A 68,709-nucleotide genomic window follows, 5' to 3' on the forward strand; every position below is an offset into this window, starting at 1 on the left:
AAAAGGAAATAGGACATAGAGGAACCTGAGCCAGGGCATAGTATTAAAGTTTTTAAAAGTCAGAAGCATAGATGAGAGGGAATAAAGCTTGGCTTATTTGCCAGGGGTACCTTCAGCAGCATCAAGAAAAGACCCTACTATGAACCACTGAAAGATTAAGTTTGCCACATACTGGAATGCATTTATTGAACACCTACTATATACAGGCTCTGTGATAAATACTTTATAAATATTATCTCAAGGGAGATTTATCTCATTTGATTAAGACAAAAACATTGAGAAATAGGTGCTATTTATAGATAAGGCAGACAGGTTAACTGACTTGCTTGGATGAAGTGGCTAATAAATATCTGAGGCAGAATTAAAACTCAAGACTTCATGATTCCAGGTCTAGCACTTTATCCACTGTGTCACCTTGCTAAGCAATCACTATAACATAGTCAAAGATTTTAGAAATAGCATGATAACACACAGGAGTCACTGATTGCCATTCCAATCAAAACAGTGATTATTATCATTCTAATTAAAATTATGAGTATCATAATTGTCGATATGCAAGCCAGATTCACCCAGTTAAAAAGGATTTTAATTAGAAACAGATGAGTAAATATGAATGCATAAAGTATGAGTGTGCATATCTGAGTGAAGGCAAAAGTTACTAAAAGTAGAAACAATAAAATATTATTGGTAGCCAATTATTCATACAGAAAGAGCAGCTTGAAGATCCAGAAAAAAACTGATAGTTTACAAGAAGAAATCAAACTGGGAACATGAGGCAAAAGGAGTTAACTTCAGCACCTGCAAATGATGAGCAGAAAATATAGCAAAGGGAAAAAGCAGGGAAAGAATTAAAAGAAAATTCAGTATCAAACCAAAATTGTACGTGTACTCCAAATTAGTTTAAGGGAGTTGGTCACCCTTTAGTCTAACTGCTTATGTGATAATTATTGTATTAATTATAATTGTTAAAAGAATAATTATTTCTGCAATTATAATAGATGTTCACAAAGCACATTAAGGTTTAGCAAGCACTTTAAGAAATTATTTCACTTGAACTTCACAATAATCCTGTGTGATACTGGTATTATCATATTTATTTTACCAATAATGAAACTGAAGAACAGCTAAGTAAATATTGGAAGCAGAATTTTATGATGGCCAAAGACAAAGTTTCTGGATAATTTAATAATTTAATTAATGAACCAACATGTTTATTAATAAAAGCATAGATACTTGGCCCTCTCTTTTAGATCAAAAACAATCATGGTAGCAGATTTAGGGCTTATATGTTCTTATATGTTCTCTGATTAACAATTAATTAGAAAAAGATTATAAAGAGGGGTTCAGAGAGACTATCTCTATAGCTTGAACACCCTCAGCCTTGGGCAATCTACTCAAAGAATTTATGCTCCACCCAAGCCTGAGCAGAAAACAATGGCTATTGTACTTGAAGAGGATTTTGAATAAGAAAGTTAGTACAATCTCATTATCAGCAATGTCCTTTAAAAGACTGAACTTGTAAAAATCAGAACTTTAGAAAAAAGGAAGAAACTCTAGATCACCCCAAATCATTGATTATTAATAATAATTTCTCTCAATGTGAACCTAGATTTTCCTGCGTTGAAGTCCATCCCACCATCTACTATTGTCTTCTCACAAGGAATGAGGTTATATCAGTGTAAATGTAACAAAGTAAAAGCTATTGATGAATTTACCAGCCCAATTGTCCGTTATCTTCATCCTTCTCCCTAATATCTTCTGGAATCTCACAAAACAACCAGAGGAAAAGTCATCATTTGTCCATCACTTCAACAAAAGAGCAATTTTAGTTGTCCCAAAAGTCACCAGACTCCACTGAAAAATTCACATTGCTATTCCGAGATAGGCAATCTACCTCATGGGGATAAGGTTAACTTCCCAGAAGGGTTGGATTCCTCCACAGGGCAATGAAAGCTTTTGTCTGACCGACCTAAAAGGAAACCAGAACTTTCTGTACCTTTGTAGGAGACAAGCATCACATAGCCTGCCATCCCTAGAAAGTAGGTCTGCATCATGGGGCATTCTGTGGTATGTAGCCCCTTCTAACTGCTAGTAAAGGCAGAAAATTTGGGCAGCACCAGTTGGCTGGAGCAGGGAAAGAACTATTACAAATGGGAATGGCAGAATATATGAAAGTAAATGTATATGTGCATGTGCATGAACTCACGCATATGAATAACCTGAGTCCATTCTCTGAACCCTCCTGTGAGAGAATTAACTGGGGGGTTGATTTCTTGGCTGAGGTTCCCATTTTCTACTGACAAGACTTCTTTCATTAGATATGCAGACTCAGGCCCAACTCCCAAGTTCCCTTTTCAACTGCCCTCTCCCTCCGTTGTTTGTATTCCTCAGTTCAGAACATTGGTGAGCTTTGGTTCTCCCTTTATCAATCATGCTGATTTTTGTCTTTCTTTCTATTGCTTTAGGATAAACAGTTTCCAAGAAGGTGTCTTCTATGCTTGATCAACAAACTACATGTGGTAATAGCATAAGTCAGGCTTATTCTGGTCCATGATAGCTAACTTGATATACATTGAGGAGCTGGGCTTACAAGTAGATAGAATAGAGACAAGAGATGTTTATAAATTGTAATCCGAGGAGTCCAAAAAAGTCTAAAAAGTTTGTTGTACTTCTAAATCATAATTATGTATGAGAGATTAAATTGCTTATAGGAGCCATTTCAGGAAGCATGTGCCTAGAGCTTCTTTGCAAACATACAGGGACTCAAGAGACAAAGTGGGTGACTCAGAACTTAGATCTTCAGAAGAGGTTCAACGGATAGAGAGGCCAGGCCTGGAGTCATGCTCATCAGTTCAAATCTGTTCTCAGACATTTACAAGTTGCTTGATCCTAGGCTTGATCCTGCTTTCCCTTTTGCCTCAGTTCCTCATCTGTAAAATGAGCTGGAGAAGGAAATGGCAAACCACTCTAGTATTTTTGACAAGAAAACCCCAAACAGGAGCATGAAGGTGAAGTTCACTCCAAGGACTTGTGCTTCAGCCTCTAGTCCACTTGTCTTCTCTAGCTCTCACTCCGAGCCTCTCAGTCCCCCACTGAAAATCAAATGAATCTCTCTCCTTGGTTCTGAGAGCTTAAGCTCCTGCCTCCAGTTCTCTTGTCTTCTCTGCCTCTGTATGAATCTAGCTAAGGTTCCTAGCTTATATGCTCTACATTGAGTATAAACCAATCATTATATCACTAGAAAACCATTATTTGCTGTAAGATTAAATCACTCACATTGAACCATGCTAAACTAGATAACCATTGTCTCATCAATTCCACTTAGTACCTTGTAAGAATCCTTTGTTTCAAGTTCAAAGTTCTGGCCCATCACAAATAGGGAGGATGATTGATATGGTTCTTTCCTCCTTGTAGTGACTCACTTTATGGGAAAAGGAAGGCAGGATTGAGATGTCCATTAAAGATGGTCTTCCTTGCCCTAAAAAGGCAAGAATATGGCTCATGGACTAAGGATACTAGAAAAATAATTCCAGAAGGCTTGGGCCATGAGGGAAACAAGAAACAGGGGATTGGCCTTTTCCTACACCCTTTATAATATTCATCCTACTTATTCAATACATATACTCATCTGTCTTTGGGGCCAGGTGAGATATGGAGTTGAGAATGGGATTAGTGAGGCAGCAAGAAGCCGAGAAAGATAGGAATAGGATTTGGATTTATAGAAGCCAAAGCCAAGGCAGCAGCCAAGAGGTAAAAAGAAGTTGTGGCAGCCACTAATCCAGCATGTAGCATTTCATAGTACTCAGGGTAAGTATGCAAGCTAAGGGATAATAACAACGTTGAGTGTCATTTGTGAGAGGTAATATATTAAGCCATTAACAGACATTAATATTTTAAGAAGTGTTTTTCCATTGGCACAGAACTGACTCTCCAGCTCTGCCCTCTTCCACCCCTGTGGCTACCAGACTAATCTTCTTAGGTACCATGTTCCTCCTCTCACATACTTCACAGCTCAAAAACTTATGACTATTCTTTATTGCCTGCCAAATTAAATGCAAATTTCTCATTTTTCAGGACATCCATAGTCTGGTCTCACCCAACCTATTCAACCTAATTTCTCCTTACTAAGCCTTGCTCTTAATTGAACATGACATATTTAATGCCTTCCTTCCTTTTCTTTGCTCCATCTGTTCTTCCTCCTTTAATCTACTTTACCTCCACTTTTTCAAACTCTATTCCTCCTTCTAGCCCTAAGAAGCATTACCTAAATATGCCAGTCTGTCTTGCTTACCTGTGCTCCTGCAGTATTGCAGTCTGTACCTCACAATATTCCCTAATTATTTTCATTTTCACAAGTAATAGTAATGACAAGAATAGTCGTTTTCACAAGTAAATGTTACATGGTCCTTGAATTAGAGAACTGTCTCATTTTTCTGTCATCTCCTCTTGCTCAAGAAATAGTGAGGTTCAAATAATACTTCTTGGAAAATATAGAAAGAGAAATTTCATTGAAAATAACTTCAAAAAATATAAAATATTTGAAAGTCTGTATGCCAAGACATACACTGGAACTATATGAGCAAAATTATAAAACATTCTTTACACAAAGACAGATATAACTGGATAAATACAGTTGTTCTGGGTAGAATCAATCAATATAATACAATTGAAAATACAACTTAATTTACTTATTCAGCATTATATTAATCAAACTACCAAATATTATCTTATTAAGTTAGAAAAATTAATAACAAATTCATCTGGAAGGATGAAATGTCAAGAATATCAAAGAATTAATGAAAACAATTGGTAAGGAAAGAGTACCAGATAGCAAATTAACTACAAAATATTTGTAGACATATTTTTGGTACTGGGTATGAAATAGAAGAAGGCAGCAAGATTGTGAAGTGGATAGAATATCAGACCTAACGTCAAAAAACTCATCTTCATGAGTTCAAATCTAGCTGGATATCTTCAACAAGTCACTTAACATCTATAAAATGAGCTAGAGAAGAAAATGGCAAACTACTCCAGTATCTTTGCCAAGAAAACCCCAAAATGGGGGAGTAGGGGAGTATTTAATCACAAAGAGTCAGACATGATTAAAACAATTGAACAACAAATGAAACAGAAAAGTTAATCAGTGAAAAAGACTACTATACAATATACAGAAGCAAATGAACCAAAGATTCTAGTTATTGGGGTAAGAACTCAATATTAGACAAAAATCAGTGGGAAAACTAAAAAGTTGTGTGTGTGTGTGTGTGTGTGTGTGTATAGCTTATTTTGATGTGCGTATATGTATATGCATCACACATCAAAATAAGCTCTAAATGCTCATTTGATATAAAAGATAACATAAGCAAATTAGAAGAGCAGGGAAGAAATGACTTGTCAGATCTATGAATAAGAGAAGAATTCATGATCAAACAAAACATAGAGAGGTTTATAATGGACAAAGTTGATTATGTAACATTAAAGTTTTTGCAGAAACAAAAGCAAGCAACTAGAATTAGAAGCAGGAAATTGTGTGTGTTGGGAGGAGCGTGGAAATTGTAGCATGTTTTTCTGGTAAAGATTTAATTTCAAAAATATATAGGAATCTGATTCAAATTTATAAAAACAAAAGCCATTACCCAAATAATAAATGGTCAAAGGATTTGAATAGGCAATTTTTTAGATAAAGATATTCAAGCTATACATAGCTATATGAAAAAATATCTGAATCACAAATAATTAGAAAAATGCAAATAAAAACATTTTTGAGGTACCATCTCATACTTGTAGCAGCACAGTTGGAGAAAAAAAGGAAATGATATATTCTGGAAGAGCCGAGGGCAAGTACTTTAACGCACCATATGGAGCTTTAACAACCATTTTGGAAAACATTTTGGATCTATGCCCAAAAATCTATTAAATTGTGAATACCCTTTGACCTAGTGAAAAGTGGTAGATTTATAAGGCCAAATAGATCAAAGAAAAAAGACTAGTACATGTAAGTACAAAAAATTACATAAAAACTCTTTCTTGTGGCAAAGGATTGAAAAATGAAGTAGTGCTGTGTATTGGAGAAAATATGATATATAAAAGTGATGGGATAATATTGTGCTATAAGAAATCATAAAGGAAATGTCAGAAAAACCCAACATTTATATGAACTGATAAGAAGTAAAAAGATCAAAACCAGGAGAACAATTTATACAATTACAACATACTGGTAAAGATAAGTAACACTGAAAGATTTAAAAACACTGATCAACACAATGACCAATCACAAACCCCAAAAGCTCATAATGAACCATGCTATCCCTCTCCAGAAAGAAAGGTAATAGACTTAGAGGACAGACTGAAATATATTTTATTCTATTTCCATTTTTTTTACATAGCTAATGTGAAAATTTGTTTTGCTTTACTACACATATCTCTAATGGCTCTTGTTTTTCTTACCTTCTCAAGGGGTAAGGGAGAGGAACATGAGAAGGAAAGAATTTGGAACTAAAATAAAATAAAGTTTTGATTTGAAAATAAACAAAAGAAATACTTCCCAGAAGATGGATTTCCCAGTATAACAAACACTGAAGGAAGCAACATGGTTCAGTGGGGAAAATACTGTTTTTGCAGTACATCTAGGGGATCACAGATTGACAGACAAAAAGGGACCTCAGAGACCATCAAGGCTTCATGAGGAAACGGAAGCACTGAGAATCAAAGGGTCTAGGATGGAATCTCAATTTTGCTTTGTTCTACCCGTATTTCTTTTTTTCCCCCTCAATAGTATTTTCTTTTTCCAATTACATGTAAAAATAATTTTCAACATTCATTTTTGTAAGATTATAGTTCCAAAGTTTTTCTCACTCTCCCACTTATCTTCCCTCCTCTTCAAGCCAGCAAGCAATCTGATATAGGGTATATATGTTGTTCAATCATTTAAAAACTGTTTTCATATTAGCCATGTTATAAAAGATAAGTCAGAACAAAAAAAAAAAAACCATAAGAAAGACAAAACAAAGGAACAAATAAACAGAAGGGTAAAAATAGTATGCTTTGATCAGTATTCAATCTCATACTTCTCTATCTAGATGCATATCATATTTTCCATCCCAAGTCTACTGAAATGGTCTTAGATCACTAGACTGCTGAGAAGAGTTATATCTATCACAGCTGATCATTATATAATCTTGCTTTACTGTGCACAATGTTCTCCTGGTTCTGCTCACTTCACTCAGCTTCATGTTTATACTAGTCTTTCCAGGATTTTCTGAAATCAGCCTGCTCATCATTTCTTATAGAATAGTAATATTCCATTATATTCATATATCATAACTTGTTCAGCCATTTCTCAATTGATGGATATCCTTGCCACAAGAAAAAGAATTGCTACATTTTTGTACATATGGGTTCTTTTCCCTCATTTGTCCTCTTTGGGATATGAACCCAATAGTGACACTGCTGGATCAAAGGTTCCAAATTACTCTTCAAAATGGTTACATCAGTTCACAACTCCACCAATAATGTATTAGTGTCCTAGTTTCCCATATCCTCTTCAACATTTATCATTTTCTTTTCCTGTCATCTTAGCCAATCTAATAGGTGTAGAGGGCCTAAACTCTGAAGAAGTATACATGAAACAAGGTGTTAACTCAGTGGAATTGATGAGATGATGATTCTCTAGTATACATATACTTAGTATCTAGCATGGTGATGTAATGGTTCTCTAGTTCACATATAATCACTATACTGTAATGATGTAATTACAATAAGGTATATAAGGGCTAAGAATGATTGCAAGAGAGAGACATTCCATTTTTGGCCATCCTCCTGGTGGCTCTCCTGCCTCCTGCACTAAGATCAAGGCTGGTCCTGAGATCCTCCAGAAAGCTAGCCTGAACATTACATGCTTGTATAAAAGGTAAGAGTTATCTAAGAATCAAAGATTTCAAGATTCTGGAAAGAGCAGGAAGGAGCTGGAAAGAATCAGTAGTCCAAGGCCAATTAGGACAAGTAGAATAAGGTAAAAATGAGCTATGACCAAGAAAAGCAATACTAAGATAAGTCCTTCATCCTATAGCGATCTTGGAACAGAAGACTTGACTAACACTACTTTCTCTTGAAATTGAAGTTTTAAGAAAAGGGTCTGTGTTTTATTAGACTTCTCTTTTGGGTCACTGTCTATCCAAAGAGACAGAAATATAATCTACTTTCTACTATCTCTTTTGTCATGTGACTGAGGCATCCATCACAGAGGCTAAGGATTAACTACTGGATAGACATCAATGTAAATTAAGGTAAAGAACCTAACTTCTCCCTAAATATTGGTAATTCACTGTTTGATATCGTGCAACAGTCTCGTCGTGTGTCAGGGAATTCAATGATTCCTGCAGATTTTGAAGTCCTGTAGTAGTTTCATCAACAATTTTTGATGTTCACTGCCATGCTTTTTCAGTGGCCCACGTGGTCAGAGATGGAATCACCAGATGTTTCTTGGATCTTCTCTTTTTTTTGAGGGTCTTCTCTTTTTCTGTCTCTCTCTAATGGACAAGGTGAACATGGCTCGTTGCCACCCATCTGATTCCTTCTCCATCTGTGGAGATACAAGCAAACCCTCTCCCCCAAGCAGTTAGCCTATCTGGTCCCTTCCATTCACCACTTTCTGGGTCTCTCCACATCACCTAGTGATTATCTAAAGATAGTGGAGCTGCTCGCACTGAACACTGCTCTTCTGGTGGGTTATAAAACCTGTCTGCTGGAGCCAGTGCATCTTTGTAAAAAATCAAGAAGTTAATAGTATAAAGAGCTAGATTTAGAAGTTCTCTAGGGTTACCGGTGACTCCCCTTTTCTTTTGTTTTTAAAGGAGCGTCTTAATGTCTCTGTTTCTTCTCTCTGATTGCATGACCTTGAGGATTAAAGGATATGCCAGTGGTGTGTAAAATCTTACACTGTGCACAAAAGTGTGCAAAATGTTTAGAAGTATATGCAGGACCATTATCTGTTTTTATGGCTTGTGGCATACCCATAATTGCAAATGCTTGTATAAGGAATTCAGTGACTACTCGGGCTGTCTCTTTTGCTGCTGGTATTGCAAAAGTGAATCCTGATAAGGTGTCTACCACAACGTGGATAAAAGACAGACAACCAAAAGATTTATAATGGGTCACATCCATTTGCCAAATTTCATTGAGTCTCAAACCACAGGGGTTCTTCCTAGGAGGGAGCATAGAAGTCTGGAAAGGAAGGCAAGCTATACAGGCTTTTATTATGCTCCTTGCTTCCTCTCGTTATTCCAAATTGTAAACGTAAAGCTCCAGCAGCCTGATGATATTTAGAATGAGATTCCTGGGCTTCTTAAAATAAAGGAGTATTGGCTAACATGGTTAGAGGTAGGTATGAGGTAGTTGTTTTAAATTGCATTTCTTTAATCTATAATTATTTAGAGAATTTTTTCATATGACTATAGCTTTAATTTCTTCATCTGAAAATTGTTCATATCCTTTGACCATTTATCAATTGGAAAGTGATTGTTTAGCATGGTTCTTCACTCATGGTAAACCCCTTAAATGTTAAATTGAATTAACTTAATAGAAGTAGATATTTGAGGAAATGGAGCTAATCAAGATAAAGAAACAGAGAAAAATAATTGATGTCAGAAATACTAGATGTTCTAGTTCATGAGAGAAGGGAATGAGGGTGTTGAAGTTGAATGAAGTGCTGAAAAGTTAAGTGGAAAGATGCTACCTCCACCATAAACTTTCCCTTCTATACATTTTGTCTAAAATATCTCTTGTCAATGCCGCAACTAAAGCTGCTTTTAAGGTGTTAGGCCCAATAGCATTCTTTATCATGTAAACCAGCAGATCTTATCCTCTTCTCACTTAACCTGTCTACCCAGTGTACCATGAAATAGCAGCTTACTTTTAAGGGAGAGTGAGGAATGTCTTCCTTTTTTTTTTCCCTTAAGTATTCACAACAACTAGCAACAGGTTCAAAATGAACTAAGATAAGTCATTTGTTTCATAATAATAGCTAATATTTATATCAGATTTACTGTGTGCCAGAGACTATGTAAAATGCTTTATAATTTTCTCGTTTGGTCCTTACAACAATCCTGGTTTTTTGTTGCTCCAGGAAATTGGAGCAAACATTTAAAATACTTGCCCAAAATCACATAGATAGTGTCTAAGGCTGGATTTATTCTCAGGTTTTTCAGAGTCCGGGATCAGTACTATTCACTATTCCATCTAGCTGTCCCCAACCTTTAAATATTCCATTTTGGTGGCATTTGGAGAGGGAGGAAAGAAAAAGGAAAGCAGGGAGAAGAGATGAGAGAAGATGAGAAAAAAGTAAAGAAAGAAGAGATAAAGAGGAAAGGGCAGGGAAGGGAAAGAGAGCTGCTAAGAAGAGAAGAAAGAGAAGAAAGGTTATAGGAGCAAACTTGCATGATCTAGAGCAGCAGTGATGCCAGAAACCAAGATACTAGGTTCTGCAGTTAAAGAACTAGCTTGTCTAGGTGCTGTGCTAAACCTGAGGGTAAATTTGATAAGACAAATGTATAGAAAAAGAAATTCATATATAATGCCGAGACAGTAACTCAGGAACACCACAATTAGGGCCATATTCTCCAGATGTATATATATTCCTAGATTTTCTGAGAAAAACAAGGCTATTTAACCAACTACAAGATTTCACAGTTAACTTTTTCAAACTGGTTTCTTTTTTCAACACAGGTGTTTTTATAACAATTATAACTCAAAAGCATGTGTACAAGTTCAATTAATCAGAATTTAATCAGAATTCCCCTTTAAAAACTACATCATAAAGACATTTGACTTGAGGTTGTTTTTTAACATTAAATTTACTCTTGGTATATATTAGTCTCAATAAGAAATATAAATGTTCAAAGAATTTCAAATTAAATTGAACCAAAATATAAAACACAATTATTACAATTATGTATTTTAATACCAAATTACTCTGAGAAAATATTTCAAAACAAATTCATAGTTAAAATCTATTTTCAAATAAAGTTCAATATTAAACAAATCTGCAAAATCAAAGAAACACAAATCTACAGAATCAACACTTTCTCAAAAAAAGAAAACCCAACAACAAAGAAAATGAATTATAACCATCTGGAGACAGTAAAGTATTCTATTTAGTGTCATTTAATTTATTTAATAGTGAAAGTGAATTGGGATAACCCCCGAGGATCCTTTTAATACCAAGTTACATCAAGTTAAAATAAAGTAGACACCTAGAAAGGCCAGAAAGAAACCATAATAATTGTTCACCAAATGTGGAAGTGAAGTAGGAAATGCTGCACCCCAAAATTTGTGAGTAGAATATATTGAATTTCTGGTAATTTTAGCACCAGCTAGCAGTTTTTTCCCTACTCCTACCCTTTCTCTGAAATAGGATTAGTTCCTTCAGTCATTGGCAAGGGTCTGTTTATGCCATACTCTAGGTGCAGGTTTGCCTGTGAAATACAATGAAGCCTACAAAATCACTTTATAACATCATAGAGAACTCCACACAGTTTAAAAAATTTCTGTTTGTTTCCAAATGAGTTAATAAAAATGTATTTTTATGGCAGAAGTCAAATATAGTATCAAGTAACAATTTATTCTTTATAATACTATTAGCAGATTATTCTGTCACATATTTTATTAGTCATGCTTGGCCTCTAGACTTTTTGATTTATTCTATTTAATCTGGATTTCATCTCTCTAGAGAATTCCCTCCACCAAATGGCAACTGTTCTGCAACTCATAGTATGTATAAGAATAGCTGGGGCACTGAGAGTTTTAGTGACTTGCCCTCCTGCTTGGATGGAAGATCTATATCGACTAATCCAGACTCTCTTAGATGCATTCATTTAATACTTTGCTCCATGTTCCTCAATGATTAATACATTATCCTAAAAAAAAAATTCCAAATATCTAAATTGGCAATTAAGACAAAGATTTATTTTAAAAAGAGACAGCATCCACAGGTTACAATTTAAAAACTCTCAATTAATTGGCTAAACAGATTCATTGGTATTAGGACTAGTAAAATCCTACTAACATTAAAGACAAAATTCAGTTTTTAACTAGAAATTCCTTAAGAGAAGTGAGCAATTTGGCTTCCCTGGCAAGGCGTATTGTTCAGGATACTTTCTCACCAATGGACATGAAGGTAATTTCACAGTCTGAGACAAGACAAACAACATTTAATGCATATGTGCTAACATGCTAATCTGGGGTGACCAAATTACATTTTGCACTAACGATTAAAAGAAGTGTTCTTTCATCATGAATAAATTCAGGACTTCAGTCTTCAAAATGTCATGCCCATAAACTAAATAAGGTTTCAAGCAAATCACTCTGGGTGAATTTAAAAAAGACCCTTCCACAGTCCTATCTATGTGTTTCAGTTATTTTCAGGGAAAACTTTTAGCGGAACGAGGCTCTCACTTTCCGGCCCTTCAGAGGTTGTGGTGGACGGTGGTTGCTCAACAAGAAGGCAGCTGCCTCACCCTCTGCAGTGTACAGAAGACTTCGGAATTTGGCTAGCTGTTAAAGAAAAGAGGCAGATATTTCAACACTCAATTGTCACGCCAACTGGGTAAATACTTCCACACAGAAAGCTGACATACCTAGCACTTAACCCTTGCCAAGATCTACTACAACTCTATGACCAGTCAGTTTGAAACTATATAGTAATTATACTAACATCTCTTTTTCCTCTCTTCTAAATAAATATTATTTATTATTTTTGAATGTCCATATGATGAGATCCTGAATATTGTTTTGGACCAAGAAAAACTAAAGAATTGATCCCTGAGGCAAGCAGGCAGAAGGTTCTGGTAGAGATCAGTTTATCTCCATGGTCCCACCCTTTGGGGAGGTGGTCCAGTCTGAAATCCAAGTTATGCCAAACTCCTGAAACCCACCCTCTGTAGAAATCCCAGTCATGTCCCTGAGGTTAAATTTTCCCTGTAAACTCTACTTGTGGACCATCCCATGGCTGCTGTTCTCTTTGGGTCAGTCCCCATGGCAATCTGCCCCTGGTGTCTTTCTCCTTCCCCTCCCCCACTAAGCTTCCCAATCCCGCACATTACAATAGACCATATCACATATGTTGCTCAGCATTGTTACACACACACAACACTTCTCTTGCCCTACACAAATACAACATAAGCTCCTTGAGGGTAGGCATTATTTCAGTTCTGACTTGGTATCACCAGCACCTCGCAGGCTGCCTGGCACAAGGTAGGTACTTAATGTTGAATACATGAACATTCATTCTCTCTCACTGAGGTGATTTTTCTATATATTGTTTCAACATGGTAGCAAGAGTATTCAAGTGGAAATCAGGTCATAGAATTGTAGATAAAAATTTAGAGAGGAATTTAGAGATCATTAAATCTAACCCCTTCATTCTCTAAATGAGGGAACTGGGGGAGAGAGAAGTTAATTTCATTGTGTCCAAAGGATTAAGTGACAGGACCAAGATTTAAACCCAGGTCCTCTGATACTAAATCCAGCATACAGACATAGGCTTAAAGTCCTGATTTCACTGTTTGACAGATGCAGACCTTAGATAAATCAATCTCTCAGAGCTCCAATGTTTCCATCTATTAAGTGGGAATAATCACTGGACAGGTAGCTCAGTGGGATGTAACTTTAAGTCAGGAAGACCCACCTCAAACACTTCCTGAGAGCCTGGGGACAACCTCTCTAACCCTTACTTTCACCATCTGTAAAATGGTAAAAATAACAAATTAAGATACTGTTGTTAGAGTTGTGAAGACTGAATGAGGATGCACGTAATACACATGGAAAACTTTAAAGTTGGTCCTGGGTTGTCCTGGCCAAAGTATCTAATAGACCATAAGCTCCTAGAGACAATGTTAGGCCTCTTTTTGCATCTCCAAGGCTTAGCATGATCTCTGACACATAACAGATGTTTCATAAATGTTTAAACTAAAGCTTAAAGTCAATAATAGAGGTTGAGCTGCTTTTACTACATATTGTATTCAACTGATATTGGTTGTCGACTTAGTTATTTTTTGGTTTTGTATTTGGACCTAAATGTTTCACCTATAAAGTGAAATAAGAAGCCTCCATCGCAATCCTGATTCAGAAGCTAGCTAGCTAGCTATATGTCCCTGAGCAAGGCCTCTAATCTTTCTCAGCCTCTCTCATTTGTAAAACTGTCTAATAAAAATATCTACCTCATACAACTGTTGTGAGGGTCAAATGAGAAAATAGAAGTTATGAACTTTTCAAATATTAAAGCACTTTCTAAATATTAGCTATCATTACTTTATCAGTTTCAGAGAAAGACCACAATTTCCTAAACTTAAGAGACAGTGTTGTTTATAGTGACCAAGCTTTGTTTAATTCAGTTTGGTATGTCTTTGTTCACCTTTGCTTATGCTGAAAGGGGAATAGTTAAAAAGTGGATGATTAGTTTCTCAAAGACATTTTCTCCAAGAATGTCAGCAGCTGGCATTAATAATACAAAACTGAACTGTTTAGTAAATCAAAAAAAAATTTTATTTAAATTATGTATTTCTATTTCATTTTATCCTATTACATGAGCATCATAAAATCTAAGTTGGAAAGTTGCCCGTAAGAAAGAGTACATTCTGATTAGTGAAGAAGATTCTGTACCTCTCTCGCCAAGTAGAAATTTTTCTTTATTAACAATTTGTCTCTGATAGACTTTGTCTAAAATAGAATGCAGATTTTTTCAGCAATACTGAACCCTGGTTTTTATATTCTTTCAAACATTAATGTAAGATTTTCTTCTTAACTAGAATGTATCCTGAACTATGAAAATTGTTGCCATGTTTTGTAAAACATTGGGTAGAATACTAAGGATGAAAAAAGCACAATGCCATTTAACTTTTAGTTTAGTCTTCAAAAACAAAGGATGACCGATAACAATATTCAGATTATAAAATATTTTGCAGGGATAAAATTTTGTTCTTTTGCATGCTTAATAGTATGCTAAGACTTGGGCTAAGCCTGGCTAGTCAAGTAGAAATTTTTGTATCTGAATAACCAAGAATGTAAATTCCTTGTAAGTAAAGATTGTTTCATTCATTTCATTGTGTACTCAGTGCCAAGCATTGCATCTAACACCAGTTATCAACAGGGTAATTTACTGAATGGGAACCAAAGCAGAAACTGTGTAGTAATAGCCAAAAATGGGGAAGGGAAGAGGGGGGAGATCTTTTGAATAAATGGGCAATATTTTCTCAAAGTCAGTAGGCCCATAGTAAATAATTTGGTACATTCTTCTGTATATGATACACTGTGATATATTAGACCAACTTTCATTAATCACCTATTATATTCAAGACAAAAATTAAGCAATCTCAAGGAGCTTACATTTTACTGACATAAAGAAAAAAGAGTTGGATACTGATGTTTACAACAGTATAAGCTCAAATTAAACTAAGTCTTCACAGTGAAAGTTAAGATTTTCTAGTTACTTGATAATTTAGAGACAACCAATGTGACCAAGAAAATCTCACCTAATTTTTCTTCTCAACTCAAACTCTTAACATATTTCTGAAGCAGTAACACCAGTGAAACTTATTAGAGTATTTCCTGACTTTTTCAGGACATTAATTTCTTTAAAAGTTGGCTTTTCAGTATCCTTCTAAATGATTATCCAAGAACATTTCATGATTTTTCTATATTGCTAGATTTTATGCAAGGTAAATTTTTACAAAACTTTATATTACTTGAAAGAAATTAATAGTGGGTTTTTTTTCCTTTATTACATGCATCGCCACATAGTAAAAAATGTTACATGCAAAGACTATGTCATTGTTCAAGGATATAGACTGACATGACTCCAATATCACTAACAGAAAAACAATGTTTAAAAAGTCACAATGAAGTTGAAGAGAGCTGAGCAATTTGATCCAGTGAATTTCATATGCAAAGTCAATTCAGACAATTTAGGTGATCAAAAGTCACAACTTCTATCATTGGCAATCAAGCTGTGTTAATGACAAGAATGAAAAATACATTCCCCAAAATGTTAGAAAACAGTAAATCTTCTCACTGGCATGTTAATTAGATCAAGACTTTAGCACTTAAGTGTTCTGAGTTCAGGGAAGAAAAATAGGTTTGAGTGAATCAAGAGAAGGTAGATTGAAACACCTGACCTGTACTTCAGGCCACAGCTTCAGTTGGCAAGGTAGAACAATGGCAAAGCTACAGGGAAAAATATTTTGCAACAACTTCCTAAATAAAGAGAAAAAAAAATTTCCCTGCTCGTAACATTACATGGTAGAATGAGACAGGGTCTCAAACACAAATATGCTTAATTTTAAAAAAATAATCTATGAAAACTGAGAAGGAATACAAATGTGGAAGAGGGATCCTAAAATAATTTTTATGTAAAAAAACCTCTTTTACTTGCCAATTTTTTTCTTCCAAGTATGAGGTAAGTTTAAGGTGACATGAAAGCATAGTTTTAAAATATTAATGAAAATGTTAGCAACTAATACTGCTGACACTACATATCACAAGCACCAATGTATACATAAAAGTGTGTTGTTTATTTATATTATAAGGTATCTATATAAAAAACAGTATTTAGTAGCTTTCCCTCATAAAAAGAATTAAATTAGTGACTAGAAAACTCTTCTCAACAGTGCTAAGAACATTTAATCACATTTTATATTTTAATAAATATAAGTGGCCTGCCTCCTTCCTTTCTTAGGTGAGACTGTAGATGAGGAACACTGCATGTATCATCAAGACTTAGTTGATCTGTGGTTTTAAATTGACTGAATTGCTTTTGTCTCTCCTTTTTTTTTTTTTTTTAACTCTTTTGTTACAGAAGGTGATTTGCTCAGTACAAAGGAACAAAAGGACATATTAAGAAAGGAAGGAGACATAAAACACACAATACTAATAAAATTTTGAAAAAATTAAAAGCTTAATGCCATTTCCTAACAGTTGTAAACTCTATACAGAAATAGATTTAAAATATCAAAAGAACCTCATTCCCAATTAAGAATGAACATTTTTGAAAAGTTTTAACACTCTTTAGTGACTATTATAATATTCATATTAAAACATTTCAAAGTGAAACAATTAATCACACTAGTACTCTGCTTTGCAGCTATTCTTTGGTTTAGCTATAAAGAACAGCCATTCTGCAGGGTCTGTGTTCTATCCATTAATTAATTGCCCTTCAAAAGTCAATTTTGGACAAACTATGACTACCTCGTGATTCTTAAGAGCTGTGATTTCTTAAAAACCTATCCAGTTACAATTAGGAGGAACAGTTTTATATGTAAAATGATGAAGCCAATGCTAATTTTGCCACTTTGCCACTTATTACCTATATGATGTAAGGGCAAATCACTTCATTTCTTAGTGCTTTGGTTTCCTCATTTGAAAAATGAGGAGTCCCCATAAATCCTCAGCATTTTTATACATCACCAACAAAACCCAACAGCAAGAGATACAAAGAGAAATTCCATTCAGAATAACTGTTGATACCATAAAATATTTGGGAATCTATCTACCAAAGGAAAGTCAGGAATTATATGAGCAAAATTATAAAAAAGTCTCCACACAAATAAAGTCAGACTTAAATAATTGGAAAAATATTAAGTGCTCTTGGATCGGCCGAGCGAACATAATAAAGATGACAATACTCCCTAAACTAATCTATTTATTTAGTGCTATACCAATCAGACTTCCAAGAAAATATTTTATTGATCTAGAAAAAATAACAACAAAATTCATATGGAACAATAAAAAGTCGAGAATCTCAAGGGAATTAATGAAAAAAAAATCAAATGAAGGTGGCCTAGCTGTACCTGATCTAAAATTATATTATAAAGCAGCAGTCACCAAAACCATTTGGTATTGGCTAAGAAATAGATTAGTGGATCAGTGGAAAAGGCTAGGCCCACAAGACAGAATAGTCAATTATAGCAATCTAGTGTTTGACAAACCCAAAGCCCCTAACTTCTGGGAAAATAATTCATTATTTGATAAAAACTGCTGGGATAATTGGAAATTAGTATGGCAGAAATTAGGCATGGACCCACACTTAACACCATATACCAAGATAAGATCAAAATGGGTCTATGACCTAGGCATAAAGAACAAGACTATAAATAAATTAGAGGAACATAGAATAGTTTATCTCTCAGACTTGTGGAGGAGAAAGAAATTTGTGACCAAAGATGAACTAGAGACCATTACTGATCACAGAATAGAAAATTTCGATTACATCAAATTAAAAAGCCTTTGTACAAATAAAACTAATGCAAACAAGATTAGAAGGGAAGCAACAAACTGGGAAAACATTTTCACAGTTAAAGGTTCTGATAAAGGCCTCATTTCCAAAATATATAGAGAACTGACTCAAATTTATAAGAAATCAAGCCATTCTCCAATTGATAAATGGTCAAAGGATATGAACAGACAATTTTCAGAGGATGAGATTGAAACTATTACCACTCATATGAAAGAGTGTTCCAAATCATTATTGATCAGAGAAATGCAAATTAAGACAACTCTGAGATACCACTACACACCTGTCAGATTGGCTAAGATGACAGGAAAAAATAATGATGAATGTTGGAGGGGATGCGGGAAAACTGGACACTAATGCATTGTTGGTGGAGTTGTGAACGAATCCAACCATTCTGGAGAGCAATCTGGAATTATGCCCAAAAAATTATCAAATTGTGCATACCCTTTGATCCAGCAGTGTTTCTATTGGGCTTATACCCCAAAGAAATACTAAAGAAGGGAAAGGGACCTGTATGTGCCAAAATGTTTGTAGCAGCCCTGTTTGTAGTGGCTAGAAACTGGAAAATGAATGGATGCCCATCAATTGGAGAATGGCTGGGTAAATTGTGGTATATGAATGTTATGGAATATTATTGTTCTGTAAGAAATGACCAGCAGGATGAATACAGAGAGGACTGGCGAGACTTACAAGAACTGATGCTAAGTGAAATGAGCAGAACCAGGAGATCATTATACACTTCGACAACGATATTGTATGAGGACATATTTTGATGGAAGTGGATTTCTTTGACAAAGAGACCTGAGTTTCAATTGATAAATGACGGACAAAAGCAGCTACACCCAAAGAAAGAACACTGGGAAACGAATGTAAACTATCTGCATTTTTGTTTTTCTTCCCGGATTATTTATACCTTCTGAATCCAATTCTCCCTACGCAACAAGAGAACTGTTCGGTTCTGCAAACATATATTGTATCTAGGATATACTGCAACATATCCAACATATAAAGGACTGCTTGCCATCTAGGGGAGGGGGTGGAGGGAGGGAGGGGGAAAAAAATCGGAACAGAAACAAGTGTCAATATAATGTAATTATTAAATAAAAAATAAAAAAAAAAAAAAAAAGAAAAATGAGGAGGCTGGGCTGGAGGATCTCCAAGATTCTCCCAGTTCTCAGTCTGTGATTCTATGATTGGTTGAACATTTTCCAAGAGGCTTTAAAGAATCAATCATGCCCTTATTGAAGTATGTGAGAATCAGGTCCCTCTGTATTTAATAAATTAATCATATCCTGGTAAAATTAACAAATAAGAGAACATGTGAGATAGGAGAAAAATCACCTTGACATCTGAAGGACTTTTATAAGGCTGCAATACACCTGACATGCTGAAAAACATTTATTGGTTAGCTGCCATCTCACTCAAGCATAGCCTACTTCAGATTTCTACTGAAAGGTTAAATAAACATTTCTAGGTCTTTTGCCTCAACCAAAATCATATATTTAGAATGGCTAGGGGCTTGGAAGCCATCTAAGCCAGCTCTTCCATTTTACAGAGGAAACTGAAGTCAAAAGAGGTATTGGCTTATCCAAGGTCACACAATCAATAAGAGTCAGAGACAGGCCTTGAACCCAGGTCTTCTTATTCCAGAGTTAGGTGTGCTTACCATTGTACTAGGCTGCCTCCCATCCCAAGGAAGAACAGGGACAAGAGAATTCTGAGGAACATCCAATGCAAATCGGGGCATGTTTGAAGCTCAACAGGAAAATGATGCCCAACGTCTGTTACTTGGTTAGAAGCAGTCAGACTTCATAAAGCAGTCCAGTTCAGATGAGATAAGGATGCTAGGGAAAATTTCCAGGGATGGCACATTTCACTCGATAAAATAAAACAGGCTAATGCCAAGGGGTTTTCTGAGGTAGCCTAACTTTATCATTGTTATTAATCAACTAGCACTTATTAAGTGCCTCCTATATGCCAGGCACTATATTTGCTAAGCACTGGAGAAACAAAGAAAAGCCAAAGACAATTTTTACTCTTAAGGAGCTCACAGTCTAAAGGAAAAGACAATATACAAATAACTATATAAACAAGATACAGTGGGTTTAATCGGAAATAATATAGAATGAAAACATAAAGATTAAGGAAGAATCATTCCCATATGCTTTAAAGTCTACAGAGCATTTTCCCTATAATATCCTTATGAGATAGGAGGTACAAGAATTATTATCCTCATTCTATCACAGAAATAAAACTAAGGGGGAGGGGGGGTCTTAGAGATCATCTAGTTCATCCTGCTCATTTTATAGATTTTTATTTTTTTTAAGAGGCAGCTATATGGTACAAGGATAGAAAATAGACCCTACAGTCAGAAAAGCCTAAGTTCACATCCAGCTTTAGACTGAGTGACCCTAGACAAAGTTTGTCACTGCTTGATGCTTCAGTTTACCAAAGTATAAAATAAAAATAATAATGACATCTACTTCTTAGGGTTCGTGCAAGGATCAAATAAGATAATATTTATAAAGCATTTAATACAATACCTGGCATCAGTAGTCACTTAATAAATGTCTGGTTTTTTTTTTCCTTTTTACACATAAAAAACATGGGGCCAAAGAGTGAAGTTATTTGTGAAAATGTCATACAGGTAAAGATTAAGGGAGCCAGAAGTAGAACCCAAATCTCTTGGATTCTAGTCTGGTGGTCATTCCAGTTCTCGAAAAAAATTTCTAAAAGTTAAACCATCTTGTAGTGATTTAAGAGTCTCAGGAGGGCTTTATTATTATACACATTTTAGAGATAAAAATAAAGCATACAGGTTAAATAATTTGACCATTGTCATTGAATGCAGGTCCTACATCTCTAAACCTGAGCTCTTTCTATTATGTCATGATATTTAAAATGCAAGTCAAATACTTATTAACATAAGTTTCTTGAGTGTAGTGGATATTTCATTCCAGCTCTTAGCACAGTGCCTAGCACATAATAAATCTTTGCTTACTACTTGAATAACTGCTTATTAATATACCAGTTAAATGGTAAGGTACACAAAGTAAAAAGAAACCCAAATAATCCCTACCCTTAAGGAACTTACATTTTTATTGTAGGAGTAGGGATAAGAGAGAAAACCATTCCTAAGTAAATAAATAGAAAAATTTTCAAAAATAAATGCACATTAATTTTGAGTAGGGAAAAGCAGTAACAATTGAAGGAAATCAGGAGAGATTTTATGTAGGAGATGGTATCTGAGACTGAATTAAAGAATTTTGGAGGTGGGTATACTCGTAGCTCTCATGTAATCATCCTGTTTCATGGATGAAGAGAAGACCAAGAGAAATAAAGTAATTTATACAAGATTATATATAGATAGTTTGTAGCAACTCTTTTTGTAATGGCAAAGAATCGGAAACTTAGTGGATGCCCATCCATTGAGAATGACTAAATAAATTATGCTATATGAAGGTAATGGAATATTATAATTCTATAAGAAATGATGAACAAGCTGATTTCAAAAGACCTGGAAAGATTTATATGAAGTGATACTGAGTGAAGTAAGCAGATCCAAGGCAGCATTGGCATACTAACAACAAGACTATGAGATAATCAACTGTGATGGACTTAGCTTTTCTCAGAAATGAGGGGATCCAAGACAGAGATGGAAAATGCCAATTATATGTGGAGAGAATACTATGTTGAAACTGAATGTGGATCAAAGCACAATATTTTCACCTTTTGTTTGTTTTTTTCTCTTTTGGCTTGATTTTTCTTTTTTTTTTCTTTTTAAAAAATAATAGCTTTTTATTTTCAAATACATGCAAAGATAGTTTTCACCCTTGTAAAACTTTGTATTCCAAATTTTTCTCCTTTCCTTCTCCCCATCCTCTTCCCTTAGACAGCAAGTAGTCCACAAGAAAAATCAGATCAAAAAGGGGGAAAAAGGAAAAAGAGAAACAAAAGCAAGCAAACAAAAATGGTGAAAACATTATGTTGTGATACACATTTAGTCCCCATAGTCCTCTTTCTGGATGCAGATGGTTCTCTCCATCACAAGTTTGTTGGGATGTTGGAGCTGGCCTGAATTACCTCACTGTTAAAAAGAGTCAAATCCATCAGAGTTGATCCTCACAATCTATGTATAATGTTCTTTTAGTGCTACTCAGTTCAGTTAGCATCTTAGTACTCAGTTCACTTAGCATCTCCTGGTCTGATTTTTCTTGTACAACATGACAAATATGGAAATATTTTAAAGGACTGGATGTGTTTAACCTATATCAGACTGTTTTCTCTCTTGAGGAGGAAGGATGTAAGGAAGGGAGGGAGAAAAATTTGGAACACAAAGTCTTAAAAAAATGAATGCTTAAAACTATGTGTGTTTGGAAAAATAAAATACTATTATAATTTTTTTAAAGAATTACACACAGATAATGGGAGAATTAGATTCAGAACCTATATCTCCTAACTGATACTCTATTCTTTTGAATATTCCTTATAATCATAAGGAAAGTGGAATACCTAACTAATTCTCGGGAATCAATTTCAATTTGTATGGCAATGTTTACTTTCAAATGTCTTCCACACAGAAGATCGGGCTAGGTAGGGGTTGGATTAAATGGCTTCTGGGGTCCTTTCCACATCTGTGATCCTGTAACTAACTTCTTTTGATCATCAAAACAATATTTTGGATTAGACAGAATATGCATGATCATCCCCATTTTATAGATAAGGAACTGAGGCTTAGAATTGTTACATGACTTATCTGAGTCACAAAGTTCTCAGTAGCAGGATTCTTGAAAGGACCCAGGTCTCTTGGCTCCTTATTTTCATTTAATGATACAAATAAGATAACAGATATCTGTCATTCTCTGTGCTTTATGTATGGTAAATGATAACTCTGCAACTATATCTACCTAGTTGCCTCTGGTGACAGGACTGGAGGGCAGCCTAGGCAAAGTTAGCTAACGTAACAAAATCACAAGATTTAAGAGTTGAAAAAGACCTTTCCTCATTCTCCAGAAGAAGAAATATAGGTTCTCTTTGAGGTTAAGTGAATTGGTTAAAGTCATGCATCTAATAAGAAGCACATTCATAAAGTATGGATCTTATTATTATCACCTTTATGTTATATTTACAAGGGCTCCGTGTATGTCATCCATCATAAGGCTATGTTCTGTGGCACCAATCCAAGGCAAGGAAGCTACCTAAATGATTCAATTCAATTCCACAAATGTTTATTAAGCCTCTACTCATATCTAAGAAAAACAAAACAATATTCCGCATGGAAAGTCTCTCTTCTCTTGACCTGCACAACTGTTCTCCCATTCTTTCTTCGTTCCCTTCATTTATGCTAGGCTCTCTGGCCCCTTTATTGGGGTGTGGCCCAAGAACCTGTGTTTGGACCAGACAGGTAATTCGGTAAATACCAGGGAAAAGAATCATAAAACAATTCCTTCTCTGGAGGAACTTGCTACTAGGAAAGGTTGGGGAGAAGGCCCAAAAAGGAATCAACTGAAAGTAGTTTAAGGAGGGTGAGAACACAGACAGCGATATCAGGAAAGATTACCTGAAGGGAGGAAAGTCACTGCAGTTACACACACAAAAAAACAAGAAATGGGCTTTTGATTAACAAGTAGGCTAATCTGACTAGAATGCAAAGTGCTTGACAGGAAATGATATGAAAATGAGTTTGAAAGGTAAATGGCAGCCAAACTGTGGGACACTAAATGCTAGATGGAAGAGATTATATTTTATCCTTAGGAGCATTAAATATTTCTGATCAAAAGAAGTATAGGTCCTACACTGTGTCTTAAGAATATTAATTTGGAGCGAAGAACGACTAGAAATAGGACTCTGTGGTTATTACATGAGACTCTCATATACGACTAGAAACAGGACTCTATGGTTATTACATGAGACTCTCATATATATATATATATGTATGTATGTATGTATATGTATATATATTCCTTTCTCTAGTCAAAGTGGCCTCCCTGCTATTATTCTATTATTCTCCTGTTTCTATGCCTTTGCCTTTATCTCTATAATGCATTTCTTCCCCCTCTCTACATCTGAAATCAAAGCATAAAGTGGTACCTTTTCTACATGTACCAGACCTAAAACAATATTATAAAGCATCTGTCATCAAAACCATTTGGTACTGGCTAAGAAATAGAGTAGTTGATCAGTGGAATAGATTAGGTTCACAAGTCACAATAGTTAATAACTACTGTCTAATCTAGTGTTTGTATAAACCTAAAGACTCCAGCTTCTGGGATAAGAACTCACTATTTGACAAAAATTTCTGGGAAAACTGGAAAATAGTATGGCAGACACTAGGCATTGAATATATAGCACCCTATAACAAGATAAAGTCAAAATGGGTTCAATGATTTAGACATGAAGGGTGATACAGTAAGCAAATTAAGATAACAAGGAATAGTCTACATCTCAGATCTATGGAGAAAGAAGGAACTAATAACCAAAGAAGAACTAGAGGACATTGTGAAAATCAAAATGGATAATTTTGATTATATCAAGTCAAAAGTTTTTGTACAAACAAAATTAATGCAGACAAGAGTAGAAGGAAAGCAGAAAACTGGGAATTTTTTTTACAAAAGGCTTCATTTCTAAAATATATAGATAACTGACCCAAATTTATAAAAATACAAGCCATTCCCCAATTTATAAATGGTCAAAAAATATGAACAGACAATTTTCAGATGAAGAAAATCTTTCTACTTATATAAAAAAATGCTCCAAGACACTACTGATTAGAGAAAAGGAAATTAATACAACTCTGACATATCACTACAGGGAATTAATACAACTCTAACATATCACTACACACCTCTCAGATTGGCTAAGATGACAGGAAAAGAAAATGATAAATGCTGGAGGGGATGTGGGAAAACTGAACACTTGCATTGTTGGTGGAGTTGTGAACTGATCTAATCATTCTGGAGAGCAATTTGGAACTATGCCCAAAAGGCTATCAAAATGTGCATACCCTTTGATCCAGCAATGTCTCTATTGGGCCTGTATCTATTAAGAGTTCACAAAAAAGGGAAAAGTACCCACATGTGCAAAATGTGTGTAGTAGCCCTCTTTGTAGTGGCAAGGAGCTGGAAACTGAAGAGATGCCCAATCAGTTGGGGAATAGCTGAATAAGTTATTGTATATAAATATTATTGTTCTATGAGAAATGATCAGAAGGATGATTTCAGGAAGGCCTGGAGAGACTTACATGAACTGATGCTCAGTGAACTGAATAGAACTAAGAGATCATACATAGCAACTAGATTATATAATGATCAACTGTGATGGACTTGAGTCTTTTCAACAATGAGGTGATTCAAGCCAATTCCAACAAATTTGTGATGAAGAGAAAGGCCTGTGGGGACTGAATGTGGATCACAATATAGTCTTTTCACCTTTTTTTGTTGTTGTCTGCTTGCTTTTTTCCCTATCTCATTTTTTCACTTTTTTATCTGATTTTTCTTATGCAGCATGATAAATATGAAAATATGTTTAAAAGAATTGCACATACTTAACCTATATTGGAACTTGCTGTCTATGGGGAGGTAGCTGGAGAGGAAGAAGGGAAAAAAGTCTGGAACATAAGATGGTTTTGCAAGGGTGAATGTTGAAAACTATCTTTGAATGTATTTTGAAAATAAAAAGCTATTAATAATGATAAAATAAAAATAAAGAAGTGCCACTTTTAGATATAGCTTGTCCTACTTTCCCATAATTGCTAGGGTTTTCCCCTAAAATTTTTATTTTTTTAAATCTAAAAACTTTAATATCATATTTTATATAATTCTCAAGCCTCCCACAGCACCCTCTCTTCTTTCTGTCTGCTGAGAATATCTCCAGTACTACTCCCAAAAAAACTCTTCTTCATCTCACATCACTCCTCTTTCATCTCTATATCCCTTGAAGAGGCAGCCCTTCTTGTCAACTCCTCCACAAGCATCATCAACAGATTATTCCACTATCATTCTCAGTCCTCAATCACTGACTTTTTTTCTATGCCTCTTATAAACATGCCCAGGTCTTCTCCATCCTTAAAAAAAATTATGTGAATGATCAATTCTATTAGCTATTATCCCAAATCTCTCTTTCTCTGCTTGGTTAAACTCCTTGAAAGAGCAATCTACATTTGCTGTCTTCATTTCCTCTCCTCTCATTCTTTTCTGAGGTATTACCTTCTGAAAACTGGTTTTCAACACCATCATTCAAATGAAACCATATTCTCCAGTCACCAATTACTGAGTTATCATATATAATGGCTTTTTCTCAATCCTCATGTTTCTTCTCACGTTTGCAGATCTATCGCTATAGATGATTCTCCTCTTGAATATTCTCATCTCTAGGGTTTTGTTACATTGCCCTCTCTTGACTGTCCTGCAATTTTATCCAATACTCTCATTTTTCTTTTTAGCAGATGAAAAAGTTGAAGGTCAAAGAAGTTAAACATTTTGCCAAAGGTCAACCAGATAGTAGCATAGGCAGGACTTGAATCTGACTTACTCTTTTCACTCCATCAAGGAGCTTCACTGATAAATATGTAAACTGAAACTTAAGATAGTACTGAAAACTCCCAGAGAGTTTCCTTTGAAAACAAAAATCAACTTAGATACTAGCTGTGTGACCCTGGGCATATCACTTAAACCCAATTGCCTCATCACCCCCCCCCCCCCAAAAAAAAAGATGAAATTAGAGAGGGACAAGGGGAAGGGTACCTGTTGAGAGCTGATATTTATAGGCTGCTTTAAAACTATCCAAGTGACACTCTCCAAAAGAGGTGGAACTGTAAGGGAGCCTGGGTATGTCCAGTAGTCCCACGATGGAGGAAGTAGAGTTGTTGGATCAAAATTGGTGAAACGGATTTGTTTACCCTGGAGAATGAAGAAAGAGAGAAAGAGAAAAAGAGAGGGAGAGAGAGAGAAAGAAGGAAAAAAGGAAGGAAGGAAGGAAGGAGGAAGGGAGAGAGAAAGTCTTCTGATTACCAGGTATTACCTTAATTAGTAATGCCAAAAACATAAAAGATGTATTTGGCCAATAAATAATATAGTTAAACAACTTACTTCTTGTACAATTCAGTACAGTATTGTATAGTATACTTTAATTATACTATATAGTTTAATAGATAAATACACATACACACATACATACCTATATATACACGTGTGTGTATGTGTGTATATATATGTATATATATACACACATACACACACGTGTATATATATATAAAGCTTACAGAGTTTATTACAAAAATAATATAGTTTTATTGTTTTATTAAATTGTTTTATTAAATTGTTTTATTAAAACAAATAAATTTTGATTACCTTTACAGAAATGTCCTTTAAAGCATTTTCATAAAAGTTAAATGGGCTAAGATTCCCCCATCAGTGGGATCATTATAAATAATGACATTCATCAATTATTCACATACCATAGCTAATTAAAACTTATTACACTCTACAAAAGAATAGTAGCAATAGATCATTTCTTATTTACTGATCATTACTCATTCTAAGGCTTCTCCAAATCTACACTATTTTTTTTTCTTTTGACTATCCTTAAAAGAAAGAAACATAAATTAGCAGAAAGAAAAGTTCTCAGAATTTCCATCTAAAATAAATTTCTCATGCAAAGTGGATAGTTTTGATTATATTAAGTTAAAAAGGTTTTGTACAAACAAAACCAACGCAGACAATTTTAGAAGGGAAATGGTAAACTGGGGAAAAAAAATTTACACTCAAGGGCTCTGATAAAGGCCTCATTTCTAAAATATATAGAGAATTGACTCCAATTTATAAGAATACAAGCCATTCTCCAAATGATACACGGTCAAAGGATATGAACAGACAATTTTCAAATGAAGAAATTAAAATCATTGCTAGTTATATGAAAAAATTCTCTAAATCACTATTGGTCAGAGAAAGGCAAATTAAGAGAACTCTGAATTATCACTATACACCTCTCACATTGGCTAAGATGAAAGGAAAAGATAATGATGAATGTTGGAGGAGATGTGGGAAAACTGTTACACTATTGCATTATTGTTGCAAATAGATTCTACCATTCTGGAGAGCAATTTGTAACTATGTCCAAAACGTTATCAAACTGTGCATACCCTTTGATCCAGCAGTGTCTCTACTGGGTTTGTATCCCAGAGACAATAAAAAAGGGGAAAAAATTCACAAGTGCAAAAATGTTTGTAACAGCTCTTTTGTAGTGGCAAGGAACTGGAAACCGGGGGGATGCTCATCAGTTAGAGAATGGCTGAATAAATTATGGTATATGAAATTATGGAATATCATTGTTCTGTAAGAAATGACCAGCAGGATGATTTCAGAAAGGCTTGGAGAGACTTGCATGAACTGATGCTAAGAGAATTGAATAGAACCAAGAGAACATTGTACAAAGCACTAACAAATTAATGTGATGATCAACTGTGATGAACTTGGCTCCTTTCAAAAATTCCAATAGACTTGGGATGGAAAGAGACATCTACATCCACAGTGAGGACTGTGGGGACTGAATGTAGATCATAGCATAATATTTTTGCCTTTTTTGTTCTTTGGTAGCTTTTTTTTCTTTTCTCATTTTTTTCTCTTTTTGATCTGCTTTTTCTTGTGTAACATGATATTTGTAGAAATATGTATAGAAGCACTGCACATATTTAACATAGATTACTGGCCTCTAGGGGAAGGGATGGGAAGAAGAGAGGGAAAAAATAATTTGGAACACAAGGTTTTGCAAAGGTCGATGTTGAAAACTTTCTATGAATGTGCTTTGAAAATAAAAAGCTTTAAAGAAAAAAAGATCAAATAAAATGAGTTCCTTTAGAAGAATTATTTTAGATAAGATACTTTGAGAACTTTCCTCTAAAGCATGTTACTATCTACATGGGGAAAAAAAAATTACAAGTAATTTACCTTTTCCTTAATGGAGTCCAAAATATCAGTAATTTTCTGCAGTTGTAGATTATGTTCACCAATCTGAAAACAACACAATATATAGCTTCTCAGGATTACACATGTGCCATAGTACATTTCAGCTATCAATATCAAATTCTCTTTGAAAAAAATGGAATTCAAAACAAGGAGTGTTCATGAAATAATGATTTACCTGTTGACCTTATCATTATGGATGAGACAGAACAAGAAGATATTATTATATTATTACTTAACCAAACAGTCAGTTTAGTTCTTTATCCAACAAGAACTTCTATTTTTTTTTTTTAATGAGTCATTATGGAGTAAGGAAATTAACTCTAAAAACTGTAAGAAGCTTGATGTTCCATTTTCAGTCATGACACTTTCATTGTTTAACCAAGATATAACTTTCCAGGTAATACCAGCTACCACTGTAATCAAAGTTTTGGTCAAAATATCCCTACAATTTGGGGACCCAAACTCATATTTTCTTTTCTTTCTTAATTTTTTTTTTTTTTTTTTTGCTGAGTCAATTAGGATGAAATGACTTGTCCAGGGTCACACAGCTAGGAAGTATTAAGTGTCTGAGGCTTGATTTGAACTCAGGTCCTCTTGACTTAGGGCTGGTGCTCTATCCACTGCACCACCTAGCTGCCCCACCAAACTCATATTTTCAAGATGCAATGCTTTCATTTACATGCATGTAGATGACAGGATCTGGGGCTTTTTGTTTTAACTAAAGTGAAAATGACCTCAGAAATATCACTAATCTTCTGGGTCAAAAGACTATGAACATTACACTAAATAAAAGATATTTGGATCCTCTGGTTAGATCATGCCACTATCAGCAATCAGCTACAAATCCTTTTCCTACTTTTTAAAGCTTTGGTGTCAAAGTACAAAGTATAAAACTTCAGTTTTCCACCACCCCATCATGGAAACTATCTATATGTAGGTGCTGCAGGGGAAAAGGAGGCTATTGGACTCAGTACTCACTTGTGCCTTATCTCCTCTCTTTCTTCCAATTCCAAGTACCCCTTCTCCATGGCTGTGTTATGGGGTCTCAGACAGGGCAAAAGTATTGTCCCTATCAGAACAGGCTGCATTAGAACCCAGGATAATCATGCTACTTTCATAGACATCGTGACAATAAGTGTTACAGAAAAAATTATTTGTCTAACTGAATTCATTGGATGAAGAAAAATGCAAAAATGTAAAAAGCCATTCTCTGTTTAGAGGAACTGGTATTATCTACCATTCATTCCGGGATTCAAAGTGTGGAATTTTACTCTTGGCTATATTTCTGGCTTTTTATATAAGGAAGCTCAGCTAGCAAATGACTTATTTTCTCAGAACTTTGGGTCCTTTTCTTTTAACCTAGAAAATATCTAATAAGTATCAAAGAGCATTAAAAGAATAAATTATAATATAAATTTTTTTAAAATTCAGTTTTGAAAAGAAAAAAGTAAATCTTAAGTCTAATTCAGCATCGAAAGATAATTGGGTGCCTAGCAGACTCAACATTATAAATGAAATCACTTTGTCCTTACTTGTAAAAAAATACCTAAAACAGCCAATCCATCAGGTTCATGAGCTGCCTCAACAAAGCTGGGGTACTTGTCTGAATTCCAGTGAACCACATGGAGCTAAAAAGAAAGGGCATAACTTCAAAGAGTAATAATAACCACAATTAAAAACAATAAATTCTAATTAATTATATTATATGCTAAATATACTCATGTGTATAATTTTAAATGAAGGGCAAATTGAGACATCAAAGTACAATATACTTCCCAACCAAAGTTTGTGATAGTGGCAATACTGGAAAGGACTGACAAAGTTAGAATGTTGAGAACCATGAAAGAGAGAGGAGGAGAGAGAGAAGGGAAAGAAACAGAGGGGAAGAGAGAAGGGAAGAGAGGAAAAGAAAAAAAGGGATGGGAGGAAAAGAGAGGAAGAGAAAACAGGGAAGGGAAGAGAAGACTGGAGGAGAGAAAAAAGGAGGTGAGGGAAAAAGAGGAGGAGAGAAAAAAGGAGAGGAGAGGAAAGGAAGAAAGGAATAGGAGGAAGAGAGGAGCAGAGAAGATAGGAAGAGAGGAGGGGGAGGAAAGAATAAGATCACAAGTTCAAAATAATGCTCTCCACAGAACCTCTCAGAGGAAGTCTCCTGACAGTACTTTCCTTTTTATGACTTAAATCTTTTCACTGACCAAATTCATGATATTACAGGGCAGTTCTGCTGTACTTACATATTTTTTAAAAAGGAAATCCAACAATTTAAACTCATAATAAACCAGTCTTATTCTGTACAAGTGACAAAAGGAAGCTGTTAGAAAAGCCACTGGAAATTCTGATGAGTCCTCTAACCACATGGTGAAAGTATCTGTGTTGGGTGGTTGTATAACCAAAGTAGCCTAAACAAATTGCACAAGTGAAACAAAATACATTTGGATTATATGAGACACACACATATCCTCAGAAAGGGAAGGCTGAGTGGGAGGTCAAAATTGTTTAAATATCTTGGCACCTATATAGAAGTTTATTTAGTAAGCGATAACATCAAAGAGTTAACAAGGAAATAAATAACTTCTTTATGGTCACAAAAATAAATGGAGTTTGTGAATGAAAGACAGCTACTTGTTAATATTATGCTCCTGTTTTTCTCTCAAGAAAAAAACTACAGCATTTTGAAAGATGATAGGAAGCAATGAGAAACATCTTTTAAAAAAAAAAAAAAAAAAGCCCCATCCCTCCCACACCTTGCTTAACTTATAGTAACAGAGTCAAATCAAGTTGGTTGTATGATATAATTTTTATTGCCATACAATGACTCAAACCATGACAAGTTAGAAAGTTCTTCTAAGCTTGTTTTTTTTTTTTTTTAAAAGCAAGGATTGTTTTTCCCAACTGAAAAGTTTTCAGAATTTTTCAAATTATTTTCAATAATAATACTATTCATCTTTGTTTTTACAAACCAACATAACAATGGTGAATGAAATTATGTGTCCTTTGCTTGGAAAACTAAGCTTGCAATCACATTTTTTCTTTATGCAATCATTCATGCTCACTCAACAAAACCCCGTACAAGATCCTGAGAGATAAAATTTAGCTAAGAACTAGTCTCTGTCTTAATGAAATTCTATTCTAACAGGATAATAAACATAAATAATAATACAAAATATTACATGTTTAATGTATTAGAGTTCTATGTCAAGAGACTGCATGTAGGGAAGTAGGATAGGTAGAGATTCATCAGGCAAAGATAGAAAAACATTGAGCATAAAATAATTTCAAATAGAGTTCTAAATGTGGAAGAAGTTATTCATTTAATTTTTCTTTTTTTAATTAACATTATTCAATCAGAAAAAAAACTTTCCCTCCCAAATCCCTTCTCTAACCAACTAAGAAAGGAAAACAAAACTAATTACAAAGTAGAGTCAAACAGAACAAGTATCTTCATTGCCTATATCTCCAACTTCCTATTCCCCACAAAAAAAGTTTCATTTTATATTCTGAGTTTTTCATCATCATTACCTTATGTGGAGGTGGAGAGCATGCTTCATCATTATTCCTTGTAATCCTGGCTGATCATTACGCTGATCAGTGTCCCTAAGTCTTTCAAACTTGTTTCTCTTATAGTACTATGGTCATTGTATAAACTGTTCTCTTGGTTCTGCTCACATTCACTCCTAATCAGTTCATACAAATCTTTCCAGATTTCTCTGAAACCATCTCCATTATTTTTTTTGGACACAATATTATTCTATCATATTATACATAATAATTTATTCCTATGTTCTCCAATTGAGTTTCCAATTTTTTGCCACATCAAACAGAGCTACAAAAAATTTTGAGCATCCTTAATATTTGTTTTGGGCAACTAGATAGCACAGTAGATAGAGTGCTAAGCCCGGAGTAAGGAAGACCTGAGTTCAAATCTAATTTCGGGCACTAATTAGCTAGCTCTCTGATCCTGGGCAAGTCATTTTATTTGCCTCAGTTTCCTCATCTATAAAATGAGCTAGAGAATAAAATGGCAAATTGCTCCAATATTTTTGGCAGGAAAATCCCAAAAAGAATCACAATGAGTCTGGCCTAAATGAAAACAAGTAACAAGAACAAAATCTATTTTCTTCAGAACTAATCTCTCCCTTATTCTACCCTTTCTATGATTCCTCTTTCTCCCTATTCCCTTTTCTCTCATTTCCTTTGTGAGTGAAATCTATTTCTGTAACCAATTACGTGTGTACAAATGTATTTGCACCTCCTTTGACTAGCTCACTGAGGTTCAAGTATCCATTGCTCCCCTAACTCTTCTTCCATATTTTTATAGACTTCTACTTGCACATACTGATTTTGTGAGAAAACTTTTCTTAATCCTCCCCTTGTGTATTCTTCTTCTTTCTATTTCTATTCTTTTAAAATCAACAAGAGATAGCAGAATCACTTCTAGTTGTTCTATCTAATTCCAATTTGATGATAATGTGGCAACTTAGTACTTGAATTCTTTCTTTCTGGCTACTTTCAGTCTTTTTTTTTTTTTTTTTTTTTTCATTCTGCAAGCTCTGGATTATGGCTATGCCGCTCCTTGGAATTTTTGTTTGGGGGTTTCTTTTAGGAAGTTCTCAATGGATTCTATTTCTACTTTGCCCTCTGTTTCTAAAAGATCTGAGCAATTGTCTCTTAAAGTATCTTAAAAATAGGATGTCCACAAACTTTTTTTTCTCATGGCTTTTGAGTTACTCAACAATTCTTAATTTTTTTTTTTACTTAATCTATTTGCCAAGTCAGTTTTTGCTACGAGATGCCCTATATCTATGTGCACAATAAACAACAACTTTTTATTTTCTCATTCTTCCAACTTATTTCTAGACTTTGAGCTTTATATTAAGGTCATTAAGGTCAGGCTCTGAACACTTAGGAAGGGAATATCTGGGTTAGTCCTATTGCTGATTTTTCAGAGAATTTAAGTGTTATCCCAGAATCTCTGGGACAAACAATTGAGGATGAAGACTTAAGAAACTTTCAGTACTTCCAAAGTCTTATCCAAGGCAAAGCCTTATCACTACCCTCCCAGTCTGAGTTTTGCAAACTCCTGACTTGATTTTGGTTCTGAGCAACCAATCCTGAACAATTTCGTTATTCAAATTATTCAAAATTCACAAAAATAAATAAAAACAAAAGAAATATTTAAGCTTTCAATTTGATGAAGATTTGTGGGTTTTATATTTCTAGTTATTGAAGCTAAAAACTCTGCTAAAAGTTTTATTTAAATTATATTTATTGTTGTCTCTTTTATTCTGAAGCAATACCATTTTCCAGTAATATTACTGACATATAAAAAATAGCAAAGAGACCAAGTCATGCCCTAGTGCCCTGAATCTGAATCGATCATTTTAAAACTTTACGTCTGATGATGCAGTCCTACACTAATGCCTTGTGATAGTGGCTGAACTTTTTGATAGTTTTGCCATTGGAGCTCAAGATTTCTTTGTGACCAAGAGTATGAACTTTCTGAGAACCAGTGTAGCTTACTGCAGAAAGACTCATTATTTGTAGGCAGCTGATAAAAGGGTGAATTATTTGGTAACAACTCAAATAATGATGGAAAATATATGGTCCTCAGTGCATGTCTTCCTCCTATCTCTTTGACCTATGTTTTATTAGAGGCAGAAATGGAAGCAGCATGATATAATGGAAATTGGGTTGGATTAGGAGTCAAGATATCTGAGCTCAAATTCTAGCTACTTGCTGTCTATCTTGTACTGCAGGAATCATTAAACTTCTCTGAGTCTCAGTCTCATTATCTTAAAAATAAGGAAGATGTTCTCTAGATTTCTAAGGGTTTTTCTATCTTTCAATCTATGATCCAGCTAAGCAGGACCAAATTGATTAAATATCCCATTAGGTGGTACTTTTTCATGAAAGAGATACTACAAACTAGCCATACAGATCCTGAGCTCTACATCTAAAATTCAGTGCATTGCTAAAATGATCGATTATCTCATGTAGTCATGCTTCTTTTTGTCTCAGGTTCAGGATACAATCAACTCTGGAAACTCTTTAATTCTCCTTTCTGAGGAACCTGTGACCTATCAAGTGAGATAATATTAATACAGTACTTATCACAGTGTCTGCCATATAGCTGGTGCTTAATAAATGCTTATTCCCTTCTACTCCTTTCCCCTCTAGTGCCAACTGTCTCAAGGCCTATAATATTGCAAAGCCTCCTTAATGAAAACCACAATTACTCAGAAGAGTTGATCCTAACTTCACACTAGGAAAGTCATGTGAATGAAGATTTCAATTATCCAGACTATATTATGCAGCTGCATGAATAAGCTGTTGAGTTAGTCCATCAGTACATCGATGTACAAAAGAACCATGAATTGTGCCAAAAATCAGAGAGTTGGAAAAGAATAGGTTAAATAACATTGGCAAAACTATGTAACACTTTTAATGTCTTCTTCCTGAAACAAAAGACCAAAAGATCACTAATTTAAACACCAACATTCTTCTAGTCACTAATACTGTTCCAGTGATACTTTATGTCTCTGATCATAGAATGCCTCAATTTCAAAAATACTGATCTGAGAGTCAACCAAAAGCAATGGAGATTTGCATGGCTGGCATGGATAGCCTGCAGCACACTCACAATAAAGAAAATGTGCAGGAAAAGTAAGGTAAAAGATATAATCAAGGGAATACATGATCAGAAAAGGAAGTGTAGATCATGTAGTAAGAGAACAGGAAAAGCCAGTGGATAGTTTAGGAACTCCCATTTTAACTACATCTTCTCAAAAGTTCTATAGGAAGGACCCCAGTTTGTAGATTGGAGACTCTATTCAGTACTTAAAGGAGAAAATGGACAAGTCACTCAAGAGGTTAAGGTGTTAATAGACTGAAATTTGTAGAAATTTGAATGAAGTATTCATAGCAAAAACAACTGAAGTAATCTATCTGGAGATTGTTCTCTGAAAAGCTTTACAGAACAAATCATATAAAGTAATAAATATTTCTAAGTTTCACTTTTTAATGTAAAAATAAAATATTTATATTTGATCTAGATACAGAGTTCACACACATGACATCAACAGTAAAAGAAGTTCCATCAGCATAGACCAACAATTCATCTGCAACTTATAGTCCTAAAGAACTGCCTGAGGGCATTGAGAAGTTAAGTAACTTGTGCAGTCACACATCTAGTTTACCAGTGGATCTAAAGACACAAAAATCCAGGTTTTCCAGACAGCCTCCTCTCCTCTAAGCCATACTGTCTTTAATTCATAATATTGTGTTTTTTGTATGAATTTTCTTCAGGTACAAGTAAAACATCATAAATTATTAATAAGCAGTAATAGCAAATTAATAAGATGTTTGCCAGCTTTCTGAGTATGTAAAGATCAAAAGATTTGTTTTGTTGTGAAGAGCAAGGCCATGAGATTTTTGCCAAATATCAGGATATTAAGATTTTCTCACAGAAAACATTGCCAAGAGAAGTAAACTTGCTGCTATGTAAGAGTTTATTGGCTGATTTCAAAAGGTATGGACATAAATTAGTAAGGTAAAATTATGTTTATTTATAATTTATGGAAATCAGAAATGGTCAAAAGAAGCCAAAGTCCTAGCTTAGGGAGACAGTTTCAATTAAAACAGCATGTAAAATCTTAAAAACCATGAGTTACAAGCCAAGTTTCATATCTAATTATTTGAATACCTTATCGTCCATAGCACAATAAACTCAAAGTGAATGTGAGCTAAATATTAAAGGTCCTACCATAAAAAATTAGGAGATACTAATATCAGGTACTGATCTGCAACAATTGGCTTGACATTAGTACGTGTCAATTATCTCTGATAAAGGTTCGATATGCCATAAAAACAGAAATAATTAAGATCAAAACATATTATTTTTTCACAACCAAGATTAATCATAATACTAATCAGATCATAATTTATCTAAATATAATATACATCCAAATATGATAAACATAATATTTATGTGTTAGGAATTAAAGTACAGATGTATGCATCTAAAAATTTTTCCTTCCCTAAATGAGCAAAACTGATTTCTGTCAGATTGCATTTAGAGATTTATTTAACTAGAGAATACCAACTTTCTGGAAATTTATCTAACTAGAGAATACTAATCTTCTTAGCATCTGTTCTATAAAGAATTTAATTATTTTTGGAGTAGGTGCTCTCTAAAAATAGAGACATTAATTATTGCATTGAAATAAACTTTAGTACTTAGTTTCCTGGGTTACTTTAATGGTGAAATAAATAAGAAAAGTGAAGAAATTCAAAGGAAAAAAGCCTAAGTGATAAATAGATCCATGTATCATCACAGGTAATTACTTAGTCTTGGTAGATCCCTATTTTATCTTCTGTAAATTGAGGGAATACAACTGGTAGGGAAGTTTCTCTCTCTCTGAGAATTGCCATGTCAGTGGGTAGGGCAGGTCCAGTAGGTAAAAAGGGGCTTGGCCTCTGAGGCAAGAGGTTGTGTCTTGCAGGTATTAAAGAAATTGCTAATAGGTTCCTTGAGATGGCAAGGGATGTGTCCTCTTCTGTTGGAATCCTTACTAACTACTAACTAATCAGAGTTGATCTAATCTTACAAGAAGATGTTTTGGCCAGAACCTGAAACAAGGTACTAAGTAGAACTAATCAAGACAAGGCTTGTGTTCACACCTTTACTCACTGGAGTCCACAAGTATGCTAGCTTCACAAAGTACACTTTCTACTTTCAGGGAGTTCACACCTCCCTTAAAGCTCATTGGGCCAGAGAGCACTATGGGAGAAAACCCATAATCCCATTCTCTCAGAAGAGGCAGATAAAAGGCCAGCGATGAGGGATCTATGGCAGAATACATTTTTTCCTCTTGGCTGGCTGATCGCGCTGGACTCGAGAGGAACGACTCTGGTGCAGAGAACACTTTAACGGATTTCAGTGGAGCTACGCCAGAAGCCCTCTCTCCGTGGCAAGTTGGTGGCTGGGCTCCCTGTCTTGATTGGAGGCAGAAGAAAGCAGAGGCAGAGGCTGAAGGACAGAACCTTTGGATTTGGAGACATCCGAAGGGCTCCAAGCCTCTAAACCGGCTTTGCCTTGAGAAGAACAGGAACTCCAACATTTGAACTCATAACACTCTTCCTAGATCTCCACCTAGGACACAGCATTAACTCCAGGTGTCTCCCTTCTATGAATCCACCTATGCAATAATAAATGGGGTAGGCACAGAGTAATTCTGGAAAAGAATAAGTATAAGCAGCTAGCTTTGAATCAAACTTGGAGAGAGATACAGACACTCATATGCCCACTTGTTCTTTCATGCTCTTGCTTTTGCTTCCTGCTAACCTCTGTTGAGATTACTAATAAAGAGAGGTAGTTTTGCACCTCAAGATCAGCTCATCTTCCTGTGTATCCAGGAATATCCCGGAGACAGGTGTGTATGGCCCTGGCAATCAAGATAGTGTGCACAGATGGTCAGGTACATACAACTAAATGTCTAAATTTCTACACCTGTGACCTAATACCTAATTGAAAGGCTAGGGGAGAGAAGGAGTTAAGAGTGCAACCAAAATGAGTTGGAGAATCTAAACATTTCAGATGATTCAGAAGCACTAACATGGCTATCTGGGTCTCAGCATTTTATCTCAGAGATTACTAATTCACATGAGCTACTAATTAGGTTTTTAAAATAATTTTTGGTCACCTTTTGCTTTACATGATCATATTTTCCAGTATATGCTTTCCCCTTTCCCATGTCTTATAATAAAGAAGAAAATTGAAAAAAAAATTAAGCAAAACTAAACAAGACATTGAAAAAGTCTGACATTGTAAAAAATGTTGCACACCCATAGTCTCCCATCTTTGCAAAGAAGTAAAGGAGATCTCTTTTCGGATCTCTTCTTTAGAGCCCAATTTGGTCATAATGATTTCAAAGTATTCAATACTAATTGTGTTGTCCTTTCCGTTTACATTGTTGAAAGCATTGATCCAGCAATTTTGAAAGGGAATTTGGAACTACAAAAAAGTAACAAAAATGTCTAATACTCTTTGTACTGGTGGATATACTCAAGAAAATCAAAGACAGAAAAAAAGACCACACATACACTAAAATATTCATAATAGCACTTTTGGGGAAGACTGCAAAGAATGGGGAACAAAGTAGATATCTATCAACTGGGCAAAACCAAAAATATTCTGGGACATAAATGAAATGAAATATTCTGCATCATAAGAAATTATAAACATGAAGAATTCAAAAGAATCAAGGAAAATTCTATACTCGATGCAGTAAGACAATATAAACAAAAAGGAAAAAAGTTAACACTGAAGCATAATGACCAAGCTCTGGAGTAGTAATAATAAAATATACCTTTTCCCTCCCTTTACAGAAGTAGGGGACTATAGGAATGTAATATTACATCTACTGTAATGAATGATGTACTGATTAGTTTTAGTGCACTGCTCTCTTCATAGTTCTTTTTTTAATTTTGTTACAATGGCTAGCATGAACCATATTCTAAAATAAGTGATTTTAAAACAAAAAATCAATAAAATTATTAAAAATTAAATGTGCTATATACATTTTTATTCTTTCTTTAAAGAACAGATCATAATTTATTTGAGAAAATTTTAAAAAAGATGTTCTGAACCAGTTATGATCTTGAGTAGATGTCAATACACAATGAATTCCTCAAGACTAAAAGGAAATGAGGAAAATTTATTTTTGTCTCATTGCAACTGCTCTATCTTGCCTGAATTGTATTCCAGTTAATTTATTTTCACTTGGACAAATCCTATATATATCATACAACTTCTCCAACTTTTTCTAATCAAGTTGAACACCATCAACTTTGTTATTATAAATTAAATCAATCTTTCTTGTTGTCACATAGCTACATCCCAATCAGAAATCTGGAAAAATGAAAGTATGCATCAATTAATAAATAATACACATATACATACATTTATATATATATATATATATGCATACATATATACATGTGTATATATATATATATATATATATATATATATATATATACATACCCTCATAATGACAATAAAGAAAGTAACTGTCAAAACTTTCTGATATGCAAGAAATATATCCCTGAAACAATGATGATTCCAACAATATTTCTAATTAAATGAACCTGGATTTCAAGTTATATTTGTAAAGGCATAATGAATGAGTAGGAAAAGATAGTTGATAATTTTCTGAGAAATGGAACTTTATTTTTGATAGCACATACTCGATGTGCAATGGTTACAGCATTTTACTATACATTAATGACTATGTTCACTATGGAGAAGACCAGCCCAAACAAAAATAAATAAATAAATAAGCTTTCATTCTGGTGCCCTCTTTCTCCTTTCTTTAAATATCCTAATAAGGACTCTTAAGCTGTCCTAGTTCCTTGCTGTGACAGAAGAAAGCAAATTAACAAAGTTCCTCACATTAAGATCTTAGGGATTTAACACAGTACCCCTTTTATGAACAGTTCCATTGTATCAATGCAACATCTACTTATTCCTAAAATGAACTTTTTCATGTAATAAAGAAAAATTATTAGGCAAAACATTATATAGCAATCATTTCTAACCACATATGTAACATTCTCCACTCATTGCCTTTCATCTCTCTATTGAGAAGAATTGTGTAATTGATCATTTGTCTTCTAGTACCAAGATTAGTCACTGCATTTCATCTAAGTTTTGCAGCCATTAAGCACTGAATAAGCATTCATAAATGTTATATTTGATCTCACAGCACAGATAAGAACAAAGATTTGGATTTGAGATATATAAGAAAATGGTCTTTTGGAATTAGTACAACTTATATAAGATATAGCAAACAAGCAAAATCAAAGCATATACATATACACACACTATGGTAATATGGAGATTAAGTCACATACCCAGAGCCAGGGTCGTTTATTTAAGGAAAGGAGACATTCACAGTATGAAAGATTTCAGTTTCAGTACACAGTAGAAGGTAGGATATGAGGGAAAGTTTTATACTTTAAATATGGGTTTGGTTGAGAGTAAGTTAATCAATTCCAAATATGAGAAGGGGCATTCCTAAATCAGACCCATATATGGTGGGGAAACTCTCAGGGTTACTTAACTGATACCAGATATGAGTCCTAAAGAAGACCAGAAATTGAATAAGGGTTTGAGTTGGTAACTGAGAAGCCACAAAACCACTGCCAATAGTGGAGCCTTAACCAATTAGAAGCTATGATCATTTTCATGCTTGACCAGAGGCAGAATGAGTTGGACAGAAATTGTGTGTGTGTGTGTGTGTGTGTGTGTGTGTGTGTGTGTGTGTGTGTAAAAACAGAGTTTTTCAGAGATAAATAAGGTAAAGATTTTTTTCTTCCACTCAATATTTTTCTTCTTATTCCATTTTTTTCCCCTTCTTTTGTGATTGCCTCTGTTTCTTGTTTGGTTATAAATTTCCATCCCCCAATATCAGTTGTAAACTATAACTGTTCTTAAATGTTGTATGTGTGTCTAGTATACATTGAGAGCTTATTGTTTACTGACTTGACTGCTTGTCAAGATAGTATTAGGATATATCCTGTTTTCCAGAGCTAAGGCCTAACAAGCAGGTGGTGCTTTGAACTTGTCACTAATCCTTTGCACTCACTATCTGGATAATCTCAGCCACAGCAAAATCCAAAAACTGTTTCACATAATTATTGTATTATTTTGATGAACACCAAGTGCTCCCTAAGCTTAGACAAGTACCTCCAGTCCAGTCATGAAGCTCTATCATGACTCAAACTTATCTCACTGTTGCCGTTACCTTTCACCATCAGAGCTACAACTTGTTGTGTAGCCACTGGTATAAGTATTGAGATTTGTCCACACTGAGACAGGGTCTCCAGCACATACCTAATTTTATTCAAGACATTTCCCTCCCTATAGAAAATGAACTTCTGTCTTAGTCTCTACATAATTGTTCTTGCTTACTCAGTCTGTTCAGCTCCAGGTCAAGAGATCTGGTCCAGATGACACTAGTTTGATCTATTTTTGTATTTTTTAACCTGTAAATAGCTTTTACCTAACTGCTTTGTAGTATAGTTTAAGACCTGATAATATTAGGCCCCCCTTTATTTTTGTTATTATTGTTATTTCTCTTGTGATCCTAATTTTTGTTCCTAAAACATTTTGTTATCATTTTGCTAGTTCTATAAAGTAATCCCTAGAAAATTTGATTGGTATAGCACACTAGGTCTGCAATTTAATTTAAGTAATTTCTAAGACAACTCTGAGATACCACTATACACCGCTCAGATTCGCTAAGATTGGAAAAATAATGACGAATGTTGGAGGGGATATGGGGAAACTGGGACACTGATGCATTGTTGGTGGAGTTGTGAATGGTTCCAGCCATTCTGCAGAGCAATTTAGAACTATATTCAAAAAGCTGTCAAACTTTGCATACCCTTTGATCCAGCAGTGCTACTACTGGGCTTATACCCCAACGAGATACTAAAGAAGGGAAAGGGATCTGTATGTGCCAAAATGTTTGTGGCAGCCCTGTTTGTAGTGGCCAGAAACTGGAAAATGAATGGATGCCCATCAGTTTGGAGAATGGCTGGGTAAATTGTGGTATATGAATATTATGGAATGTTATTGTTCTGTAGGAAATGACCAGCAGGATGAATACAGAGAGGCGTGGAGAGACTTACATGGACTGATAAGTGAAATAAGCAGAGCCAGGAGATCATTTTACACTTCAACAGCAATGCTATATGAGGATCAATTCTGATGGACATGACTCTCTTCAACAATGAGAGGATTCAAATCAGTTCTAACTGATCAGTAATGAACAGAACCAGCTACACCCAGAACTCTACACCAGCTACAACCAGGGAAATGAGTGTGGACCACAACATAGCATTTCCACTCTGTTATTGTTTGCTTGCATTTTTGTTTTTCTTCCCAGGTTATTTTTATCTTTTTTCTAAATCCGATTTTTCTTGTGTGCAAGACAACTGTATAAATATGTATACATATATTGTATTTAACATATATTTTAATATATTTAACATGTATGGGACTACCTGCCATCTAGGAGAAGGGGTGGAGGGAAGGAGGGGAAAAATTGAAACAGAAGTTTTTACAAGGATCAATGCTGAAAAATTACCCATGCATATGTTTTGTCAATAAAAAGCTATAATAAGAAAAAATTTATGTAATTTCATCATTTTTATTACATTGACCCAGATCAACTATCAACAATAAATATCTTTTCAATTATTTAAGTATATTTTAATTTTTATAAAAAGTATTTTGTATTGTGGCTTTACTTATATATGCTCTGCATGTGTCTTGGTAATTGAAATCTTAAATGTTAGATTGTGCATTCTGTAGTTATTTTAAATGGTATTTTTCTTATCATTTCCTCCAAATTTCTGTAAGTACTATATAGTGATGCTCATGTTTTTTGTAGATCTATTTTTGCATCCCATACTTAAGTTATTAATCACAACTTGTTCTCCAGAGTTTTCTAAAGAATTATATCCTACTGCAACATATTTAACATATACAGGACTGCTTGCCATCTAGGGGAGGGGGTGGAGAGAGGGAGGGGAAAAATCAGAACAGAAATGAGTGCAAGGGATAATGTAAAAAAATTACCCTGGCATGGATTCTGTCAACAAAAAGTTATTATAAAATAAAATTTAAAAAAAATTAAAAAAAAAAAAAAAGAATTATATCCTCTGAAAATGGGAATAATTTTGTCTTTTTCTTGCCAATGTTTATGCTTTTAAGTTCCTGGAGAGAATGCTATCGAACCCAAAGGTAAGATTGCTGGAATTGAAGACACTGTGGCACCTGGATTGAGCAAGAAAATCTTCTTACCCTCAAATATACCAAATGGAGAAATACCCTCTCTATATTCAGTCCTGAATATATACTTAGATGTCTTACCTCTGCTGCATATTTCATTCCATCTACTGCATGCTCAGAGCCCTGATCGTCAGTGGAGCCCCAATGAAGGTGAAATTGCCGTAGTCTGTAAATTCCAGTGAGGGGACCTCCTCTCAGAACTAAAAAACAATAAAAATTATATCGTTAAAGAAACAGGATTCTTTTTTGCAATCTCAAAGATCGATGACTTAAAAGGCTACAGAGTCTACACAGTAACTTTTTAAAGAACAAGAAGGAATGTTTTTCCTTGTTTAAATACAATGGAAGTAAAAATGGATGAAGAAGTTAAAAATCAAAATCAGAAACAGGAATCCTTAAATCTGAACTAAGTCATTCTCTTAGAACTTTGGTTCAGTTATCTTTAAAAATGATGCTGTAACATATCTAACATATATAAAACTGCTTGCCATCTAGGGGAGGGGGTGGAGGGAGGGAGGGGAAAAATCGGAACAGAAACGAGTGCAAGGGATAATGTTGTAAAAAAATTACCCTGGCATGGATTCTGTCAATATAAAGTAATTATTAAATAAAAATTAAAAAAAAAAAAGAAAAAAAAAATGATGCTGTAAGGTTAGCTCTTTTTTTCATTGAGATGGAAGACTCTCAAAGCATTTCTTCCCTCCACCCATTATTCTGATATAAACACATAAGGAAGAGATGGTTATGGCAAAATTCACTCTTTAAAAAATAATTAATTTGTTATTAGGTAGTACCTGGTCCCCTTGAAGGAATGACACAGAATCAGAGAATTTTAGCACTGGAAGAATACTTTCATCTAGTCCAACCTTCATATGTTACAGACTCTAAAGTCAGAGCAATAAACTGTATAAAGGAGAGCAGTCCCATCACAATTCTTCTACCTTGAGCAGACTTAAAAGAAAATGTGAGTAGCGAAGGTGGAAGAGATAGAAATACCATAAGCACTATTGAGCCCCTGTCAAAAACCATTTGTCTAATTGTGAGAGAAAAAGGTGACAAAGAATTCACTTAAAAATTCACTTAAAGTCATTCTCCTATTAGAGTATAAAATACAATCACCATATGTGATAATAAAAATTACTAATAAAGGTACCAGGATTAATTGCATACTAAAAGAAAAAAGAATCAAGAAGAATAAATCTATTTTTTTTTCTTGCCTGAGACATTTTCTTCTTTTTGCTTCAAGTGGGAAAGCAGGAATTCACAGTGACAATTATAGAGATTTACTTGTTCTAAGTCACTTTTCCCTTACTCAGTAGGACTCTGTGTTTCAAGTTTAATATTTGTAACTAATAAGTGCTGATTTTAAAAATTCCTCACAATTGAAAGAGCTTATATTTATAGACTATGGTTTGAGAATATTTAATCAGCTTTGAGAAGGGGCCAACTGGCAAGGCTTTACATTCATTTTCTCAGATGTTGTCACAATAAAGAAGATATCAATCTCCCAGAGCCTTCTCAGTAGTGGCAGGCACAAGAAGCCTAAAAATTAATAATTTTTAACCTTATATATTAGAAAAAAGGACTCCATTCTTTCTCACTCTTTTAGACAGCTGTATTTCCACAATGCAAATATATGATAAAAATCTGAGTATACGTCTAGAACTTTTAACAAAGTACTTTTGAAAGTCATTTATAGGGCAATTGATTTTATAAAAAACACATTTTCCTAAGTGAAATAACAGTCTATCTAAGTAGAGTACTTTGCAAAGTGAAGCTGTCAAATACTAAGAGGCAATGAAATACTTCATGGAAAGTGATCAACAGAGATATTATTTCTCTACTTCCTGTAGCATAATAAGACCCTAGCTAAACCATAAAACCATTCACTGGGCAGATAAAAAGATTACAGAGTTTAAATAATAATTGCGGAATGAACTTTAAAAAAAGGAGATGATAAGTTGGTCCAGGAGAGTGGGAAAGTGATAGAACAAAAACACATTTCTAAAATAAGTCAAGTTCAGAATCTAGGCTTGAGGTAGGATGTGTACTACTTGATTACAGAACAAAAACTGCCACAGAAGGCCACTGACTGAGCCTTGAATTTGAGGATTTTAGCCCAGATATGCAGATATTTTATAATCAGCAAGAGTACAGCTATGAAGAACATGACTAATGTAGATATCCTTCAGAATAAAGAAACAAAAAAAAAAAAAAAAAAAAGAGTAAGACGAGCTTCTTAATTATCTGGCTATAATACAAAATAAAACTACAGCAAGGCAGTTTTAAGATAATAAATTAAGAAAAGTCAGTCAATATTTGATTAATACTTATCGAATCTAAGGGATGTCCTAAGTTGTCTTCAAGGAGCTTACAATCTACAAAGGAGATGACATGTATATAAATAAGTGCATAATAAGAGAACCCAGGATACCTTTTTAGGACTGAAGGAAAAAACAACAAAATAACAATGAAGGTTTATAGACCTTAGGGAAGAGTTGTCCCCCCCACCCCCATCCCCTCAAAAAAACCCAACATAGAATAGAACATGAATGTAGAAAAACAAACCCAAGTTTCCTCATTACTGGAACTCTATCCAGGACAGTAGTATCTTTTAAATAGTATTTTATTTTTCCAATATATGCAAAGATAGTTTTCAACATTCATCTTTGCAAAACTTTGTGTTCTAAAATTTTTTCCCTCTCTCTTCCACTCCCCTATTCACAAGATAGTAAACAATTTGATATAAATTAAACATGTGCATTTCTTCTAAACATTTGTCCATATTTTTTATTCTATGCAAGACAAAAGGGAAACAAAAACCACAAGAAAGAAAACAAACAAACAACGACAAATTCTGTGCTTTTTCTCACATCCAGTCTCTATAATTCTCTCTCTGGATGCAGATGGCACTTTCTATCACAAGTTTTTTGGAAATGCCTTGAATCATCTCATTGTTGAAAAGAGTCAAGTCCATCACAGTTGATTACCACATAATCTTGTTGCTGTGTACAATGATCGCTTGGTTCTGCTCACTTCACTTAGCAACAGTTCATGTAAGGTCTTTCAAGGCTTCTCTGAAATCAATCTGCTCATTATTTCTTACAGAACTATAGTAATATTCCATTATATTCATATACCATATACCATATATATATATACACACCATAACCCATTCAGCCATTCCCCAACTGATGGGCATTCATTACTTTCCAGTTCCTTGCCACTATAACATTGGACTACTGCAAACATGTTTGCACATGTGGGTCCCTTTCCCTCACTTTCTGATCTCTTTAGAATACAAGCCCAGTAGAAACACTGCTGAGTTAAAGAATATGCACTTTGGGCACAGTTCCAAATTGCTCTCCAGAATGATTGGATTACTTCACAACTCTTATCAACAATGTATTAGTGCCCCAGTTTTCCCACATCCCTTCCAACATCTATCATTATCTTTTCTTGTCATCTTAGCCAATCTGAGAGGTATGTAGTGGTACCTCAGAGTTGTCTTAATTTGTATTTCTCTGATCAATAATGATTTAGAGCACCTTTTCATATGACTAGAAATGGTTTTAATTTCTTCATCTGAAAATTGCCTGTTCATATCCTTTTACCATTTATCAATTGGAGAATGGTTTGTATTCTTACAAATTTGAGTCAATTCTCTATACATTTTAGAAATGAAGCTTTTATTGGAACCCTTGAATGAAGAAGTTTTTTATCCAGTTTATTGCTTCCCTTCTAATTTTGTCTGCATTGGTTTTGTTTGTACAAATCTTTTTAATTTAATATAATCAAAATCATCTATTTTGCATTCAATAATGTACTCAAGTTCTTGTTTGGCCACATATTCCTTTCTTTTCCACAGATCTGAGATGTAAACTATCCTTTGTTCTTCTAAATTGCTTATAATATCACTCTTTATGTTTGAATCATAAATCCATTTCAACTTTATCTTGTATAGGGTGTTAAATGTTGGTCAGTATCTAGTTTCTCCCATGCTATTTTCCAGTTTTCAGGACAGCAGTGAAAGTCAAAGAGAGAAAACAGATCTTTTCAAAAAAGTAATCCATCAGAGAGGTGAAGGGATCTCTAGCCCATGGATTTGGACATGGATCCTTTCTTATATCCTTAAATGTGTAACAATGGAAATTATTAGATATTTTGAAGCCTTGTAAGCCTCGTTATCTGTAAGGGGGGCCGTTGACTACCTTTAGGCAAGTACCATATGCTGAAGTTTTCAAGTTATATTTCAATGGCAACAATAAGCCAAGTAGCCTGCATATTCTGCTGGGAAATAGATAGTCATAGCACTTAAGTACCAGAAGAGATAAAAGAGATCATATGGTATCATTCCCTTTACAGATGAGAAAAATGAGGCCTAATGAGGTTAAATGACTATACCAACCCCTGGAAAAGAAGTCAGGTTCCCTGACACTCATTCTGCTACTCACTTTGCCACCATTTCTTCTCTAATAGCACTGTATTTCAGTAACATTCACAGTAACCACAATATTTTCAATGTTCTCAATCCCAGGTTTAGAAGATAATTTGAAAATCCCTAAAAGTATTCTTAATTTGGATCAAGAGTGAAAATAACTGCCTTCTATGAGCCAGATGAAGTATTACTTCTTTATATCAATAGGAATCTTCCATTAAAACTTTCTCATATTCCCCCAGGTTGTTAGAGATCTCACATCCCCCTCTACTGTTGAAAAAGGGTAAAAGTAGAGTCTGCAAGTAGGGAGTCAAACATGACATTCCCTGAATATGCAGTTCACAGAGCCCAACTGCCAAGCATAAAGCCTTTAAAATTCCTAGTGAGAAACTTTCCTTGCAGTTATTTGCCTATCATGTTGCTCGTGGTTACTTGAAGTCAACCTTCCCCCCTCCCTCCCAAAGAAATGAAATCAGTAAGATCTCTTCTGTTTACAAGTACATATTAGCAGCAGCTTTTTTTGTTCAATTAGATCTCTGCAAGAAATTTTATTTCTTTCTTAAATCCTGATACACATTTTTAATTTATAAAATGAACATAATGTTCTCTTTTAACTTATTTTGAGAAACACAGAATAATGCTGACCCAGTTTTATACAGTTTTTATCTCTAAGGGATACATTTTCAAATTTATCATAGAAATTCCCTGAGATCTAAATAAAAGATCTACTTTTTTAAAACACTTAACTAATGAACACTTACATAGAATGTCGCATCTGAAAAATTCAATTCGATTGAAGATGCATTTTAAAATCTTAGCACTGGAAGGGTCCACAATAATTGTTAGCTCTAACATCTCTAACTAGTGGTCATCTAATCTATGCTTGTAATCTTCCACTACTTCCCAAAGCATCTGATTTCTTATGCTGTACCTAAATGTGCCTCTCTCTTCTGCACAATTACTCTTTAAATATTTAAGGATCGCTATTATGAATCCCCTATATTTTTACTCTGTCTTTCCATTTCTCCAATTCTCACATTGAATAATTTCCAGACCTCTTGCCCTTTTGATCATTCTCTGGTATGTTCTCCAGTTTGTCAATGTCTTTCCTAATAATGTCTTTGCTAATAAGTAGCACTCAAAACTGAATCCAATAATCTAAATGTGGTCTCACTGAGGCAGAATAGAGAGCATTATCTGACTTGTTTTGCACATTATACCTCTCTCAATGGGATCATTAGTTTTATTATTCGCCAAATCACACTAATCACTTATATGCATGTAGTTCAATACAACTCTTAAAATATTTTCAAACACTTTGTTATTTGATTATTTCTTATCTTGAACTTGTAAAGTTGATCATTCAGGGCACTCAATATTTTTATGTTTATCTCTTAAATTTCACATCATTTAATTTGGTCTCTTTCTAAACTGATTCCCTTCATTCAAATTTGATAAGCTTCTGCCTATGCTTTATCCAAGTTAACAATAAACATTTAAAAAACAACATAGATTCCAAATTGTCATTGACTCATTAATGACTAATACTTGCGTCTATTCATTGAAGCATTCTGAATATTTCCAACTGTACTGCCAAGCTGTCCCTTATCTCTCCTTTCTATTCACAAACATGAACTATTCTGTCAAATACTTTGCTGAATACCTATATATTCTATCTATCTCAGTAGTATTCATTTGAGCAACCAGTTGACTCATCTTATCAAAACAGGAATCTGACATGCTTTCTGACATGCTTTCATTTTTAATCAATCTTACCACCATAAAGATGAGATTAACTGATTTACTCAATCCTACCTCACTTAAAATAAGGGGTAAGTGCTAAGTGGTCTAGAGGATAGAGTTGAGGACTTAGAATCCAGAAAATCTGAGTTTGAATCTAGCCTTAGACACTCCTAAACTAGATGATCTTGAACAAGTCACTTAAGCTCTCATAGCCCCTCAGTTTCCTCATTTGTGAAATGGAAATAATAACAGCACCCACCTATAGGGTTATTGTGAAAATTAAATGATTTTACATATATAAAGTACTTTGCAAACTTTAAAACTATAAATGCTAGCTATTATTATTAAGTGTAAAAAGTCCTTTGAACTAGAATGAGTTGCCCAAGAATTGTGTTTGGATAGGTCAAGGAAATTTGGTCATTCCCCAAGGATCATCTAAAAATTACCAAATCAATTGAGAATTAATTCAATCCAGAAGCTAGAGTTCTTACTGAATGCCTTGAGAAGGAACCATCCATCAGGGAAATAGGGTTTCCACTTCAGCCTTAGATAGATCTCCTACCCCACACTATTCTAGGTACACAAGGACCTCATGAGCTCTGAAGGATACAGATTCTGAATTTCTGCATCTTCTCACCAGCATCTGAGCCATTGCATCCTCACACCCTCTGCCTCTTCCCTCTCTTGCCTGTGCCTGAACCTCCACAGCAGTCAGTTGTAGCACTGGGGTCCACAGACACAAAGACACACATCCATTACACTTAAAGAGCCCACAAATGGGAAACTACTATCAACAACCAAGAGCTATAGGTTATATGTTTGTCACATGTACTCAGTAAGGTAGAGCTCTTTTCCCTGGATTCTTTATGTATTAGTAAGTCACGGATTATTTTTTTTTTGGGGGGGGGGGGAGAGTGGTTATTTTGTACTTCATCAATATCTTAGTAAATATCTCTAAAAACTAGGATCAAATATAAAATCCCCCTTTTAATAGGAAACTTCACAGCCTGACTCAAACCCATCTTTCTAGCCTTATATTTTACTTCTCTTTATACTTTCTATCATCTAGTCAATTGTCCTCTTCTTGTCCAACAACATTCCATCCCTCACCTTTGTGCCTTTGCACAGCTTATCCCATATGTGGTCAATACACTTCCTACCAGACCTCTACATTTTAAAATTTCTAATTTCTGTTAAGATTCAGTTCAAGTGCTATCTCCTACATGAAGTCCTTTTTGATTCCCTCTCCCTGCACTCCAACTGTTTACTTATTATGTTCAATTGTGAACGTTGGACAATATTTTACCAATATTGTCAGTGGAGTTTTCTTGATGCATAGTGGAGTTGTTTCCTTCTCCAGTGCATTAAGGCAAATGGCAATGAGGTGACTTGCTCAGTCACCCAGCTAGTTTATGTCTGGGGCTGGTCAGACCAATCAATGGTGACCCACCCACTTCCTCTTCTGTCAGTGACCCTGCATATGTTACAGTATGCCCCAAGACATGTTTGTCCTTGCATTAACTATCTTCTTAGGCTAATCTTGTTTTCTTGCTCCTCTTTCAAAGGAATCATTTGCATTACTTTCTACTCCCAATTATTTCTGGTTTTATACTTTCTATATTCTGTCAGAAAGAACAAAATGACAGCAATTACATCTTCACATATTGATTTAGAAAACTCCAAAATAAGATTTGTACCACCTACCTACCTTACATAGTTGTTTCAAAAAAAGGGTTCATACTGCTATGATATTGCTTGCCTTTTCAATGGGCTGGAGGAAGGGAGGAAATTTGGAACTCAACCTTTCAAAAAAAGGATTGCAAATGTTGTGCTACTGGGAGCCACCTGACAGTGCCTGCTGAAGGTCCAACTCCAGAACTGCAGAATGGATCTCTCCTCTTGATACATACAAGGAGAGGCAGTTGAGTTCTCTGACCTCTCCACTGAGAGGCAGTTGCATTGTCTGACCTTTTCCCTCTGCCTCCAATTTACTTCATTCCCAGTCCACAAGCAACATCTGTGTCAGCAAAGGCTGCCCTGAAACTCCTTCAGATGCTATAATCCACAGCTGTGGAGGCTCTTGGAGAATTGACCTGCCCCTTAATAAGCAAGAAATAAACTGATGATTTTTTTTTTTTAAGTAAGGATCTTAAAAAAAAAAAAAAAAAGAAAGAAAGAAAAAAAAAATTCTATATCCCCTTTTATTGTCCTATATAGGCCTTTTACTGGCTGTGTAATGTAACCTTCATAGGCTTCTGCTATTTGAAAAACATCTAGCATTCAGAGGTTACTTAGTAAATGTCTGACAACCCAATTCTCTCCTCCAAAAAATGTACACAGAACATCTTTTAAAGTGTTTTAACATCTTTTAACATTTTCTCCGTCACTTTAAAAAAAAATCTAGATAATTAGCAAAACAACAAATTAAAAAAAAGAAAAAGGATTTGTAACCTTAAGGTACTTTATAAAAGTGAGCTATTATCATCATATTTATTTTCTCCCCACCTTAATTCAAGGTTCTTGTTGGTAAAGAGTCACTGAAGACTTGACTCTGTGTAAACGGTCCAAGGAAAGTTATAATAATGACAGTACATATGCTCAAATGGATCTGTTTATGATCTCATCAATTTGGAACCCTTTAAGTTAGTTGCTATTGTATCCATTTTACAGATGGGGAAACTGAGTCTTGGAGAGATTAAGTGATTTGGTCAGTGACACACCTAATAAGTATTTAAGAAATCCAACACTGTCCCATGCTATCAAAGGGCATCCTCCTTTCTAGGGTCACAGTTCCACAAGCTCTAGAGCTATAAAAATAAGGGATACCTCCTTTGTATGTTGATGGCTGCTTGTTAGGGTTCCTTGTATACTATCAGGAGAGGCTGATCTTCAGCATACTGAAAGAGTAGTAAAAGGTTAAAAAGATGTTCATTTGAACAAGCATTTATTAAGTGCTTACCAAGTATTAGGCATTATGTTAGAAAGGGAAATGGACACAAAGATTAAAATGGTATGCCCTGCAAGACCTTGTCATAGATATAGACCTTGTGACATAAATAATCACTGTTTCAGCACTTGACTTCATTCTATACCTAGGACCTTAAGTAGATTACACCCAAGACAAACACAAGAGATGCTTCAAAGGGAAAGTAAAGACAAGCACACATGGAAAGGTAGGTACCCAAGTAACTAGCGTTCCCAGGGCTAAATAATTCTACCATTAGGTTCTCTTTGCTTTTTCTCCATATAAAGCAGAGTTGTTAAATTTGCAGCCCTAAGAATCAAATTAAATATAATTAGGGTAGGATTAACAAAATAAATAAAAATACAATAAAACGATGATGATGTTAATTTTTAGTTTTCTAAATCAATATGCCACAGAGATCTATTTCTATCTTGAGTTTGACACTGCTATTACAAAAGCTCACAACCCAACATCAATTCTAGAAGGTAATACCCGCCCTCTTCGATGAAAGGTAATGTATCTTTGGAAACAAAGTGCTAACTTTTAGGTAATATGCAACCCTAAGTAATTATTATCCTAAAACAAAAAGAGGATGGCCATACTTCTTTAGGTAACTTGAAATAATTTTTTCCAAAGGCACTAAACACTATTATTATTGACAATAATTATAATCATAACAATACATACTCTGAATTTAGAGTCGTTAGTCTTAGATTTTGGAGTGTGTGTTTCATATATCTATTTTTCATAGCACACCAATTACCTTAAAAGGTTGAGGGTGAAAGCGAGAAAGAAAATGGATTTATTCTATAGGAAATAATAGAAGGGAAATAAAAATAGAAATGAAGTCTATTGTAAGAGTTCAGTGCTTCTTCAAGTAAGTTATGCTCTGGGCAAAGATATATCATCACTGCAAATTTGGAAAATATGGAAAAGAAATTTGTGAGGGTTTTGCCAGTTGCAAAACTATACACAAATCGAGGATGTTACTGCTAAACTACAGCAACTTTTCTCTAAAAGGAGAAAATTTTCTTCTAATGAATCTTTTTAAAACTTCGAATTAAGATGACATTTTATATGATTTGTTAGAAATGAAAAAAAAAAGACAGAGATAGCAAGGACTATCTCTGGGTACAATTCTTATACAATTTTCTCTGTCATCCATAGCTTCATTTTAATGACCCATTTTCTAGGCAATCCTCATAAATGTAAAAACGCACACAAGAAATCACAACTGTTCAAGAAAGACAGCACAATGTAATATATTCTACATTCATCTGGCTTTGTAAAAGATGTAGAAATGACCTTAAACTAAGGCAGAAAACTTCAGCTCCTAAATGGTTATTATCAAACTGAAAAGTCTTCAAAGATACACCCACGAAAAGACTCTATTTGTTACCTAAGGACTACCTATCTCAAGGAGAACATCATCATCATTGAAAGAATTATCATCATGAGATACTTTTTTTTTCTTTTTTCCCCCTGAAAACTTAAAATCTATCTACTAAGAAGCAAATAGACTCTGATTTACACCAGAGGAAGGAGCATACAAACTGAAGGAATCATAGATCTACTAAAGTACTGATTAGGACTGATTAATCAATCCGTCATCAAATACTTATTAAAATGCTTGTTGTGAACAAGGTACTGTGGTAAATGCTGATCAGAACATGACCTTTAATGTCAAGTTCTTACTATCAAAATTCAGAAGAATGGCATGTATTCCAATGGTAGCTGGTCTGCAAGTGAAAAGATAGGATTGGGTCCTGCCCCCACCACTTATTAGCTGTGCAACTCTGGATGTCTACAAGGTTCCTTCCAGCTCTAAACATTCTAAGTATGTGATACCTTGAATTCTAAAGAAAAAAGTAACTATTTTATAAAATAATAGTAAGTTGTCAATTCCATGATATAGAATATTAAGTAGTTATAGTTACAAATTAAGATTACTTTTAAAGCTTAATAGAAATACAATTGTTGTGTGCATGTATACACACACACACACACACACACACACACACACACACACACAGAGTTAGGTTTTTAATTGAATAATTAAGTAGGTGGACAGAGTGCTAGGCCTGGAGTTAGAACGATTTAAATTCAAAAACAGTCTCAAAAATGCATTAGCTGGCTATGTGGCCCTGAGCAAGTCACTTAACCTTGTTTAACTGAATTTTTTCATCCTGTAAAATGAACTGAAAAGAAGGAAATGGCAAACCAGTTTTCTTTGCCAAGAAAACCCCACATGAAGTAATAAAAAGTCAGACACAACTAAACAGAAATAACAAAATAATTTCAACATAACATAGTATTTTCTCTTCCTCCCCCAAACCAACCTGATTTGTCTTCTGAATCATCAAAGTCCACATTGAAGGAATGACCACTATTGCTGATTATTTTAGCTGAAGTTGGATCATACTTGATACTGAGAGGCTGGAGAGAAGAATCATATTTCACTTCTTTGGTATTAATCTCAATCGGAGATTGGTGATCACCATCAGCAATTGGAAAAAGTTCACTCCAATGAATAGGGCCTATGATAATAAGAAAGAACTAAGTAACTCGGTTTATTCATTCACTTGTTAAACATTTATAAAACCTATGCAGTCTTTCTAAGAGAACTAGTATGTCCTGAGTGCTAAGGAGCAAACAAAAAAGAAAAAAATATCCTTGATCTTAAGGAGATTACTGGTCTAGCTGCAGCTTACAACAATTTTTCATTATCAATATAAAACTCTTTGCTTTTTTCCTTAATTTCAAATTAAATTTAATTATGAATTAATTTTTAAAACAACTTTTAAAATATCTTCCCCTTATATATGTGAAAGTCACACATGTTTACATGTTCCTTAAAAGATAAACTTCCAAAGAAAACTCAAACATCATTATCAGAAAAAGATATGCCTTTTTTATGTTCTAAGAAACAGAATGCTGACCTTTTGTAAATATAGTGGACAGCAACCCTCAGGCTTACAGAAGGTGAGGCAGAAACTTGGAGGAAAGAGGACAGAAAGGGAAACCTAAGGATGCCCTTGTTTCATCTTAAATAAAACATCTCACAGACCTCCATTTGTGCCACTCTACCCTTATCTTAAGTAAAATTTAATAAATGGTATTCCTTCAGTCTTTTAGTATGAAACATAATGTTATGCCACAGTTCTCTTTAACTGTCCTGACTCAGTTTCCCTGTCTCAGTTTCCTTTACTGTTCTGTCTCTTCTTTCTCGGGTTATAAATTAGCAAGATAAAAGAGTAGATCTCCTGATTCTTTTATGGATTTACAATATTCCTTTAGAATATTCCAAGATTAACCCATGATATCTTTACTTCTTTGTCTCTGGAATTTTTAGGTTTTATGGCTTCCCCTCCCTGATAAAAACTTTCCCTCCCTTTCTCTTCTTTGTCTCCAAAAAGGTATTTAAGAAGTTGGGGTTCCTCCATTCATTGCTGGAGAATGGCGTCTGGCAGCTGTATGCTGGACGCTGGATTCTTTGGGTCCTCCAGCCCTGGGACCAATATGGATTCCTTGGTCCCAGTATACTTATCTCTGTCTGACTGGATAATCTGAGACGAGAGTCCTGTCCAGTCAATCTTACTCTCCCATTAATAAAATATTAAAACTCTCTAATCTTTCTCCTGCCTCAGTTTCTCCGGCATTACAATAAGCTCAGGAAACATGACACTCCTTCACATACAGTAAAACAAACATCTTATCCCACATTTCACCAGAGGTGGTGTAAATAACCTATAAATTTTTGCTTTCTCACACTACTATGAATACCATATAACCAGGACAGTATTATATTGAAAGTCTATCTATTCAATAAAATCAATAGGAAAAGTACAGTCACCTGGCTAGCTGAACCTCACTTTATAGCCTTGGGCTTGCAGGGAAAGATTTAAAGAGGCTTTTTATTTTCTCCCAGACACTATCTTTTCAATTTGCAAAACACTAGTTGAATAGTGGTGACATTTTTTTTCCCCCAGCTAAGTGGCTAAGTCAGGATAGGTGATTGAAAAGTATTTAACATAGTAAGCAAATAATGTTCCTTCTAGGGGAAAAAAAAACAACAAAAAAACCACATGTCCTTTATTAAAGTATAATAAATACATGATAATAATAATATAATAAATGAATAAAATAATATATAATAAATATAAATATAAAAAATAAAGTATAAAGCATAATTCCTAATTACTAATTTTGGATAAGGGATATTATAAATTAGAGCAAAATTTAAAGAAAATCAAACAACCTAGATACTCTTTTCAATTATACTCTCTCTTGCTTAATCTCATCAAGATATCTTTTATCTTGCACAAAGGAAGGATCTTTAACTCTTCCTCTTTTATGCTTCCCTAAGGTCAATTCAGTTATCCCTACCATGTCAAGCTAAAAGACTTTTCAGTTTCCTTCAGCTTTTTGTCTTGCTCAGTGACCTTAACTAGAAGCTTTGCTTCAATCATCTGATTTCATATCAATTTTCTCATTTAAAGATCTCTGTACTTTTTATGAGGGAGAAACTTCAAAAACTAGTTTCAAGAATGGCAAATTTTGATATAAGTGGAAGAAAATTAGGTTGCAGGTAGACCATGAAAATATATATATAATATATGTATAATATACATATTTATAGCAGGTATTTACTGTCCTTTATCTTTTCCCATCCAAATCCATTTGAAGCTTAAAGCTGGTATACAAGCTACTTTGCATCAAATTACCTAGTAACTAAGAATTATATGGAGTTTGTTGCAATAGCAAACCTACTTCTTAAAGAGGTTATATTTTCTTTTTTTTGAGAGCATAAGATTTAAAACACATTTTAAAGTGACATGGACACAGTTTTAAAACAGTTATGTAGTGATTTCCCTTCAATAATTCAAGAATCATCTCTTGAATTCAGTTCTAAATTCTTGTTATATGAAAGTTCTATATCTAAGAGCAAAAGCAACTAGACAAAACCTATTAAATGTCTTTTTGGTGATCCAGTTTCAGATACTCTGTCCAAGACAACAATGAATTTAAAAGAGAGAGGGAAATATTTCACAGTCCTAAGCAGAGATACAAGTTCTTCATTTGCTCAAAACTTTTCGAAGCCTGACAAAAGAGTTTAGAATTAAAAATATGAGCTTCTCTTGAGGCCATACATTTTCATTAATCACTAGCTAATCAATACTTTACTGAGTAGGGTGTTGTTTCTTCCTTCTGAATAATAAGCATACTTCTGGCATCTAGTAACAAATACATAATAATAATAAAAATGATTCCAGCTGTGAGGGAAATGAAGGGAAATGCATTTTTCTCTTTCAAAGTAGGAGATGAAATTAGCCAAATATAAAATTGTAATTAAGACCTCAGTTGGGAAGAAATGCTCTAAAATAATAACACTCATTAAATTATACTTCTAAATTTCACCTACTGCCATTAACTTAACTAATACATTCTTTAAAAACTCTATGAAGCCAGAGTATAACACTAATTAGAAAATAAATCAATCTTTCCATCTTCCCTAGTATGCATGCTACAGATACTATACACAGAACAACACAGGAAACTGAATTTTCACATTTTATATTTTCTTATATTATATATATATATATTTATGTAAATACAAATCTTATATGGAAATATAAATAATCAACGCTAATTGATAGCCATACACTGCACGAATTCATTGGATGATGATTGCTACTTACTGGCATTTAAAGTAGAAAAACTAGAATTTTTGTTTCACTACATCAAGCTAAGGATCTACATGAACAAACACGCCTATCATTGTTGGAGTTGTCCCAATCCATAAAATCTAGGCTTTTATTGACAAATAGTATGGCTTAATCTCGATAGGGGGTAGTAAGCGTTAAAAAAGAGCATCAATGCATCATCAATTCACAGGGAAGAATCTCATACTGGGAAATGGAGCATAACCGTTAAGCAGACTGCTGTGTGCCCCACTCCTCTGCCGTCCCAGCTGCCACAAAGTCCTTTCCCCACTCCTCACCTCCGCCCCTTCTTTCCAAGCAAAAAAGTCTCCTTAAACCTGCGCATGTTGCAATGGCCTGCGCACGTTAATATCTGACCTAGAGCTGAGAAATGCCTCCACATGGCACGCCTCAATAAGTTTTTTTTAAATAGGCTTGTTGCTTGATTTGATCAGACTAATATTCCTTACTTTATTAAACAGTAACTACAAAGCAAAGGTTCACAAACATTTTAGGAAATTATTTTGTGATGGGCTTTTGTAACCATGACAATGATGACACATACCTACTCTCGCCAAAAAACAAATAAATAAATAAATGCTTTTCAGGGCAACACGTCACAGACCCTGCCAACCCTTCCCCGGCTGTGGGTTTTGCAAACCAACCAAAGAGGAACCAGAAAGTTTCCTCCAGCTGTACAGAAGGAGCAGAGCTACGCCTTCTCTACCCCGCCTCGGCAGTCCATCCCGGAACCCATCCCTCAGCCCACTCTCGCACACCTCAGCAGCCCAGCCTGCAGCCCATCTTGCAGCCCAGCCCCGAGTGCCCTCGGCCCGGGGCAGTGCGCCCGCACACGCTAAGGACAAAGTCAGCCGCGCGCTCCGCACAGTAGTTACTCCCGCTCTGGCCTCGGCTTCCTACAAGTTAGCCCAACTCCTTTCCCTCACCGTTGTGTTCGCAGTATCCCCAGCTGAGTCTGGACATGGTTCCCTCAGGATGAGTATGAGGAAAGGCCGCGTGGGACTTCCGAGAGAAAGAAAGAACTCCGAGCGGACAGGCGGACAGCCAGCGCGCAGCGTTCGGACAAGCGGCGCCACCAACTCCGAGCGCTACAGCAGGCTCCGGAATGAACCTCTAAGGCGCGCGGCAGGCGGATCCCGGCGCCCCTCCCAGTCATCTCCGCTAGGGGGCGGAGGCTTGCCGCGGGGGGTGGGGGGTGGGGAGGGCAGGGGTGTGCGGCTGCGGGGCGCCGAGTGGCCGAGGGGATACTGGGGAGGCGCCCCCGGCGGGGAAGAAAGGGACGTGCCGGGAACCGCGGGCCCGCCGGGGATCTGGGGCAGGCTAAGACGACAAAGGGCTGGGCAGGGAAAGACGCGAGAGAAGCCTTGAATTCTGCCCGGTGCCTACCCTTCCTCCCAAACCCCCCGAATTGGAGTTGAACGGATCCCCTGGGGCAGTCAAGGAACCTTAGGGAAGCCGAGGACCTTGATTCTAATCCCACCTCTGCCGTGGGTGACATAGGCAGATCTCTTTAACCTCCCGGCCTCAATTTCCCCATGAGTAAAACGAGGTGGATACCTTCTAAGGTCCCAATACTACTAACAATAGCAGAATAGCTTTCCAGATACATTAACACTGGGTCCTCGCAACAACTCTGCTATTAATCTCTCCATTTTACAGGTGAGGAAAACAGGAAAAACAGGTTAAGAGTGTGCCCAGGGTCACAGAGCCAGTAATCATTTAAAGTCACATTTGAACTCGGGTCTTGCTGATTAAAGATCCGGAATTCCACCCACTGCCCATTTAGCAGCCCAGTAAAAGTGAGGGACTTAAATTGTCTCTAAGGCCCCAGTAATGGTAGCTGTTTATTGAGTGCCTACTGTATGAAAATAGTTCTACAATCATTATTTCTTTTTTTTATTCTAACAACGATCCTGTGGGATAGATGCTATTCTCCTCTCCCCCCTCCCCATTTTACAGAAGAGGAAAACTGAGGCCAAAAGAAGTTATTTGCCCAAGTCACATAGCCAGTAGGTATCTGAAATCATATTTGAACTCAGATCTATTCTGATGCAGCCCAGGACTCTATCCTCTGCACCACCTCACAGACCAGTAAAAATAAGTAGATTGTAGTAAATAGTCCCTAAAATCTCATCCATCCTCCTTTCTCCCTGTAGTGTGCTCTCCTTAGTTTAGCCTGCTGATTGGTCTCCCTGCCCCATCTCTCTCCACTCCAACTCATACTCCACTTAATTGTCAGAGCAAGATTATTCCTTATGGTCAAATCTGATCATGTCACTCCCTTCCTTAATAAAATCCAGTAGCTCTCTATCACCTCCAGGATGAAATATAAAATCCTCTGATTAGTGTTCAAAGCCCATTATAACTTGAAGCACCACACACACAAATACATCTTTTCACTCCCTCATTCATTCTCTAGGATCCACTCACAGGGGCCTCCTTCCAGTTCCTCCCACAAAATGATCTCATTGCCTGTCTCCCTAAGCCTGGAATTCTCTCCCTCTTCCTCTCTGCCTCTGGGCTTTTTGGCTTCTTTCTTCATGTCCCAGCTAAAACTTCCTCTTCTATGAGAAAACTCAGATTTCCTTTCGTGTTAGTGGCTTCTTTCTGTTTTTTTCTAATTAATCCTCTGTAAAGCTTGTTTGTCCATAGTTGTTTGCAGGTCGTTGAGTCATTTTAGTCTTGTCCGACTCTTTTTGACCTCTTTTGGAATTTTCTTGGCAAAGATACTGAAGTGGTTTGCCATTTTCTTCTCCAGTTCATTTTTCAGAAGAGGGTTAAATGGCAGACAGGATTAAATGACTTGTCCAGCGTCACACAGCTAGTAACTGAAACCAGACTTGAACTCATGAAGACTAGTCTTTCCCGACTTTAGTCTGGGCACTCTATCCTCTGAGCTACCAAGGCTGCCCAAAGTGCAATTTAATTGACTGAGTAAAAGTTCTTATTACAATTGATTACATATATCTATATATTCCAGTTAAAAGCTTGAAGTCAGTCATAGAATTTTAGAATTGGAAGGGATTTAAATACCACATAATTCAATCCTCTAATTTTACAGATGAGGGAACTAAGAATTAAAGAGAAGAGGTTTGTCATTCATACTGTTAATTGTGGTAAAGGCAAGACTAAAATGAAGGTCCCCGATTTATATATACTCCAGTGTTGTTGGGTTCCTCCCACCATACTATAATTATCTAAATATGAAATCAGATTGGGAATTGGAAAACTTCAACTAAAAGTAAGCATCCAGAGTTCACCATCATCTTCTCTACCACCACCAACATCCACTGGATGCCTAGCATTGTCAGGCAGAGAAGCCCAAAAGCGCAGGTTATAGCAATCCATCTCCTACTCTCCTGAGTCACTGACCCTATTTTCACTCCAACCCCATCAACCATCATCCAGAGAATGGATGGATGGATGGATGGATGGATGATCAAGCATATAGCAGATGCTTATTATGTGTCAGAAATTGCTAAAATTCTAAGAATGTATATTTGTCCTCAAGAAATTACAATCTAGCTCACACAAAGGTGAACTAAAAGGATGCATATAGTTTTTTTTTTTTCTTGCCCCGAGTAACTATTTTTTTTTAATTTTTATTTAATAATTACTTTATATTGACACTCGTTTCTGTTCCGATTTTTTTTCCCTCCCTCCCTCCACCCCCTCCCCTAGATGGCAAGAGGTCCTTTATATGTTGGATATGTTGCAGTATATCCTAGATACAATATATGTTTGCAGAACAGAACAGTTCTCTTGTTGCATAGGGAGAATTGGATTCAGAAGGTATAAATAACCCGGGAAGAAAAACAAAAATGCAGATAGTTAACATTCGTTTCCCAGTGTTCTTTCTTTGGGTGTAGCTGCTTTTGTCCGTCATGTATCAATTGAAACTCAGGTCTCTTTGTCAAAAAAATCCACTTCCATCAAAATATGTCCTCATACAATATCGTTGTCGAAGTGTATAATGATCTCCTGGTTCTGCTCATTTCACTTAGCATCAGTTCATGTAAGTCTCGCCAGTCCTCTCTGTATTCATCCTGCTGGTCATTTCTTACAGAACAATAATATTCCATAACATTCATATACCACAATTTACCCAGCCATTCTCCAATTGATGGGCATCCATTCATTTTCCAGTTTCTAGCCACTACAAACAGGGCTGCTACAAACATTTTGGCACAAACAGGTCCCTTTCCCTTCTTTAGTATTTCTTTGGGATATAAGCCCAATAGAAACACTGCTGGATCAAAGGGTATGCACAATTTGATAATTTTTTGGGCATAATTCCAGATTGCTCTCCAGAATGGTTAGACTCGTTCACAACTCCACCAACAATGCATTAGTGTCCCAGTTTTCCCGCAAGGGATGCATATAGTTTGGAAATGGCCAGTAATGAATAGAGGCTTGGTTCTAGACAAAATAAAGTGAAAGCTCACCTGTTAGAGCCTAAGGTGGTCCCAGAGTCTAAGATTTACATTTGGTAGGATATGAGGGGTTAAGCACGAATGTAGTGCTGCATGGCTTAGGAATGACTTGGAAGTAACCAGGGGTGATGTGAGGTACAAATAACATGTAAAATACTTAGGAAACCTCAAAGCATTATATAAATACAATTATCATCATCATTCCTATTGTTATTATCATCAACTTATTGTGTTTGTCATCATTATTATTGTTATTATTTTTATTATTATTGTACAATCACCAAACATCCAGTCTGTTAATGATTCCATTCCCTGAGCCTTCTCCTGAAATGTAAATAAGCAATACAGGGTTGTGCTGGTAAACGTTTAACAACCAGACTAAGGGTAAGGGGTAGGGAGATAGGAATATGTATAGACCCACATTTTTAAAAGTAATCTGCAATATTAACATTTTAGGTGTATACAGTCAACAAAGTAATAAATCAAACTTGTATTTCTGAGGTACAAATGTTCATACTGAAAGTTTAACAATTGGCTCTTACTTTTGAGAACTGGCTCCAAAAACAACCTTCTAGAAGCTACCCTCTGAGGACCTACTATCTTGTAACTACTTCTTTAGATGATGGATTCCCCAACTCCTTAGCAGCCACAGCTTTTGAAGATCTAAGAAAGAAAGTTCTCAAAGCCAAAGTCTTAGGCACATTCAAATGATTCAACATCTGAAATGGATCTGGCTTTACCTATGGAAATGACATACAAACTGTTTGGCTGCTGCAATTCTAAAGACTGTGGGGCTTTTCCAGATGACTCATGCTCCCTAAGGACTATGGGGCTTTTCCATTTGACTCATGCCTTAAAATGTTCTATAAATGTGGCCTTCCCCAGCACTTATCAAATGTTTTAAACAGAGTAGGTGTTTAGTAAATGTTGGTTTTTGTTTTGTTTTGTTTTCATTCATTCATTCATTCCAGACCAACTCTTAATTGAATAAAAATTCTAATTATATTATCCCCTATATGGGATGAGGTTCTGACTGAAGTCTATCTAGTGGTAAGAGGTAACTCAGTTCCTTCCTATATACTTCCTATATACCTGAATAACTCAATTTAGAAACATTTCCTTTTTTTCCAACTGGAATCTACCTATCTATAATTTCCTTTCACTGTTCTTAGTTTTGCTCCAGTTCCAAGCAAAACAAAGCTCATCCTTCTACCTCACCAAAAAAGGTTTAAGAGGGGCAGCTAAGTGGCACAGTAGCTAGAGCACCAGCCCTGAAATAAGGAGGACCTGAATTAAAATCTGGTCTCAAACACTTAACACTTCCTAGCTGTGTGACCCTGGGCAAGTCACTTAACCCTGATTGCCTCAGGGGAAAAAAGTCTAAGAATAAATAAAATGAAATCTATTTGTGCTAAATGATATAAATATTCAGAACTGGGGAGATGAGAGGAAAAGGAAAAAATATGAAATTTACATGATAACTTTGTCATATATTTAAAAGAAATAGTAAATTGCACAATAGATTTTCATTTTCATATGAAATCATTCTTTTTTTATTGTACTATGTTATGGAAATGCTTGTTTTATTCCATAGATTAAAATTAAATAAAAACAGAACTTGTGTGCCCCTTATAAGTCTGCTCTTCTCCAGTCCACTCATTCCCCTACCATCATCCTTTGAATGTTTTCCAATTTTTTTTAACCATCTTCCCTAAAATGTGACAACCACAGCTGAATGCAATGAATTGAGTTGAAGTTATATTCCTGAATCTTTTCCAACTGAATCATTGTCTAGTCAAGATTTTACAATTTATATTTACATTAATGATTTGTAAAAAACTAAGTGTAAAACTATGTTTATACTGCTTAAATTTGATAAGGATACTACTCTCTTCATCCAAATCACTAATTAAAAAAAAAAGTTTATTACAAGATGAAAGACAGGAGCTCTGAACTTATCCCTCTATATTATTATCATTGATCTATAATTCATTCTTTTTGGGATTTGGTTATTTAACTTGTCACACCTAGCTGTACTCTGAATTAACATATAATTCTATCTTGTCCACAAAGGTATTACACTAAACTCTATGGGATACCTTGCTGAAATACAAATATAACTATGGTATTCCCATGATCTAGAAATCAGACTAGTCTTCCTGCAAAAAATAGAAAATAAAATGAACATGTCAACAAGGTTCCATTTAGTTTTAAATTCTATGATCTGTTATTGATGAGTTTATGCTGACTCTTAATGATCATTGTCTTCCTTTTTTAAGTGCTCATAAACCATCCCTTTAATAACATGTTCTAGAATTTTGCCAAGAATCAAAGTCAAGCTCATAAAGCTGTAATATGAATAATCTAACTTGGCCCCATTTCAAGAATTGGGATGGTACTTCTTATCTCTTAAAATAGTTGGCTTTTTTCAGGGTTCAGTTCAGGTACTGCCTTCCCTGAAACATTCACAGAATCACAGAATCTCAGTCTCAGAAGACATCTCAGAAGCCCCTGAAACCACCTCATACCCAAACTAAAAAATCCTCTTGTGTAGAAGATCTTTGTCATACTTTATAAGCAACTATACAGCTTTGCCTGACAGTTTCTACTGAGAGGAAACCTACTACCTCCCCCTCTAGTCTATTTCCTTTCTGAACAATTCCTAATTGAGTTTCTTCCTTACATCAAGTCTAAATTTGTCACTTAGCTTCTACCCTGAGAATCCTCCATTCTGCCCTTTAAGGCTCAGGAGAAAGTCTGTTTCCTTTTCCACGTAACAGTTTTTCAGATATTTAGTGAATTATTATGTCCTTCCTAACTTTTTACTGATTCTTAAATGTACCTAGTTTCTATAACATGAGCTCCTGGTAGTCCTTCTCCTATTCAACCAGTTCTAAATGCACTTAGTTGTATTATCATCACTCCACATAGCTTTATATTTTCCAAAAGAAAAGCCTAAGAAACTAATATTTTGCCAAAATCTAGATAAACTAGATCTAGAATTCCCTTAATGAAGTAACACATTTTCAAAATAGAAAATGTGGTTAGTCTGGCATAACCAGTTCTAGATGATGCCATGCTATTTCTTTATGATCAACACTTCCTTTTTCATTTGTTTATTATTCATTCTTTTAATAAAATAGTCTAAAATTTTTTCCAGGAATTCAAGTTAATTTCACTAATGTATAACTTTTAGACTCCACTCCCTCATTTCTTTGACAAAGAGACCTAACTAAGTTTCAATTGATAAATGACGGACAAAAGCAGCTACACCCAAAGAACGAACACTGGGAAACGAATGTGAACTATCTGCATTTTTGTTTTTCTTCCCGGGTTATTTATACCTTCTGAATCCAATTCTCCCTATGCAACAAGAGAACTGTTTGGTTCTGCAAACATATATTGTATCTAGGATATACTGCAACATATCCAACATATAAAGGACGGCTTGCCATCTAGGGGAGGGGGTGGAGGGAGGGAGGGGAAAAAAAAATCGGAAAAGAAACGAGTGCAAGGGATAATGTTGTCAATATAAAGTAATCATTAAATAAAAATTAAAAAAAAAAAAAAGACTCCACTCCCTCCTCTTTATTTCTAAAAAAAAAAAAAATCCATTTTTCCAGTCCTTTCCCCTTTTTTAAAGATCACTTACCATCAAGCCTCAATTCTGTTAGTTCCCTGGAATGTAATTCATGAGGGATTCATGAATGGTACTAATCTAGGATGGATTAAGTATTCTCTTATCTCCCTACCTATCTGGGGTATCAGCTTCTTTTACATTCAATTTCATTTTATTTTTACTTCCAAATTTTCTTCCTGCCACCTTTCCCTCATTCCCTCATTCCATTGAGAAAGCAAAATAAAGGACCCCATTGGAAATAAGTATAGTTAAGTAAAATAAATTCCCACATTAATCATATCCAATATATGTATATATGTAACCTCATATACATGAATATTACATATATTTACATATGTGAATCCTTTATGTAATCCTTTGTTTTCTGTGTATGTACATGTGTGCCCTTCAATATGCTTTCTGATCCTATCACCTCCCTCTATGGAGATGATTAGCATGTTTGGTGGCAGTGGCACAGTGGAGCACCAGGCCTGCCGTCTGAGTTCAAATCTAACTTCAAACACTATATGACCAGCTAAGTCACTTAATCCTTGACCATTTATTATTTTGTGTATGGCTCTTATTCTAATAAATTAGAGTCAGTTTCCTCCATATCTTAGAAATAAAATCTTTACCAGAAAAATTTGCTGCAAAGATTTCCCCCCAACTTCATACTTCTCTAATTTGAGGGATATTCATTTTGTTTGAGCAAATTTTAATTTTAATTTTACATAATCAAAATTAAACTTTTTCTTCCTCTAAACATCTTTCTTTTCTATAAATAAGTATTTATATAGTACCTACATCCCATGTGCTAAGTACAATGTTAACCTATACTAATGCTAGACCCTATACTAAGTACTTTTTACAAATATTGTCTCATTTGATTTGGTCATGACCTCTTCTCCATCCTTCTCTAGTAATTTCTTCCATACTTCTCTAATTTGTTTATAAAGTAACCCATTATGTTTAAATCATTTGGGACTTGACTTGGCTTTAAGAATAATGTATTGCACCATATCTAGTTTCTGCCATACTGTTTTCCAGTTTTACCAACATTTTTGTTAAATGAACTCTTGCTCCAATAGTTGTGGTCTTTGGATTTAAACCATAGACCACTATGCTCATTTGCTTCTGTACATCAGTGTACTTAACCTGTTCTACTGACCAATCCTTCTATTTTTTTTTTTTTACCATTACCAAATTGTTTTGATTACCTGAGATCTGATATAGTGAGGCTCCTTTCCTTTCCATTTTTTTTCATTAATTCTCTTGATATTCTTGACTTTTGTTCCTCAAAATAATTTTTTTAACTTTACAAAGTAATTTGTCACGGCACTGAATAAGTAAATTAATTTATGCAGCATTGTCATATTTACTATTTTGACTTGGTCTACCCATACTGCCTCTTATTATTAGATAACTACTTCTCTTCTTTAGGAAAATATTTTCTACAGGAATAGTTACATTTTGTCCAAAGCTTATTCTGAGCCTATTGATACAATCATATTATTTGGTGTTTTTAATATTAATATGATCAATTATATTTGTATTATTCTTAATATTGAGTCAATCCTAAATTCCTGGAATAAATCCAGTCTTATCATAGTTTTTAATCTTTGTCCTATATTTCAATAGGTGTCTTGTTAATATTTTATTTATACTTTTACATCAATATTCACTAAGAATA

General features: G+C 35.0%; 1 protein-coding gene across 2 annotated transcripts; it reads right to left on the bottom strand.

The window, feature by feature from the left end:
- Positions 1 to 11,935: 11,935 nt before the first annotated feature.
- CA13 (carbonic anhydrase 13) lies at positions 11,936 to 60,067 on the bottom strand. 2 transcript variants are annotated; one of them, XM_051969958.1, is made up of 8 exons: positions 59,894 to 60,067; positions 55,584 to 55,781; positions 44,180 to 44,298; positions 30,774 to 30,869; positions 29,224 to 29,286; positions 27,022 to 27,177; positions 13,682 to 13,736; positions 12,454 to 12,549 (listed from the first exon to the last, which is right to left on the bottom strand). In XM_051969958.1, exons 1-7 carry the CDS (start codon positions 59,928 to 59,930, stop codon positions 13,683 to 13,685), a joined length of 723 nt encoding a protein of 240 aa, XP_051825918.1. In that variant the 5' UTR covers positions 59,931 to 60,067; the 3' UTR covers positions 12,454 to 12,549; position 13,682. The 2 variants fall into 2 exon arrangements, with proteins under 2 accessions (XP_051825917.1, XP_051825918.1); XM_051969957.1 differs by lacking the exon at positions 13,682 to 13,736 and having other exon boundaries at positions 11,936 to 12,549; positions 59,894 to 60,057.
- Between the last annotated feature and the right edge of the window lie 8,642 nt (positions 60,068 to 68,709).

This window comes from Antechinus flavipes, chromosome 1 (genome assembly GCF_016432865.1).
Source record: "Antechinus flavipes isolate AdamAnt ecotype Samford, QLD, Australia chromosome 1, AdamAnt_v2, whole genome shotgun sequence".
Lineage (NCBI taxonomy): Eukaryota > Metazoa > Chordata > Mammalia > Dasyuromorphia > Dasyuridae > Antechinus > Antechinus flavipes.

What these genes read in the sequence shown, in the direction of transcription:
- CA13 (XM_051969957.1), bottom strand. Translation starts at nt 59,930, where the DNA reads ATGTCCAGACTCAGCTGGGGATACTGCGAACACAACG. An exon ending in GGGATACTGCGAACACAACG is followed by an intron (nt 55,782 to 59,893) that starts GTGAGGGAAAGG and finishes TTATTATCATAG; the next exon opens with GCCCTATTCATTGGAGTGAA. An exon ending in TTTTAGGTATTTTTTTACAA is followed by an intron (nt 29,287 to 30,773) that starts GTAAGGACAAAG and finishes TGTTGTTTTCAG; the next exon opens with ATTGGTGAACATAATCTACA.